Below are 65,825 nucleotides of genomic sequence, written 5' to 3' on the forward strand. Positions count from 1 at the left end.
TGGAGTGGTCTTGGATTCAGATCCCTGTTTTTCATGACCTTGATTACTTCATGCCATTCCCTTCTGGCCTGTAGTGTTTCTGTTGAGAAGTCAGCTGAGAGCCTTATAGGGTTTCCTTTGTAGGTAACCTGATGCTTATTTCTTGATGCCTTTAGGATTCTCTATTTGTCTTCAATTTTTGGCATTTTTATTATTCTGTGTCTTGGTGTGGGCCTGTTTGAGTTCTTTTTACTTGGGACTCTCTGTGCTTCTTGTACTTAATGTCTTTTTCCTTCACCAAGTTAGGGAAGTTTTCTGTCACTGTTTTTTCAAATATGTTCTCTAATCCTTGCTCATTTTCTTCTTCTCCTGGAACTCCTATGATATGGATGCTGTTATGTTTTATATTGTCCCACATTTTTTTTTAGGCTGTCTTCCTGTTTTAATTGATTTTTCTTTTTGGTTCTTTGATTGAGCTATTGTTTTCTACCCTGTCTTCTAATTCACTGATCCAATCCTTGGCCTCCTCTACTCTGCTGGTTATTCCTTCCAATGTGTTCTTTATTTCTGCTATGTCATTCTTCATTTTCAATTGGTTGGTTTTCAATGTTTCTATATCTTTTCTCATGTTGTTGAGCTCTTTACTCATGCTGTTGAGTTTCCTTATTATCATCACTCTGAACTCTACCTCTGATAACTTGCTTAACTGCACTTCTTTGATCTCTTCTTGGTACAGTTCTCTTGTTCTTTAATTTGGGATTTGTCTTTTTGTTTCACCATTTTGGCTGTGTCAGTGGATTTTAAAGCCTGCCAAATTTTCCCTGTGGGTGTTGGTGTTCTGCTGTTTGTGGTTCCCTCTACTAGGTTTGGATGAGTGTGGGAGGACCCACATTAAACACCACTGTCAAGTCTTTCTTTCCTGAGTAGATTTGCATGACCAGGAAAGGTTTAGTTATCCTCTATATTTTTGCCTGGAGGCTATTAGTCTCAGTTACTTGATGAGCTTTGGGTTGTAGCCCTCACCTGAATGAAAAAAATCCCTCAGGTGTTCAGGGTAAGAGTATTTCCAGCCATTGGGGTACATGTTTGCTGGCTGTTAATGAGGCTCAGTTTGCATTTCTCTGGCCTGGCCAGGTGGTTTTAAATTCCTGAGGGAGTTGCTGTTGCTTCTCCCTGAGGCTCTGGGAAGGGGCTCTTTGAGTAAAATGGCTATTGTCTTATGAGGGAGTGATTCAGCACAAAACTCCCAGTGCCCTCCAACTCCTGAGTGTCCATCCACTTCCAGTCTAGTCTGCCCTCCCTCTGCCAGAGCCCAAGGTGAGTGGCTGTAGCTAATTTAGTGCTCTGTCCAGTCCTCTGTGCTATGGAGCTGGCTTGGTACTTTACCCCAACGGAGCTGCTCACAGCCAAAACAGCTGCTGTTGTGGACTCCCAGCCTGCCCTCTCACACCTCAGCAGTTCCTACTGGGCTCAATTCAGTGTCTTTTTTCTGTCCCTGGTTATATGGGTTCTCTCCAGCTGCTTTTCTGTTGATTTTTTCCCAATTATTTGTGTTTATTTTAGTTGTAATTCCAGTTTGGTCCTGTGAGATGGTCTGTGTAGCTTCCATTCACTCTGCTGCCATTTTTCCAGATATCTTCTGTTTGCCCCTGCAGATCCACTCTTCAGCTTTTCCACCCTGCTCTCTGCCCCTAAAGCTCATCTACAGACCACATCAAAAGGCCCCTTGCCTCTGATTTCCACAGAGTTGAGCTAATTGCCTGTCTTAGCAGGAGACTGGAGGGAGGAAAGTGAAGGTAGACCATCTATTTCCCTAGTTCTCTTCTGCAGGATCACTCCAGGTTGGCTAAGTCCTTAACAGAGGTCATTACTCTTCTCTGAAGGTGACTTTGTCCTTAGAAGTCTCCTAGGTTCTCTACTGAATAAATCTTGATGTCAACCAAACACCACATTTTTCAAAAATGCAACTGCAATTCAATTTTTAGTTAAGCAACTACTAGAAAATGTAAAAAATAGAACATATCCTATTACATACAGATATTATCAGACGTTAAGACATTTTCTAGGTTTTGACTTCTTTAATTAAAGAATTAAGGAACTGGTACTAATTCTACCTAAAGTTCCTTAGAGCTACAAAATTAATTCATTCTATCCAAGTGTGGGTGAAAAGGGGCCACATACTAAACCTGACAAGCTCAGGGGAGGCCTACATGGTGTCATTACAAACTCAAAGGCCTAAAATAACCACAAGGGATCACCTGAAATTAAAATTTTTTAACTAAAAGCAGTTTATAGCATGTAGTCATGTCCTAGGCTGGCTTCCCTAACAAAGGTCAACTTTCACCTTAATTGAACCTATTGTCTTTTTGCATCTATGATAATAAAAGAGGTAACTTCCCTTTTTCCAGACCCCTCAGGGCACAACCAATGCACCAAGGCTGAGACCACAAATCCCCTCATTGTTATTATTATCATAGTAATTGTTGACTGTTAACTATCTTAAGCCCACCTATGCAAAAAATGTATATGTTTATCATTTTACTTTTTATCCAATCCCAGAGGCCACCCCTGCTTTCCCCTGCCATCCTAATTTGTCACCAGGGGATTTCATGTAACCCACTCACATCTCCTCCTTTGATTATAATGTATAAAATGAGTTGCAAAACTGCCATTCTTCAGAGCATTGTCTCAATCCATTGAGGGTGTTTTTTTTTACCAGCAATTGTCAACAGTTTTGACTCAAAATAAACTCACAAAAATTCTTCACAGGTTTGAATGTTTCTTACTTTGACATTTACTTGTCATAGTGCAGCAGGATTTTAAAGAAGCTCACCTAGGACCACCCAGCAGACTCCCACCTGGTGCTAGGATCCAGCAAGGGACCCATTGAGCACTGCTTGGTCCCCACCACACCCGGTGAACTGGAATGAGTTGTCTCTTGGATCCAGGACCTTTCCTTGCTTGTGGTAGAGGGTCTGACTTTATTTGAGCTGTATTTTTTTTTCTTTATTGATTTTGGAGAGGGAGAGAGTGATAGAAACATCAATGAGAGAGAACATTGACTGACTACCTTCTGCATGTCCCCACTGGGGATTGGGCCCACAACCTGGGCATGTGCCCTGGCCAGGAATCAAACCAGTGACTTCTTAGTGCCTGGGTCGACGCTCAACCACTGAGCCACATTGGCCAGGCTTGAGCTGTATTTTTACATTTTCAAGGTTAAAGGTTGACAGAACCCAGGCTAAGGTGAGACAGGAGAAAAAATGGGTGACTGGTTTTGGCTTCAGCTTTTCAGCTGGAATTGCTTTATGAGAGTCTGAGCAAAAACACCTTTGCTCTATAAATGAGAGCTAAACTCATTCAACTCCAGAGACAAGGGGCAAGTCCTTTTTCCAGCCCAAATCTCTGGTGTTCTTAGGTAACGAAGAATCTTTGTGGAGGTGTCAGAGGTCCTTCCTTATGACATGCAGGAGTCCCATAGGGAAATTGCAACTCATCCGTAGTTAACTGACTGGCTCATCCATGGGAGCACCCATAGGGTTGGTCAACCCACACCCTGAGCCCTGCTGGTTGTTTTAGACAACCTGGAGAGAAACTGAGACATGTAAGAGGGTCGAGTGTGACTCGAGGGGTAAGAGCCTTGAAGCAGTACACTTCAACCTACAACATAACGCCCCTAGAAAATTTGCTCAGACTCTGCAGATATCCAAAGAAAGACTAAAATTACAATGGAAAATTGCACCTTTAAGGCCGATGAACCCCAAGAATCCCAGCCCCCCATTAATACTCCAACAGGGTACATGTACAATTTATATGGAATCTCAGCTTGCAAGTATCTACAGAAATGGGAAAATTTAACTAAAAATACCAGCTTGGATGGAATCTTGCAAAACAAAATCAGACCCAAGTGGGTCAGAACTCTTTTTCCTAATCCCCGACAGAATGCGTGGAACCTTGAGAAGTAAATCCCTTCCGAGGGATCAAGTGGAGGAAACCTTAAGTGGGAGCGCAGAACGGCGGCTGGAGGGGGGCGGCGGTCTGGGTGAAGGGGGAGAGGGCAGCGGTGGGTGAGGAGGGGCGGCTGCTGCGCCCTCACAGGGCGGATCCCTGCGTTCAACCATGTGTGGGAAGGCTTGGCGGGGAGGAGAACTGAATTCTCTACGTGCACAACAAATACTGGCCCAGCCACGTCCACTGCCTCGACTGGCCGGTTACCTCTACCGCCCGCCCACGTGGCGGCGCCCGCGCCCGGCAGCAGCGGCTCCTCTGTGGCTGCCGCTCCGGCCTCCATTGAGGGCCCAGGTCGAGCTCTTGGCTGCCAGCCCCCCCACCCCCAAGGCTAAGGCTCCCCAGCAGTCACTGCCCTGCCCTGGCCCTGCTGGCTGCCAGCCCCCCACCCCCAAGGCTAAGTCTCCCCAGCAGGCACTGCCCTGCCCTGGCCCTGCTGGCTGCCAGCTCCGCCCGCCCGGCCCTTCACACCTGTGGCTTCTCTCAGTTTCTGCGGGTCAGGGGTGCCCTGCTCATGGTCTCACACAAAGGAAATCCAGCGATGAGCTGGGCTGTGTTCTCATTTGCAGGGCTGACGGGGGCAGAAACCACTTCAAAATTCACTCACCTTGTGCTTACAGGCAGCAAGACAGCAGGGAGCCTCAAAGCCAGGTCAGTAACCTACATGTGGACCTACCTGGGCTCCAACGTGTCTCAAAATAGACAGGTCAGACCTGGGAGTGAGACACCTTTCTGGGCACAGTCAGACCCAGTGCATCGCTTCCCCCGAACCGTATTCCCACCCTGGCCACACACGTCCTCCCCCTAGTAGGACTCACTGAGGGTTATTCAGTCCACGCGGGAGGCTCAAGTGAGGTAGCAAGACTGGGCCCGCACCTAGGAGCTTGGGGCATCTGCCCCGCAAGTCGCACTGAGGGTTTTCCCCTGGAGGGGAATTATCTTCTCTTTATTTACAACTAATACTGGGGAGGCAGAGCACAAGTCAGTCAGGCCCCCTGACTCTTTACAGCTCATTGCTGTAAGACAATGGAAGCTCGTCTTGATTTAAAGGTACTGGAAGAACGAAGTAGCAAGTTCGAAGTCACCGGCTTCTGGTGAGAACCAAGTTAGATACCCAGATACCGCGTTTGAAAGAACAATGAATGCTCTCAAGTGCATCCCTTCCACCCCACAGTGAGACACCCTGAGCCTGGCTCTAGAGGGAACAAACAAGAACAACGAATGTTTATTTATGGAGGAGGAAAGCAAAGAAGGTTAGCAGAAGGAAGCGCTCCCCGGACACAATATTTAGAGGAACACAACTTCCTAGTGTGAAGGAGGAAAGCCCCTCAGTAAGAACTTCTGAACCTCAGTCAAGCCAAAACTTAGCACCTGAACGCCCCTTTAACAGGTAATGATGGATACTGTACATGAAGAAACTGGAGCAGAAGAGGATGATCGTGAAGGACAAGGTGATGAGGGTGTAGATGGACATCCGCTTCTCCATGGTCCCCCTGATGAGACAGAGATGGGATCCGGGGCAGCTATCAGTTCTGCAGTGGATGATGGTTTGGCTCAGCAGTGGCAGGTGTTGGTACATGAGGAAGAACAAGAGCACGCACTGTGTGCCAACCTGCAGGAGGAAGTAAAGGAGGTACAAAAGCAAAAGCACCTTCTCCCGGTGGAAGTTGAGGGTGGACTTCTTCGGAGAGGGGACGTGCTCCTGGATCCCCACCATGGAGCCCTCCTCCACTTCAGCTGCCACTGACTCCACTGACTTGACCTTGATCTGTTTATGCCGAATCTGGGCCATGAAGAATTCCATGAGGAAGAAGAGGGCTAGGAAGATAAAGAAAAAGAAGTACCAAATCCCCACGACAGGACTGCTAAAACTTTTCTCAAAACACTCAATCAAGCAAGGATAGGTGATGTTGCCGTGGCACCAGAAATCTTCCTGGATGGAGGCCCAGGGCATGCGGACCACGTACACCACCACTCCATACACGGCAATGAAGCCAAACCACAGCTGCCGCCCGATGTAGTAGCCAGATTTGTCACCGGCCACGGAGTGGAGCACAGGGATCAGTCCTGCCACCGCGGCTGCAGCCATCTGCTCAGCTCCTCAGAGGACGGCGGAATCGACCAGGAGAGCTCCGAGCAAGCCTCGGGAGGGAAGGAGAGGGGGCATCAGAACGGGAGAGCAGGTACCAAGAATCCCACCCACACCTGAAAAGCCTGCTCAAGTTTTAGCTCCGCCACCAGCACTCAGTTTCCTGTCTCTACACACGAGCAGTGTTCGTGCACCCCTGGGGTGGTTATTCCTTCCTCCACGGTTCAGCCTATGTGCAAGGCTGTCCACCTCGTATCTGGTGTGTATGTCTCGCCCCTCCCCTAGGTAGACGGTAAGCTTCTGGAGGTCAGGAGTCAAACTGGGTTCACATCTACCCACCACAGACCGTTACGTATAATAAGGACCTGACTAGACTTTCCAGGAATAAAAGAAGGAACAAATAAATGAACGTAATAGTTCTGGCTGTGTCTGGCTGCTCGGGAAGCTCTGTGGCAATCTCTACAACTGCGTCTTTGCCAGGAAGTTTCCCAAGACTACGGAGACAACGAGAACATTCCCTGTTCTTTCTTGCACATGACTTCTGTTCTATCCACAACTCTTCAGAGGGTGCCTGTCACCGTACTATACTTATTATGATAATAAGATCATTGATCACAGCCTGCCGGTGTGGCTCAGTGGATTGAGCGTTATCCTGTGGACCAACAGGTCCAGGTTCAATTGCCGGTCAGGGCACATGCCGGGTTGTGGGCCTGATCCCCGGTGTGGGGTGTGCAGGAAGGAGCCGATCGATGTTTCTATCTCTCCCTTCTTTTCTCCAAAAAGTCAATAAAAACCATATTTGGAAAAAAACACAAAATACCGGTCACATATTGACTGCCTATATACAGCAAGCCTGTGCTGGTAGTTTCGATACATAAACTTTATAGAAGGTTGAAACATTTTAAATATTTTCATTAGCTCAATTTGAGTAATTGAGAGTGTCCTCTCTTATACATGATAGTGACCAATCACTTAACCTAAGGTTTAGGGTACTGAATAAATGCTGTGGGTATTTTATGTGGTACATTCAACGTAACACAACATTTACCATTTTGACTGTGTGAGTGTGGCACAAAGACTTCACACTGCTGTGCGGCCGTCACCACCATCATCTCCAGAGCCTTCTTAGCGTCCTGAACTGAACTCTGTACCCATTAAATAATATCTCCCCCCTCGGTCCAGCCCCGGCAGCCACCATTCTCCTTCCCATCTGTATGAATCCGACTACTCGGAGAAGAATCATGCACATTTGTTTTTTTGTGTCTGGCCTACATCACTTAGCATAATGTTTTATCCAACTTGTAGCCCGTGTCAAAATTTTCCTTTTTTATGGCTGAATCATAGTCCATTGTATGGATATACCACCTTTTGGCTATCCGTCCATTCGTTGATGGACATTTGGGTTTTTTTGCCTTTTGGTGATTGTGAATAAAGCTATTGTGAACATGTGTGTACAGAAATGTTTGAGTCCCTGCAAGTATGTTTGAGTTTCTTCTTCGGAGTATGTAACCAGAAGTGGAATTGCTGGGTAATATGGTAAACCTGTGTTTAATTTTCGGAGTAGCCACACAATTTTCCACAGTGACTGCCATTTTACATTTCTATAAGCAGTGCAGGAGGGTTCTCATTTCTCCACACCCTTACCAACACTTGTTATTTTCTAGGTTTTCTTTTAAATGCTTTGGGTTCTCTTTGGGTTTTTATTGCAAAATTATCATAGCTAGTGCTTAAAACTCTTTAAAAGCTACCTGAGACTCAGCGATCTTTCTAATGACCTCGAGTATCAGGTCACATTTGCATAGAGCATCCCAGAGTGAGCTGGCAGGTGCAGGACCGCCCAGCCAGCCTGCCAAGGAGGGCAGGTGATCGAGGACAAGAACCAAAGGAGCAGGTGGAGACGATGGGGAAACAATACATATATCCAGCACTCGGCTATCAGCTAACAGGTTCATTATCTCATTTCTTAGAATAACCTGATGAGATAAATATGGTCCATTTCCAGAGAAGAAAACAGATTTAGAATAATTACCTAACTCCTCCACAGTTATACAGCCAAGTAAATGGAGGCACCAGGCTTAGGCACCAGAATTGTCGGACTAGACAGCCTGAGCTTTGGACCTTGCCTGTTTCTAAGCAAGAAAGGGGGAAAGTCACGGTGGGTCCCCCACTCTTACCTGCCAACTGTCTGGAAAATGAATGGCTGGTGTCTAGGCCCACACTCTGCTTTCCTTCCTCTGAGGACAGCTGTGTGGCCGAGTCCCAGTTAGCTCAAATTAAAGAGCCAGATCTCCAATAAAATGGTTGAACGGTGACTAAAAGCCCAGGTTCTCACTGCAGCAGCTGGGTTTCTGCAGGAATGGATCCCGACTGGACCACCTGTGTCCCTGCTCCTGTAGCCACAGCTCTGAAGCCCACTTCTCCCCTCTCCTACTTCAGGCCTCTGCTCCCCTAGAAACCTGCCTTTTGCACCAACTGCTCCAACTCCTTAGAACCTTCCTGCTAGCTGCCCCATTGGCTATGCTACCTGTCTGTCTTCACGGTCTCTACGAATCATTACTCTTGGAAGCAAGTTTGGGAGAAGCTTCAGATCAGGTCTTTCCTACATTAGGAGAGAGGGTTCTATGGCATCAGGAGCCTGCTTTGAAGACTGTTGATATTCCTGAAAATATCTGTCCTTTTCCTTCTGTCTGTTCCTGGGTTCAGATGCCCCAAGAGTCTGAACTTGGAACAAAGTACCAGTAGATTCAACAAGGAGTATCTGGTACCTTTCCCGTTCTTTGCAAACCTCCAACCCTCTCTCCTACACGCTCATCACATTTAAACTAAAACAAAAAACAGAAAACTTTATTTCCCATGTGAGTCGCAGATCCCATCCCAGGCCTTACCAAGGACCCTGCCCCATTAGGCCGCCCCTCTCTCTGAACCCTCAATTTCTGCCTCTCTACAAAGTTATCCATCTGCATCCTATTGCCCCTACCCAGCTTGTCTACTATTCCACACAGGCGAGCTCCTTGAAAGAGTTCGCTGTCTACATGGCTTCTCCACCTCCTCGCCTCTGCTCCACTTTCAACCCACCCCGGTGGGGGTCAGACTCTCTAGCTCCAGACCCATCAGAAGAATGTGCTTGCTTTAAATCAAGCAACAAGAATACCTAATACGACTTTTTGTTTGTTTGTTTGCCTGACATCTCAGAGCTATATGTTCAATTATAGTAATTCTATTAGACTATGTTTATAGTACATTTCTTTTTCTTTCCTAATGTTTTTAATTGTAATTTAACTTTTATGACTTGATACCACAGGTCATACAGTAAGCTACCATAAATTCTTTGGAGCTAAAATTTATAGATAGACAAGAAAAGAAACACCTGCATCAATTTATGTTCAATTCAAAAAGCAATCTCAAAGGAATAATTATGTAACTATGGTTAAAAATGAAAAAATAGTGTGCAGTCATTTGTCTCTAAATTCTCAATGTTGGGCATAAAATAGATCTCAATAAATATTTGTGTGATGTGTGAATGGAAGATATAAAGCCGGGGGGTGGGGGGAGGTGCAAAATTGTATGTGCTCAGTAAACACACTGCTTTACTCTGTGTTTATTATTGACTACTAGAAAATGTATAGAGAAGTGAAAATAGATGAAGCATTGGAATGGTGGAGTTGTATTGAATCTATATCTTTTTTATTTATTTTATTATTATTACAATGAAAAACTGGAGTGAGGATGTGCCAGATCTCTTGGTAATACAGTCTAGTGTTTAATTTTGTGGAAGATGTAGTTTGCATTATCTATTGCTGTGAAGCAAACCATTGCAAAACTTAGTGACTTAAAACAGCAATGACTTACTTATTTCTTTTAAATTGATTTTAGAGAGAGAAGGAAACATCTATATGAGAGAAACATTGATCAGTTGCCTCCCATATGTGCCCCTACCAGGGATCGAACCCATAACTGGGTACGTACCCTGACCAGAATGGAACCACAACCACTGGGTGAATGGGAGGAAGCTCCAACCAACTGAGCCACACAGGCCAGTGTGACATATTTATTTCCAATGACTTAGTGGGTCAGAAGTCTGGGCAGGGCCTAGTTGATCAGCCTTCTGTTGCTGCTGGGATCAGCTGGGCTGCCTCATGTCATGTCAGCAGGCTGAGCTGGAAGGCTTCACTCAGACGTCATGTGCTCAGCTCCCAGCCCCCCCTCAATGCCTGTGCTGCCTTGTCACCCAGTATTCCACCTCCAGCTTCTTTACTGCGGGCAGCTGGCTCCCAGCAAGCATGGAAGCAGAAACTGCTCCTGCCTCTGAGAACTGGCCTGAGGAACCACACAAGGTCGCTTCGCCATCTCAGACCCAAAGAGAGGGAAATAGAGGGAAGAGGCAAGGTCTCACTGAAAAAATTATGCAAGACTAGAGATACTGTTGTTGTCTGAAAAAGTCCACCACTGGGTGCTTAAACAGTGTTTCATTCCCTAAGTTGCAAAGAAACTGGTGAAGGTACCCCTGCTGAGCAGGCAGCCTGGTGTGAGAGACTCTTAAGAATAGCGGTTCAAACCCTGAGTGTTCTTTTTAATTGTCTCAATTGAAATAAATAAAGAAATGAGCAGCAACAGTCAGTCTTGAGCAGACATGAGGATAACTGGAGGCACAGCCAGAGGCGCTAAGCCTAGCTACGTGAGACCTTTACAAGGGGCTGCTAGCCCCATCGTCCCACGATGGTCCCCTAAATCTTTACCACAGTCCGCAGAAGAGACACATTATAAAGTTTGGGTTTATCTTTAAGATAACAGGGAGTCTAGTTCCAGAGACGTGGAAGTAGGGTACAGACTGACAATCCCCAGAAGAGGGGGTGGGGAGGGAAGAGATAAACCACAGAGTTTAAATGCATGTGTGCATGAACAATGGACATGGACAGCAAAGCTGGGATGATGCAGGGAGGGATGGGGAGGAGGGCGGCAATGGGGGGAAAAGAAGAAACATCTGTAACATAAATAAATAAATAAATAAATAAATAAATAAATAAATAAATAATAGGAAGTCATTGAAACATTTCAAGTAAGGAGGTGACATGATCTAGTTTATATTTTACACAGCCTGTCTGCAGTGCGAGAGTAAATTAGATTGAATGGAGACAAACGACCAGAGAGGAAGCTACTGTTAATACCTATGCCATAAAGGGTGGAGGCCTGACTAACAGGAAGTGGAGAATGTACATAAGGGACATCTGGTGGCTGACTGAATGTCGGAAGTGAGGGCAGGTGGCATTGAGGGAAGAGAACCCTGGGCAGTTATTAAGCAGCTAATTTAAGCATAAAGAGAAATGTGGCAAAATATTGATAATATAGAGTAGGGGCGTAGCATTGAGTCTTAGTTCTTCTTCACCAAGGATCTTGGGGATATCTCTGTCTTGGTCTGTTCAGATCGTTTTTCATCAGTTGGATCCTCTGTATCCTGTTGACCTCCACTGTGGCCCACGTCAAAAGAGCCACGATTTGCAGAGCACAATCTATGTCCTGCAACTCTCAAAACAGTCTGCTGTGGACTGAATAGAGCTGGCCCCCAAGTTTATCTGATGAAGTCTAACCACCAGTGTGACTGTATTTAGAGATGGAGACCATAAGAAGGGCATAAAGGTTCAATGAGGTCATAGGGTGGGTCTCAAGCTGATAGGACGGTGTCCTTACAAGAAGAGGAAGGAACACTGGAGTCCTGCTCTCTGGCACCCACACCCGAGGCCATGGGAGCACACAGTGGAGGCCACCATCTACAAGCCAGGAAGGGCAGCTTCACCAGAAACCAAACCTGCCAACACCTTGATCTTGAACTTCTGGCCTCCAGGACGAATTTCTGTTGTTGAGACCTCCTAGTGGCATTTGTGAAGGCATCTTGGTATTTTGTAACAGCTGACTAACAGTGTTAACCCGTAAGTACTGTCATTCCCCTTTATAGATGAGGATGAGGCTCAGAGTTTGACTTGACTAGGATCCCACCGGCGTAGCAGCCTGCCCTCTGCACTGGACCCTTCCTTATGTGGCAGGCATTAGACAGACACAGCAGCAAGGATGACGGGCCAGGTACAGAAGGTCACCAGGGTGGAAAGCCTCAGGTGTCTAGCAAAGGACTCCAGGGTGACCTTTCCTCTCTTAGCATATTGCCGGTCTGCAGTTTGGACCTCTGACCTTTCCTCCCTAGAGATAACATCTGGGCCTCAGTAGTATTTCAGCTCCAGGCCCAGAGAAGCAGCAAAACCAGACCAGCGACCCAATGACTGACCTTAGGACCAGCTACATTGGATAATGCCCTGGGGGTCGACCTAGACCCTGAAAGGACACACCTACTCAAGGAAAACTACCCAAGTCTTTTTTTTTTTTATCCTCACCTGAGGACATTTTTCTATTTTTTGTTCAGGTAGAGTGGGAGGGGGAAAGAGGAAGAGAGAGAGAAACATCGATGTGAAAGGAACACATCGAGTGGTTGCCACTCGCATGACCCAACCAGGGCCGGGGAGAAACTGCAACCGAGGTACATGCCCTTAGCGGGAACCGAACCCGGGTCTCTCGGGACCACAGGCCGACGCTCTAACCGCTGAGCCAAACCGGCCAGGGCAAAACTACCCAAGTCTTTTAAGATCTTCCCCTGGGACCTCCCCTAAAACCCTTAAACCCTTAGGATGAGGACGCAGGGCTCTCCCTCCCAGGAGCACACCCATGCTTCCCCTCCCCTCCCCCTCCCCTACCCCCAGGCACATGACCATGACCTTCCTCACTCCCAGGCTCCAAGGGCCCTTCCTTTGCCTCTGTAACTTGTTTCCTAAGCCCATTTCTTCTACAAATTGTTTCTTCTACCTCTATGATTTTCTAAATAAATGTTCTCTGTGGTTTGAGTCTTGGCTCTGAATTCTCTCGTAGCCAGAACTCAAGTACCAAGGTTGCTGACCCCAAGTTCTGTCTGACCCCACTGGTCTAACATCTGGTGTTGTTCCCACTGTGGAGAATCGTCTGGGCTTAGCTGGCAAGTACCAAGTCTTTACCAACTCTATTCCTAAGATCCTAGCTGCTAGTCTTTCTTCCAGCCTGCTGTGCAAACCCATAAAATGATGGAGCTTCAATACCTCCTCCAAAGACTACCCAGTCTTCCTGGCTCTGGGGCACATGCTGTCCTCCCACAATAGTGAGGGGGTTGGAAGTCACCTTTAAACTTCTCTGCTGTAAAAGAACTACTACCTGCCTGTATATAATTTCACACGAATTTTAGCACCTCACCACCTTATGGAATTGAAATGTTGCTAGTTTATTTTTTTAAGGTATGTTTCTATTGATTTGAGAGAAAGAGAGGAAGAGAGAGAGAGGAAGAGAAACATCAATCAGCTGCCTCCCACATGCACCCCTTATGGGGATCAAACCTGCAACCTGGGTATGTGCCCTGACTGGGAATTGGACCCACCGTTGTCTGGTGTAGGGATGATGCTCCAACCAACTGAGCCACACTGGCCAGGGCACAATGTTCCTAGTTTTAAAGGGGATCCTTTTCTGATTTAATTATTTCTAGTTAACAATTAGGTAGCTTTGTGTGAGCTACCTAAGCTTCCAATACAATGCCATAAATGCAGTTGGCCCTCATCCCTCCCATTTGGTAACGCGTGCCTCCCTCTGATGGGCCTGGGCCCGGGCCCCTAACTGCTTTCTACCCAGCCAGGCAATGTCCCAGGCCTGCACAGATACAGTGCCTAGGAGATTCACAAAGAAAGAGTGACAAATGCTCAGAGAGGTAGGAGGCTACAGAAACCAGAGGGCAGAGGATTTCCGAGGATCTGACCTGGTAGGTTCCTCCCTCCCTGAGGCCACCATGACGGTGGAATTTCTGGAGTGCCTCCACTAGGGGCAAGGAAGGCCCCCGCAGCCCTCACCTCTGCTACCCTGCCCTCCTCAATGGCCTCTGCACAGCCCGAGTGCTGGGCTGACAATATGATGACGGGAAACAATCATGTCATAATTCTCAACAAAGCCAGCCCAGTCTCTGTGGCTGGCAGGTCCCATTTGGCAGATATTGGCAGGATTTTGTAAGAAAGACGTTGCGGTTCAAGACAGGAACAAGGAAAATTCAAGATGAGCAAAAGCCTGGCACACCTGTCACAGAAGGCCTGACAAGGGCCTCAGCTGGGGCCCAGTGGGAGCGTCCCAACGTCCCAATGTGGGCTGAACTAGAGCCAGAGTTCAGATGAGCTGGTTTGTGTCCGAGAGCCTGGGAACTGGTACCAGGCAAACTGCTCAGCCATCACCTCGCTTACCCAACCTAGACTCCCACCCTGTTTCAGGAACTGTTTGCCCCGAACTCATAGATCAACTCCTGCCCCATTCTCCTGTCCTAGTCCAGGAACTGTTTGCCCCGGGACAATAGACTCACATTCCAGGGGCCCCATGCGTAGCCCCTCAGGACCTAACCTAACAACAAGTTCCCGCTGCCACAGGCGCAGATATAAAAATCACAAACCCCAGCATCGGGCGCGGCTTCTCGGACTCGACCCCCGGAGTCTGTGAAACCGCCCGGAGTGTACCCAATAAAGCCCGATTTCTGCTCATTCGGCTGTTTGGCTCTTCGGTGTCCTCCCACCTCCCGCCGGCGCCTGGCCGCCTTACCGTTTGGAGCAGACTGCTAGGTGAGGGGCCCTCAGCAACAGGGCTCTTTGCCTTTTGGGCGGCGCTTTCTGTGAACTGATCAGCATCCCTGACCTTGGAGAACTAAATGCTAAAAGTACTCTCAGGGCATCAGAACATCCTACAAGCCCCGGGCTGGGAGCTGAATGCAGTTTATAACCTCCTCATTTAAAAGAGGTATTCCGCCCTGGCCGGTTTGGCTCAGCGGTTGGAGCGTGGGCCTGAGAACCAGAGAGTCCGGGGTTCGGTTCCCGCTAGAAGCACATACCAAAAAGAAAAAAGAAAGAAAAGAGGTATCCCCGTCCTGGCTGGTTTGGCTCAGAGGTTAGAGCATTGGCCCTCAGACCGAAGGGTCGCAAGGTCAGTTCCCGGTCAAGGGAGCGTATCTGGATTGCAGTATCCCCAGGGCCTAGAGAAGCTCAGTGAGTAAGTAAATAATGCCACGGCCAGGTAGCTGAGTTGGTTGGAGCATTATCCCTTACATCAAAAGGTTGTGGGTTCGATTCCCAATCAGGGCACATACCTAGTGTGCGGGTTTGATCCCTGGTTGGGGCACATGTGGGAGGCAACCGGTCAATGTTTCTGTTTCTTCTTCTCTCTCTAAAAATATCGGTGAAAACACATCCATAAGGCTGGGGGCCGGGGCCCTGTCTGAGGGAAAGCCCGTAGCACCCCATTACCTCGAAGTTTCCCACCCTCTAGAATGGTTTGGGCAAACCTTGAACTCCAGGCCCACCAGGGAGGGACGGTGGGAGGAGACAGATGCAGACGGTCTCACAGCCACACCTATGGAAACAGAGATTCTGAAACAGCCTGTGGCAGACACTGCTGTCCGACCGGTTTCCACGGGACCGGAGTTATTGGCTGGGCATACTGACGATCTAGAAAAGACCCACTTCCCAGCCTCTCTTACAGCCTGGACCATTCTTGTCGTGGGGATGTGAGAAGTGAGGTGTGCTCCTTCTGGGTCACACCCTCACATGGAAAGGGCTCTCCCTCCCCTCTCCTTTCTCCCCTTTTCGCTGGCTGAAGTGCCATCCCCAGACACAGCCGAGAACATTCCCCCAGGGATGGTGGAATAAAAAGTTAGAAGTCTGACGGGCTGACGGCTTTATAAAACAGGGCCTCCACATCAAGTTGAACTTTTACATGCATAAGAAATACAATGTTTAAGTCAACATTCTTCTGGATGTCTTTTGTCCCCAGACAAACCAATATTCAACTAATATGTGACCCCAAAATGGGCAACTAAACCGAGCCTGGTGATTTCAGAGAAGTGAGAGAACATAGGATAGGTGGCTGAGGAAGATCAAGGATGAGGTGAGTTGCAATCTAAGGTGAAACTGCTGCAAGGAGACTGATCAGCCGCCACCATCAAATATTGCCCCAGAGAACAAAATGCTGGGAGAAGGGAGAGCCACCCTGGTCACCCAGTCCCATGCTGCTCCTGGTGATAATCTTGCTACAACAGTGTCCTGAAATAGGCATCGACCCCCACAGGTAGCAGGGGAGCCATAAGAGTATGACTTGGGGAGCCCCACTCCATGAGGGTTGACTAGGAATGCTCAAAGAACGGCGTGGAAATAAACAAAATCGTGCTAAGGGACACTCCAAGGGAACTATCCGACAAACATAAGGAGGGCAAATAGCCCTCACCTGCTAAACAGAGGCTCTTGAGGGAAATACCTTCACATATGACAAGCTTCTGGGGCACTAAGGTGAACCATGCCAGCCTGGGAAGGGCTTGACCACCACAGCCCTGGCTGACAGACATTCACTCGAGATTTGGACAAAACAGAAGGGTTCTGGGTTTCTGGTATCTGTTAGCCTAAAAACAGTATAAAGAACAGCAGGTCCATGCTTCTGGGTACCCCTGGCCTGGAAGGTTCCTCACTCTCTGTACATAGCTGAGAATAATGGACTTCAGGTACACCTCCATAAGGAACAAGGATGCACTAGGTAGCCAGGGTTAACTACACTGACTATAACCTTAATCTCACCTATGTCCTGCCCACATCTTATTTGCTGATTCCACACTAAAAAAAAAGAAAAAGGAAGGGAGGGAGGGAGGGAGGGAGGGAGGGAGGGAGGGAGGGAGGGAGGAAGGAAGGAAGGAAGGAAGGAAGGAAGGAAGGAAGGAAGGAAGGAAGGAAAAAAGAGAGGAAAAAGGGAGGAAGGAAGGAAGGGGGGGGGATCTCAGCTGGGACCTGGCATTCAGGTGCTGAGACTGTGGTGCTCCAGGCCAGGAAGCACCCTTCACATGGATCCCTGTACTGCTGGCATTTCCTGGCACTGTGCACTGTGTGTGCCCTGACCTCAGGCGATCCAAGTGGTCGGGACCATAGTCCAGAACCCATCGGTAGACATGGCCTGCCTGGGTCAGTGTAGGTGAGGGTCCTTGTGACCAGCCTTGAATTCAGGCTGAATAGAAAAGGAAGAGAGGCCACAAGGGCTGAGACTGGGAGGAAGAAAGAGGGGTTCCAGGGACTGAAGACCCCCTGGGGGGATCTAAGAATAGGGGTTGTGTGGGTGTGGGGAAGCAGGAAAAACTCTGTCATCATCCTCAAAACTGCTATTTAGACTTAATTCTCACGTGCACTAAACCCCTGCTATAGAATGTTAGGGAAATTACTTCATCTCTGCACACTTATTGGCTCTTCTATAAAATATCCACCTTGTCCTGGCCAGTTTGTTCAGTGGTTAGAGCGTGGGCCCGTGGACGGAAGAGGCCTGGGTTCGGTTCCCGCTAAGGGCATGTACCTCGGTTGCAGTTTGTCCCCGGCTCCAGTTGGGGTCGTGTGGGAGGCAATCATTCGATGTATCTCACATCGATGTTTTTCTCTCTCTCTCTTCCTCCCTCTCTCCCTCCCGCTCTATCTGAGGATAAATGCTAAAGAATGTCCTCGGGTGAGGATAAAAAAATAAAATACCCACCCCCAGGTGGTTGTGAGGGTGAAACAAGGTAACCTGAGGGGAGCTCAGCCAGCACCGGTTTCCTCCCATCCCCTCACCCGGCTTCAGATTTTCTGAGCGTGTCTGCAAACTGTTCTGAAGAAACCCAGTGGGAGAGGCTAGAAGCCCGGCGCAGAGGGGCAGAGAGGACACTGGTCTGTGGAAGGGAGAAGAAAGGCATGTTGGTTGCCCTGTGGGGGCGCCACTTCCCCAATGCCCACTTTCTCCCGGGGATCTGACTTCTGTCCCTGCCACCCACTGGGGCTCCACTTCAGTGCTCAGTCCTGTCACCTGAGTCGAGTGCCCCAGGCAGGGACAGGCTCAGTGAGCTTAATAAATCTTTGTGCAATTAAAGTGTCTCTCTTCTCCGGTGGTCACCACTGTAACCAGGTGATCAAACTTAGCACCGATAACATCAGGATAGATTGTGATGGCATAGTTAACCCTCTGACTACTAAGCAACACAGAACTGTATACTTTAAATGGGCAAGTTATAGAGCATGTGAATTATATCAGAATAAAGAAGTGAAAAAATAAATTAAACAATAGTAATGGGAACAACCTGACATTACAGGTCTCCTGATGTGATGTCTTGTGAAAGTAACACCTGGGAGGTATTAATGCCAAAAATGCTTAACCTGACCCAAATCAAACCGCTTGCCCTCACTTCAGTTTATCGGAAGTATGGGGAATAGAAAAGTAATGCTAAGATATTCAGTGGAATATTCAGTGTCATTTTATTTTTAAAATGTTTTTTCTTTATTTATTTTAGAGAGAGAGGAAGGGAGAGAGAGAGAGAGATGGAAACATCCATGAGAGAACATCGACAGGCCGCCTCCTGCATGCCCCCCACTGGGGATCGGGCCCACAACCTGGGCATGTGCCCTGACCAGGAATTGAACCGATGACCTCTTGGTGTGTGGGTCAATGCTCAACCAGTGAGCCATGTCGGCCAGGCTATTCAGTGTCATTTAAAAAAAAAAAGATCTAGAGTCATGGAAGTAGGGAACAAACTGACAAACCTCAGAGGGATGGGGGTGGGAGGGGAGGGAAGAAATAAACCTTTCAGATTTCAACAAATAGATAAGACCTTCCCTCATCCCCCACTCCCCAAACCACTTTGATTGTAAAATGGTATATATTTTTAAGTTTTAGCTGCTAACAACAGAATTCTTTAAAAGGTATTTAGCCAGGCCAGTGTGACTTAGTGGATTGAGTGTCATCAGTTTGATTCCTGGTCAGGACACATAACCGGGTTGTGGGCTCGATACCCAGAAGGGGGCGTGCAGGAGGCGGCTGGTAGAAGTTTCTCTTTCACATCAATGCTTCTATCTCTCTCTCTCCCTAAAAAAATCAATAAAAACATATTTTTAAAAATAAATAAATATAAGGTATTTAACATCAATGTTTTAGAAAAATGTGAATAAGTTTGGTTACTTGGGTTTCCTGGCATTTCAAACTATAGCCATGAAAACAGTGTACTTACTTTCTCAAGCTCATCAAGCTCCTGATAAGACAGACTTCCATTTCTTTCCAACACAATCTTTCTAAGCACTTAAATTTCTTTCCTAGACTTTAAGTCTTAATTTAAAGATTCCATAAATCAAATTACCTTAAAAGTCTAAATACTGATTACAAAAGTAATCAGATTATTTTTTTAAGAACATCACATTAATTTATTTTATATAGTACATTGAATAATGTTATTAAAAATTTATGGGGCACTAACTAGGTGCCAGGCTTACAGCATCAACCTTTGTTCTTAATTATTTGTTATTATTATTGGGCTTTCAGAAGTGTAGGCCCACAAACCCTAATGCCTGTTTCTTCTGGTATTTGGACAGAACAACTAGTGATCAGATTCTTAAACACATTTTCAAATTACCCAAATCTATTATCAGCCAGTTAAATTTGAATTTCAAATAAAGACTGGATACTTTTTAGTATATGTGTGTCCCAACTATTGCATGGGAAATACGTGTGCAATAGTTCCACAAATTGTTGTCTAACAAACAAGTGTTGACAGGGTGTGGAGAAAAGCGAACCCCCATGTACTATTGGTGGGAATGCAAGTTGGCACAATCACTCTGGAAAAAAGCATGGAGGTTTCTCAAAAATTAAAAATGGAACTGCCTTATGACCCAGAGACTCAACTTCTGGGTATACAGTATGTTTGAAGAAACACAGAACACTAATTCAAAAGAATATACCCACCTCCATGTTTGTGCAGCATTTCTAATAGCCAAGACAACTCAAGTCCCTATCAATAGACAACTGAATAAAGAAAATGTGGTACATATATACAATGGAATATTACTTAGCCATAAAAAAGAAATTTTACCATTTGCAACAACATGGATGAAGATAGAGGATATTATACTCAGTGAAACAAGTCAGACAGAGAAAGAAATACCATATGATTTCACTCATATGTAGACTCCAAAGAACAAAAGAAATGAACAAATAAAATAGAAACAACTTGTAGATACAGAGAACAAACTGAGGGTTGCCTGAGGGGAGGGGGTTTTTCAATGAAAAAGTGGAAGGGATTAAAAAGTACAAATTGGTAATAACAAAATAGTCGCGGAGATGTAAAGTACAGATTAGGGAACATAGTCAATAATATTATAATAACTATGTATGGTGCCACGTGGGTACTTGAATTGTAAGGGGATCACTTTGTAAATTACATAATTGTCTAACCACTACACTGTACACATGAAACTAATATAAAACAAAATAATATTGAATGTCAACTGTAATTGAAAAATAACATTTTCTAATTGTTTATCTGAAATACAAATTTAACTGGGAATCCTGTATTTTGTCTGACAACTCTATCAGACTCCCAGTTAGTCCTTCCTAGATCCTTATCCCCTAAGTGCAACCACTGATCTGATTTTTTTTGCCACCACAAATTAGTTTTGCCTGCTTTTTAACTGTCCAAGTTTTTTTTATTTTTAGGCACCGGGGCCGGCGGAGCACGGACAGCGAAGGCCACGGCAGCGACTTCAGGACACCGACTGGGCGCAGGGGGCCGCCGGGGCCCCGGCGGAGCGCAGACGCCAGGCGCAGGGGGTGCGGGCGAGCCGGGCCGTGTCACGCGCCCTCCTTCGGGGGCGCTCACGGCTGCTGCGGGGCAGGGAGAGGTAGCGAGGGAGCAGCCAGCAAGAATGGCGCCAACTGTCCACGTTTATAAATTGGAATCATAAGGTATGTGCTCTTTGTGTAAGACTTCTTTCACCAACACAGCATTTTCTAGATTTATTCATTCTATTGTGTCTAACAATAGTCTGAACCATTTTATAACTATATGCCATTTTTATTCATTCTCCTATTGATGTATACCTGAACTGTTTCTAGTTTGGGGCTATTATAAATAAAGCTTCTATGAACATTTTTACATGTCTTTTTGTGGACTTTTTTTTTATTTCTCTTGAGTAAACATCTAAGATGGAAGAGCTAAATTATAAGGTAGATAGATGTATGTTTTGTTTTCTAAGAAACTGCTAGACCTTTTCCCAAAGTAACCATATAATTTTACATTTCCACCAACAATGTATTAAAGTTCTAGTTGTCCAAATCCTTGCTAACATTTGGTGTAGATATGTAGTGGTTTTTCATTGCAGTTTTAATTTGCATTTCCCTAATGAATAAGGATGTTAAGCAGTTTTTCATGTGCTTATTGCCTATTTACACACATTAATTTGTAAAATGGCTGTTGAAATGTTTTGTCTATTTGTAAAAATTGAGTTGTCTTTTTACTATTGCATTAAGGAGGTCGTTTTATATCCTGAATATCAGTTCTTTGTAAAATAGATGGCTGAGCAACCAGAAGTCAGGACCTTTTTTTGTAACCTAATCTTGTGACATCCTATTCTTTATCTTAATCTATTCATATTCTATTGTTGGAAACAAGTAACTAGGCTCAGACCACACTCAAGGGAAGGGAGACACAAATGGATGTGAATAGCCCTGGCCAGTTTGGCTCAATAATTAGAGCGCCCACCCCTGGACCAAAGAATTTTGGGTTCCATTCTGGTCAAGGGTGCCCCCTGGGGACCCTGGTTGGGGCACTGCCGGAGGCAACCAATCACATCGATGTTTTTCTCTCTCCCTCCCTCCCAGATAAATAGAAAAGTGTCTCGTGTGAGGATTAAATTAATAATAATAATAATAATAATAATAATAATAATAATAAAAGGATGTGAATATCAGGAGATGGGACCATGGAGAGCCATCTTGGAAGCTGCCCACTACAAATGTTGAATTTTAATAACAATTACATTCTCTACATCTGTTCAAACTTAGGATGAAAAATGTTGATGTCATCTTAAAGATGTATGAGTGGATGCAGAGTTTTCCAGAATTCTTTTAGAAATAAAAAAAGAGGTTAGAAGACCATGCAGCTTCAGGCCTAATGCAGCTGGGGCCTCTCGGGAGAGGGCAAGGGGCAAGGGGAGGACCAACAGAGATGGTCACCAGGAGTCTACCAGCAGCAGGAAAGGGCTGTGGGTGCTTTTGACCTTGAGAAAATCCACCGCCCAGATCTGCGTGCTCCAATCCAGGTGAGTGAAAAGTACAGGGAGAAGCTGAGTGCGTCTAGATCCCATGGGCGTCAAAGGCAAGAGAATACAGACGGTGGTTGGTTTAGGATGGAGAAAGGGGATAAAAATACAGTTTTCGAAACGCAAATGTGTCTGGAGCGTGCAGGATGAAAAGAGAGGGCAAGGCTGGAAGCCAGGATCCGACAGGAGGGAGTGGCGGGAACCCAGGACACTGGACCGCGCGCCCAGTGGGGACGGAGAGGTTGCAGTTGGCACACATTCTAGCGGAGACTATAAATGTCAGGGGCCGCAGACGGTCCTTCAGCAGGCGGGGAGTAAGTCTCGGGAAACACGGCAGTCCGGGCGCTGTCGGGGCACAGACAGTACGAGGCCAGGCACCCCGAGTCCCCGAGTTCACGTCACACGCGCGGGAAAGAACTGCTCCCACTTGCTCCCTGGAGCCGGACAGGAACGCGCTGGGCCCCAGCCCCAAGCCGCCGCCGCCTCCTTGGGAAAGGGAAGGAAAGCCAGAGAAGGGGGGGGGGGATAGGAAAGGAGGGGGCGTAAAGAGGGACCCGGACTAAAAGGCAGACTTCTCGAGTCCCGAGTAGGGGCCGGATATCGAAGGACCGAGAAAAAAAAAAACCTGACCAGGGGAAAGAGCAAAGGGATAAAGGATGGAACCCGAACGGTCTGGCGTGACGGCTAGAGCGGCATGCAGTGTGGAGCAGGCCGGGGCTCGAAGGCGAGCGACGGCGCTCCCGCGGGCTGGGGCTGCTGCGGGGCGGCCGGGACGCGGGGAGCGCGCACCTGGGCCGCGCGGGGGCGGGGCGGGGGCGGGGCGGGAGAGGGGAGCGCCAGCCCGAAGCCCTCCCCTCGGCGCGGCCCGCCCCCTCGCTGTGCTGGAAGCCGGAAGCGGGCGAAGGCGGCCGACTGGGGCTGCCGAGCCGAGGGAAGGCCCGGGCGCTCCTTCGCAGCGCCCCCAACTCGGGCCGCGCGCTCCGCTCCAGTGCGGGGGTCATGGGTGCTCCGTGCCGCGGATCTCTAGTCCTGCTGGGGCCCCTGCTGGGGCTGCTGCTACTGCTCCTGAGCGGGCCGGCCCCAGGTCGCGCTTCCCCGTGGCTCTTGGACCACCCGGCACCCGCCTGCTCCCAGCAGGTGAGACCCCGCCGCGCTCCGGACGCGCGGGAACCGCCAGGACGCTGCGGGCGGGGCGGGGGCGCGGGCGCGGGCGCGGAGGGACGGCCAGGCGGCCGGGCTCGGAGCTGGGCTGGCGGGCAGGAAGTCCGTGCTGGGGTCTCGGAGGGTGTCAGCGGCTTGGGCACAGAGAGCAGGCGCACCGGGGAGGACCCTCCGAGCTGCGGGAGTTGCGGTGTGGACCCGGGAGTTTGTTGGGGAAAGAGATCCCGCGGCGCGTGTTGCACAACCTGACCGGCGTCCTGGGCGGGAGGCGGGAGGGCCGCCTCCGCGGGGCCCCAAAGTTTGAGGATGGAGACCGAGGCACCCGGCCGGCCCCAGAGTCAGGGCGGAGCTGGTGAGAAAGCGGGGACGGGACTGGGCCGGTCCCCCGCCGTTGCCCCGCAGACCACCTGTTAGGCCGGGCGGCCGCCGCCAGAGCCCGGGGATGATCTTCACCTCAAGGCTTCTCCAGAGGAGACAGGCAGAGCCCGCATTGGCCGGATCAGAGGTGGAATCCCCCGCGGCAAGTAGCCCGCTTCCCGGGGGGTAAGGGGGACCCTGCGGCCGGAGTACGGTGCGCACAAGCCATGGGGGCCCAGGGACCCAGGGGCCGGAGCCTCCGATGAGACGTGGCCTGCAGAGGGCGACTGCAGCGGGGAGGGGTACGGCAGACTCGGGGCAACTTGGTGGCACCTCCCCAGAAGGGCAAAACCCTTAGAATATGGCAGATGATTAAGACACCGCCCCTCCAGCGCGCCCCCATCACCACTACCATCACTCAGACCTAGCATCTGTCAAGTAGTGATCGCACTGTGCCCACAGGAAGTGACACTCCCATCCTTGGGGTAGTGGCACTGTTGTGGAGGACTAACTTAAGGGGTGGGGTGAGAAACAGCTAAACACAGTGCCCTCCTCCACAGCTTCTTTCCTTTAAGGCTTAGAGGTTCTCAACCTTCCCAATGCCTGACCGTTTAATACAGTTCCTCATGTTGTGGTGAGCCCCAACCATAAAATTATTTTCGTTGCTACTTCATAACTGTCATTTTGCTACTGTTATGTCTTAGGCAACCCCTGTGAAAGGGTCGTTGGACCCCCCAGGTTGAGAACCACTTCGATTGAGCGTTCCCTTCTTTCCTCCACTCTGGTTTCCTCAGCCCCCTCCCCACCCAGTGTCTGAGTCAAAGGATGTGAAACAACTCTAAAGATATTTCTCTTTATCTAATTTTTGTAGAGAATTTGCCAAAAGAGGGTGGACAGTGACTGCTTAGCAGAGAAAAGAAATGTTTTTATGTGAATGAGTTCAGAAATGTCCTTGTGACTCCCATTATTGGGCCAAGCAGGGGACATATGCTCAGCAGATCCTTCCCACAGACTTGGTGTAGAACTTGTGGAAGATTCTGAGTTCAGATTTTGATTGCCGTTTTGTTGTAATGTGTCGGAGGGGATGAGACGCACAGCCTAATTGTAAAGGAGCACTTTTTTCCTCACAGGCGGGCTGGGGGGGGGGGGGGCATAGTCTCCCCTCAGATCAGCAGCTTCTACTCTTCTTGCTAGCCGCTTTTAAAGACAGAAGCCCCGCCCTGCTGGTGTGGCTCACTGGTTGAGCAGAGACCCATGCACCAAGAGTTGCTGGTTCGATTCCCCCTCAGGGCACATGCCCAGGTTGTGGGCCCAGTCCAGCTGGGGGCATGCAGGAGGCAGCCAATCCATGTTAACTCTCATGGATTTTTCTATCTCTCTCTCCCTCTCCCTTCCTCTCTCTCTACAATCAATAAAGAAAAAATAAAAATAAATAAAAAAAGACAAGCCCCATCCCCCTCTTGCCCCCCCCCCAGGGGACTAGTACAATAGTGGGTGTGACAGCAATTACAGAAAATTAGCATTAATCACTGAGCTCATGATTTGCAGTTTCCTGCCAATACCTCCCAAAGCGTGGGACAACTATAACATTAGGCAAAATTTCTTTACTTTTAGGGGTAATTAACCTATTATTGGAAAAATACTGAGGAAGGTCCAACTGATGATAAAAATGGAGTCATTTAGTTGCCTTAGCCAAGGGGCCTGGCTCAATTTGTCAGGTGCCTGCAAAATACAAGGTACTGTTTGTTGCTGGGAACTGAAACTATAAAGAAATCCTAATGTCCGGGGCCTTAAATCATCCAGGAGGGAAAAGACTTGGAGGTGGTATCTGTGATACAAGGTGGCTGGAAATAAGTGCTCTTTGTACCATCAGTGAGTACAGAATTCCAGGGAGAAGAAAAATGATCCCAGCTGGGGTATTCTTTGTGGCAGAGAAGACAGTGGGGTAGCCCTGATGGGGTAGTAGGAGCCTCCTAGACAGTTTTGTTGAGCATTCCATGTGGTGGACAGTGGCTGAACCACAACCCTTGGGTGGGCAGGATAAGGTGTGTGGCTGGAAAAGGAGAGACGCTAAAGAGGGATGTAGGGACTCCTCCTGGCTTGCGTGAGAGCTGGGCTAACCACCTTTGACTTAAATTTTTTTTCCCTTTATTGATTTTAGAGAGAGGAAGGGAGAGGGAGAGAGACAGAAACATCGATGAGAGAAAACACTGATTGGCCGCATCCTGCATGCCCCTCACTGGGAGTTGGTCCCACAACCTGGATATGTGCCCTGACTGGGAATTGAACCAGCGACCTCTTGGTGCATGGGTTGATGCGCAACCACTGAGCCACACAGGCCAGGCCCACCTTTGACTTTCATTGCTCAGTGGGAAGCTACTGAAAGTCTGGAGCAGGTGCACAGCATAATTCCAGAGAGGGCTGGAGAGAAGTGCTTGTCTCCATGCTCTTCTGCCACTTGCCACTGCATACACCTGACTCACATACAGTGCACCTGCCTGAGAAACAGTTCCCTGCATCATTGACTAGGCCCTTTACAAAGGAAGAAACTAGCCCAGGCCAGGTGGCTCAGTTGATTGGAGCATCCTCCAGTACACCAAAAGGTTGCAGGTTCAATTCTGGTCAGAGCACATACCCAAGTTGCCAGTTCAAGCCCTCATTGGGGGCATATGGGAGGCAACTGATCTGTATTTGTCTCTCACATCTGTTTCTCTCTCTCTCTCTCTCTCTCTCTCTCTCCCACCCACCCTCCCTTCCTTTCTTTCTCTCTAAAAATCAATAAAAACATCCTCGGGTGAGGATTAAAAACAGAAGAAGAAAGAAATTCCAGCCCTCAGAGTTCTGTCTCTGCTGGTGTTTTAGTGGGTGCAATACCTGCTATAGTAAGGAGAGTTAAAGCCACAAACTTGAACTCAGGGACCCAGGTTTGCATCCTGACTTCACCACTTACAGTTTCTGCAACCTTGGGCATTTTAGGCTGCCTGCGCTCGGCTGTCCTCATTTCCACAGTGGAAGGCTGGTTAGCGAGCCATCTCAAAGTGGGCCCATACCACTTTACAGAATATAACTCTCCAGAGCCCAGCTTCATTTGGCTCTCAGTGACTCCCTCATAGACAGAGGAGTCTGTTCTGTTCTAGCCCAGCACTGCAACACAGGGTGTGGGAGCTTGATAAGTATCTGGAAAAAAGAACACAGGAGAGAAGGAATGACAAGTGAGTGGTCACTTCTGCTTGAACAGCAACGATAAGCTGAGACCAGGCCGAGTACTCTTCCTGGCTGCCTGGATTGTACCTGAAAACCCGGATGACGTTGAGTTCCCGCAGAAGTCAGTTCTGGAGAAACCATAAGGAATTGCAGTTCCCTGGGTAGGCTTTACCCAAGGTTTCCCTTGGCTATCAGCTCAGAGGAAAGCCCACAAAGACAGGACTTGGAGTTGGTCATTGTGACTGTTAGCACACAATTTTTCAGACAGAATGTATTCTGAATCATTTGATAGCATTCTAAATTATTTTTTGGCCTGAGCACTTGTGGTTTTGACTTGTGGTAGACCAGCTGTGTGGTTTAACCCTTATCTTCTGGTTTCCAGAAACTGCTTTCAGCTGGGCCATTCTTCCCCAGTGGAAGGTTTTTTCTGTGGGTGCTTTTTCACGGTGTAGGCATTTGGTGAGTCAGGGCTGGGGTCACTGCTAGTGGTAGACTCAGCAAAGTTAACAGTTTCCTTGGCCACCATGCTCAACTTCTCACTTCCCCTCTGAAGGCTAGCCTTCCATCTAGAGCAGGGCTCGGGAACGTCCAGCTTGCAGGCCGTATAAGGCCTACAAAATCATTTGGTCTGGCCCTACCAAGGCAACCTCGGTGGGACTCAAGATTCAATAAATCTAGGAGTTTTTTCATAGCAACATACATTTATGTTAAGTGAATCATAATAGCGTACATTTTGAGGGTCAAGCAAGGAACGACCACTACGGGACAGACAGGACACATACCAGTACATGACAGGACAGACACATATGCTTCTCATTGGCTGCCTGCGGCCCGTCTGCCTGTATTACAGTGACTCAGAGGACAGTGCCAGGCAGGCTGGGAGTGTACACGGTGTCAAAGTGTTAACACACTAGAGAAACTATGGCGATCTGGTGATGATGAGATGAGATGTGATGAGATAATTCCTCACGACATTGATGACCTTGCCTCCAATGATTGACGATGATATTGTTGACTTCTTTGTCAACACAGACAATAACTCCAATTCAACCTTTATCCACACGTCCTCGATCAACAATCCTCACAAAACCTGAGGATGAAGATAAGGAAATTACAATACACAGAAAAGACCTCAAGAGTTGATATGAGCGCTGGATATGTTCCAAATCTAAGATGCAGTATTAGAACAGCAATGAAAGCAAAATAATCACATCGCTGGTGACACACACACTGGATAGTTATTCAAACTTAAGTGGTGTGATATCCTACAAATGGTAACTGAAAAGAAAGGAAAAGTTGATCCTCTGCCCATTTTTTAATTGGTTTTTTGTCTTCCTTTTGTTGAGTTGTATGAACACTATATATTTTGGAAATTAACCCCTTATCTGATGCATCATTGCCGATTATGCTCTCCCATATAGTGGGATTCCTTTCCATTTTGATGGTTGTTTCTTTTGCTGTGCATAAACTTTTTAGTTTGATGTAGTCCCATGTGTCACTTTTTCCTTTGTTTCTGTTGCCTTAGGTGATGTATCAGTGAAAATTCTGCTGCATATGATGTCTGAGATTTTGTTTTCTAATTTTTATGGATTCACGAGTTACATTTAAGTCTTTTATTCATTTTGAGTTTATTCTCATGTATGGTGTAAGTTGATGTTCTAGCTTCATTTTTTTGCAGGTAGCTGTCCAATTTTCCCAACATTTATTGACGAGACTGTCTTGACTCCACTGTATGCTCCTGCCACCTTTGTCAAATATTAATTGAGCATATTGTCTTGGGTCCATTTCTGGGTTCTTTGTTCTGTTCCATTGATCTCTCTGCCTGTTCTTGTGCCAGTACCAGGCTGTTTTGACTACAGTGGCTTTGTAGTATAACCTGAAATCTGATCATGTGATCCCTCCTACTTTGTCTTTTTTAATATTGCTGTGGCTATTCGGGGTCTTTTAGGGTTCCATATAAACTTTTGGAGTGTTTGTTCTAGTTCTGTGAAATATGTTGTTGGTATTTGATGGGGATTGCATTGAATCTATAGATTGCTTTGAGTAGTATGGTCATTTTAATGATGTTAATTCTTCCAATCCATGAACAAGGTATACGCTTCCACTTTTTTATATATTCCTCTATTTCTTTTTTCAGTGACCTGTAGTTTTCTGCAAATAGGTCCTTTACTTTTTTGGTTAAGTTTTTTCCTAGGTATCTTAATTTTTTTGCTGCGATGGTAAATGGGATAGTCTTTTTAGTTTCTCTTTCTGTGATTTCATCATTGGTTTATAAGAATGCTGTTGATTTTTTGACGTTAATTTTGTATCCTGCTACTTTGCCAAATTTATTTATTAAGTCTAGTAGATTTTTGATGGAGTCTTTTAGGGTTTTCTATGTACAATATCATGTCATCTGCAAATAATGACAGTTTCACTTCCTCCTTTCCAATTTGGATCCCCTTTATTTTTCCTTCCTGTCTGATTGCTGTGGCTAAGACTTCCAGTACTATGTTAAATAAAAGTGACAAAAAAACCTAATTAAAAAATGGGCAGAGGACCTAAATAGACACCTCTCCAAAAAGGACATACAAATGGCCAAGAGACATATGAAGAAATGCTCAATGTCACTAATCATCAGAGAGATGCAAATTAAAACAGCTATGAGGTATCACCTCACACCTGTCAGAATGGCTGCCATCAACAAATCATCAAACAAGTGTTGGTGAGGGTGTGGAGAAAAGGGGACTCTAGTACACTGCTGGTGGGAATGCAGACTGGTGCAGCCACTGTGGAAAACACTATGGTGTTACCTCAAAAAGTTAAAATTGAACTGCCATTTGACCCAGTGATCCCACTTCTAGGAATATACCCTAAGAAACCTGAAACACCAATCAGAGAGAATATATGTACCCCTATGTTCATAGCAGCACTATTTACATAGCTAAGATCTGGAAACAACCCAAGTGTTCATCAGTAGATGAGTGGATAAAAAAGTTGTGGTATCTATATACAATGGAATACTACATAGTTGTAAGAAAGAAAGATCTCTTATCCTTTGAGATGGCATGGAAAGATCTGGAGAGTATTATGCGAAGTGAAACAAGCCAAGCAGAGAAAGACAAATATCACATGATCTCACTTATTTGTGGGATATAATGAACTAAACAAACTGCTGAACAAAATTAGCCCAGAGACAGAGTTGGGGTGCAGGCTGACAAGCCTCAGAGGAGGGGGAGGGTTGTGGGGGAAGAGATAAACCACAGAACTTACATGAATGTATGCATGACCAGTGAACACAGATAACAAAGCTGTGGATGGGACAGGGGCTAAGGGGAGGAGGGTATTAATGGGGGGAAAATGAGAAACATCTGTAATAAAAACAAATTAATAAATAAAAAATAAAAGGACAAGTTGATGCAGAGTGTTGATCTTTCCAAGAGAAATGGACGAATGATTTTTGGTTGAAGCCAAAGGCAAACCTATGTGCCTAGTTTGTGGTGATGCATTAGCAGTAATGAAAAAAGCCAATCTGGAGTGTCATTACAGCTCAAAACATGCTGATCTCTGAATTGGGAGGCAAATGCATCTGGATAAAATCAATGCTCTTCACCGGAACTTGGAATCACAACAAGCCAATTTCACTGGGCCTCATTGTGACAGAGACAACGTTATTCAGATGAGTTATGTAGTGAGTGAACTAATCACAAAGCTGAGGCTCGTGCAGAGGGAAAGTGTGTGAAAGTGCATGGTGGCTGCTGCGGAGTTCTTAGCACCAGACAGAGTAAAATTGTTCCAGTGTTAGTTTGTCTCGGAGAACGGTCTCAGATCGGATTCCTGACTCAGCACAAGATATTGAAAAAGCACTTAAGGATTCTGCAGGAGATTTCCAAATTTTCTCTGTGGCTTGTGCTGAGATAATGGACATAACAAGTACTGCCCAAGTGGCCATTTTCGTTAGTGGGATAACTGCGGACTTGGACCCGCAAGAGGAACTGCTGTCCCTGGAAGCCACGAGTGGCACTACAAGAGGTAAGGACTTGTTTGAGAGACTTGCTTTATCAATGAAAATACTAGAGCTAACATTTGAAGAGTTAAGTGGCCTTACTACAGATGGAGCTCCAGCTCACAAAAAGGGTTAATTGCATTTGTCAAGAAAGAACTGAATCGTCTCAGTCTTGATCCAAGTGATTTAATTCTATGCCACTGCATCACACACCAAGAAAGTCTGTGCACAGACGTTGGGGCTCAACAATGTGATGTCAACAGTAGTAGCATGTATACATTTTGTTAAAAGCAGAGGGTTTAACAACTGCCCGTTTAAGGAGTTATTGAATGATCTTGACTCTGAGCACAGTGATCTTGCTTATCACTGTGAAGTGTGGTGGCTGAGTCTCAGGAACATGCTCATGAGGTTTTACCAACTGCGGGATGAAGTCAAGCAGTTCATGGAGATGAAGGGAAAACCTGTCAGGGAACTCAATGATAGCAAGTGGCTGCGTGATTTAGCATTCATGGTGGACATTACCAAGTTCCTCTCAGAGCTGAACGTCAAGTTGCAGAGCCCCAACCACCTTCTGAGCGCCCTGCTTTCAAACGTGAAATCATTTGAAGCTAAATTAAGGCTGTGGAAAGTGCAACTCAAAAGGAATAACTTGGTGTATTTCCACTCTGGAAGGACAAAAGCCTACGACACTCAAATATGCTGGTGAATGTATGAAACTAATGAGGCATTTAATGAAAGATTCAAGGACGTGAAAAATAAACAAATGGAAGTGAACATCTTTGCTACACATTCAATGTGGAACCAGCTAATGTGCCTGATAACCTACAACATGAAATCCTTCAGCTGCAAAGTGATGAGCTGAAAACCAGGTACAACCACCTACCACTGCTTGGGTTCTTTTTTTTTTTCCCTTTATTAATTTTAGAGAGAGAAGGGAGAGGAAGAGAGATAGAAACATCGATTGGCCACCTCCTGCGTGCCCCCCACTGGGGATTTGGCCCACAACCTGGCATGTGCCCTGACCAGGAATCGAACCAGCAGCTCTTGGTATATGGGTCAGCACTCAACCACTGAGCCACACTAGCCAGCCAGCTTGAGTTCCATAAATGTTATATAAGCAATGATGAGTTTTCCACTTTGAGGAGACAGGCATTGAAATATGCATCTGTGTTCGGAACAACTTATTGCTGTGAGCGGTTCTTTTCAAAATTTACCATTGCGAAGAGTCCACTGTGCTCCAGACTGACTGACACAAACTGGAAAAGCAGTCGCAGTAGCAACATTATCAACACCAGCCAACATCACAGCCTCACCAAAGAGAAGCAGTTCTAGCCATCATATTAGGGGTGGGTTAATTAAATGTTTAATCAAATATAGCAGGCTAATTTATAAATTGATAATTTTGTATGATGTTATACATGATGTTATAAATATCCAAATAGCCGTGGCAGAGAAAAAGGTTCCCCACCCCTGCTCCAGAGACTCAGGTCAGAGAGCAGCAAGAGGCACTGCCGTGCAGGGGAGAGGACGTGGGCTGAGAGGCAGACCCTGGCTTCCCTCACCCGCTCTGCAGCCCTTGTCTGTCACTCCACTGCTATGAGCAGGTGTCTTCGTCTATAAAAAGAGGTGACCCACACCTAACAGGGTTATGTGGAGACAGAATAACTTGCTAGATATATGAAAGGACCAGACCACATGGGCTATGGTGGGGGGAGGTGCAGGGGTACTGGCATGTCCTGCAGCTTTATTCAGGCACTGTGCAGGGGTTAGCATGTGTGCCTTCATTCGGCGCTCACAGCATCCTGCCAGGCCAACAGTCGCGTGTTGCAGAGGCTGGGTGACCGGCCCAGGATCGCGTCCTTGCTGAGTGCTGAGCTGAGAAGCAAAGCTCTGCCTGGGACTGCAGGCTTCTCTTTGCCATGCCTGGCAGTGGTCACTGACTGCACAGGGCGAAGTCTTATTTCTTCCCTGTGATCTTCACCACTGTGGACAGATGATATTGGCCTGCTGTTTTTTACTCCAAGGGGCAGTATAGCAGTGATTGGGAGCCTGGGTTCTGGAGCAAAGCTGCTTGAGTGTTCGCTCTGTGGGGCCTTGGCCACGGAGCCCACCTGCCTGTGCCTGTTTTCCATCAGTAAAAAGGAGATAATGGTACTTACTTCAGGATTGTTGTGAAGATTAAATGAGATATGTATATAAAGTGACTAGCATGATGCCTGGCACCAAAGGAAAGCTCAGTAAATACTAGCTGCACCGTTGTCATTGTCGTCGTCATCGTGAATATTCTCCCTCTTGGATTTCTGCCATTCTCTAGCACGTAGCTCGTAAATAATACTCTGATCCTACTATTTTTTTTTTAATGGGCATTTGAAGTAAAGAAATTAGGGGTGATTTGTTGGAGGGGAATAAAACAAGATCTGTCTTAGTAGTAGCCAAAGAGCCTGAATGCATTTTTTACATTATTAAAAACATTATGTTAATATAAATTCTATATAGAAATTAAATTATAAGGAAAAAATGTCTGCTGTTTCTTCCCCTAAACAAATTAATGTTTTCATATGTTTATCTTATTTTTCAATCCTTTCATTTGTTTGGAGTAACAGCATAAATAAAATTCTATCTTTTAATTAATTTTTATTGAGGTGACCCTTTAAAAATGGTACTAAGATGTTTAAAACAAAAAAGAGCAGATCCCAGTCCCTTCCTAAATGATCGATCCACTATACTTTTATTCCTTCTGACATTTGTCTCTATCTTTTTTTTTTTTCCTCACCCAAGGACATTTTTCCATTTTTTGTTCAGGTAGAGTGGGAGGGAGAGAGAGGAACAGAGAGAGAGAGAGAAACATCGACGTGAAGGGACACATCGAGTGGCCGCCACCCGCACAACCGACCAGGGCCAGGGATAAACTGCAACCGAGGTACGTGCCCTTAGTGGGAACCGAACCCGGGTCTCTCAGGACCGCAGGCCGACGCTCCAACCGCTGAGCCAAACTGGCCAGGGCTGTCTCTATCTTTCTAAATGTATTTATATTGTTATTCTTAATTTCTCAATTGTTTTAAAATATGTTTTTGTTGATTTTTTTAGATAGGAAGGGGAGAGAGATAGAAACACCGATGAGAGAGAACATCGATTGGCCGCCTCCTGCATGCCCCCCACTGGGGATCGGGCCCACATCCCGGGCATGTGCCCTGACTGGGAATCAAACCGGTGACCTCTGGGTGCATGGGTCAGCACTCAACCCCACACTGGCCAGGCTTATTTGTCAATTTTAGATGTTATCTATTGACGTATAATAGATGAATATCTAAAAGTGTTATATTAATCTCCTTCTGTTGCTTCTCCTCCCAATCTTCCGATTACAATTTTAGTTAAATCAGTAATCAGTATTTATTATGACAAGTAAATAATCTTCCCTGATGAGGCAAGTATGTGTACTTTTGATTATATTTCTTTTTTGGTATAATTTCTTTTCTCCCTGGAAATGATAATTGCTTTAATTCTTCTCTTCCATAATTTTCGATGTAACTATAGTTTTAGTTTTGTCTATCAAATTTATCATGTTTTTTTCCACAAACATCAGATATTCCATCAATTTTATTCCCCTTTCCCCAGAGAACTCCCTTCTGGTGCCCTCTGTCCACAGTTGCAGTCTGGACTGATTACTCTTTAGATCCATAACACAACTGCCACACTAGATATTCTGTTATGTTTATAGCTCCCATGGCCTGGACCCTGTGTCTCCTTCCTCAGAAATTACCCCCTCATTTTGCTGGAGCATGTCCTCCTGCAACTTTCTAGGAAAAGGTATGAGGGTGTGAGGGATGCATATATACAGAGATGGACAAAAGTAGGTTTATAGTTGTGAGTACGTGAAATACAGCTTATTCTTACATTTATTAATTATTGCATTTATTTGTATTATAACTGTAAACCTACTTTTGCCAACCCCTATGTATTATATAATTTTTTTAAGTCTTCACATGTCTGAAAAAAATGTCTTTATTCTACCCTCACACTTTTATTTATTCTCTCTTTCTCTCTCTCTCTCTCTGTCCTCTCTCTCTTTTTTTGTTAATCACCCATTGGATATTTTCCCATTTATTTTTAGATAGAGTGGAAGCAAGGGAGGAGGAGAGAGAGAAAGTGAAACATCAGTGTGAGAGAGAATTGGTTGCCTCCTGCCCAACCCCAACCAGGGCTGCAGCTCGAACCTGCAATCCAGGTACATGTCCTTGACCAGAAATCAAAGCTGAGACCTTTTGGTCCACAGGCCAGTGCTCTAACAGCTGAACCAAACTAGCCAAGTCTACTCTCACACTTTTTGAATAATTTGACTGGGTATAAAAATCTGAGGTTAAAGATAATTTTCTTTCAGAATTTTGGAGACATTGGTATTTTTATAGGAATTGAATCTATAGATTACTTTGGATAATATGGGCATTTTAATGGTGTTAATTATTCCTGTCCATAAGCACAGAATATGCTTCCATTTATTCGTATCTTCAGTGTCTTTCTTCAGTGTCTTACAATTTTCCAAGTACAGTTCCTTTACCTCCTTGGTTAGATTTGTTCCTAAGTATTTTAATTTTTTTTAATGCAATTATAAATGGGATTATTTTCTTAGTTTCTCTTTCTGATTGGTATGCATTATTGGTATAAAAATTCAATTGATTTCTGAATATTCATTTTGTATCCTCTTAACTTTACTGAATGTATCAGTTCTAGTAGTTTTTTGGTAGAATCGTTTTTTGTTTTTTTTTTTAATCTTCACCTGAAGATATTTTTTCCACTTATCTTTAAATATGGCGGGGGGGGGGGAGGGGGTTTGGAGAGAAACATCAATGTGAAAGACACATCAATTGTTTGCCTCCTGCACAGCCAGGGACAAACCGCAACCAAGGTACGTGCCCTTGGCTGGAATCAAACCTGAGACTCTTTGGTCCGCTGGCCAGTGCTCTAACCGCTGAGCAAAACTGTCCAGGGCTTTGGTAGAATCTTTACAGTTCTCTCTATATAGTATCATGCCGTCTGCAAAAACTAGTTTTACCTCCTCTTTTCCAGTTTGGATGCCTCTTATTTCCTCTGCCTGTCTGATCCCTGTGGCTGGACTTGTAGTACTTGTTGAAGAGCGGTGAAAGCCGGCATCCCTGTCTAGTTCCTGATCTTAAGGGAAATACCTTTTGTTTTTCCAAGAACCTTCTTTTTATTCCTGCTGTACCAAAAGTTTCATGATTTGGGGCCTTGGTCTGGGTCTTTTTTAAAATTTGTGTGCAGACCATTGCAGTGGACATTTTAAATTTGAAAATGTGTGTCCCTTAGTTCTAGAATCTTTTATTTTTAATACTTTCCTCCCTCTGTTTTCTCTGTAATCTTCTGGCAATCCAGTTAATCATACCTTGTATCTCCTGAATTGATTCTCTAATATTCACATTTTTTCTCTCCTATTTTTGTTAGTATTTGTTCTATCTTCAGACAAATTTCTTGAATTTTATAGCCCAATGTTTCTGTGGAATATTTTCAAAGTTCATTTTTATTCTCTGCTTGCTCACTTTCCACACTATCCTCATCATATGGCTGCTGTGTCCTCTCCTATCTCTTTGAAACTACTATAATTTTTAAAAATTCTATTCTGTTCCCAACATTGTCTTATTTCTTCCAAGAACATTTTTAAATATTTGTTTTGATCTATTTTTCACACAAGAAACCTTTCTCAAATATCTGGTACTCTTTGGCTATCTGGGGTTATTTTAAGAATAATCTTAAAATAAGAGCTCTAAAAGGCCGATTCAGTGCTCTGTGTAGATAGGGCTTACTGGTCATTGGGTTTCCGTAGGGATCAGGGTCGTGTACTGGCCCATGTACTGGTTGACTCTCAAGTGTCCAAATCTGGAGGTCTTCTCTCTGGGCCTCGCACCAGCATTCTGAGATGAGGGCAGGGGAAGAGAGGGTGAGGCTCCCCAAATCCCATCTGTAGACCTTTACATAACCCCACCCTGCCTGCTTCATACTACCTCCCAAGTACCTGCTACCTGTGAGACCGAATCTTAGAAGGGTTATACTGAGCCCGTGGCCTCTTTCTTGTCTGCAGCTCCCTTCCGCTGCGCTCAGATTGAAATTCCTCCCCTTGGCCTGAGCCAGTTTCCACTTTATCTTTTTAAAATGTGTCCACATTTCTTTGTCCTTGAAGAGTTATAAAAGTTTTCTCTTTCCTGTAACTTTTATGTAGTTTGGGGAGGGGGAGAAGATAATATGTGATTTCTTTTTTTTATTTTTTTTTATTTTTTTCTTTATTGATTTTAGAGAGAAAGGGAGGGAGAGGGAAAGAGACATAGAAACATCGATGAGGGAGAACATCGATTGGCCACCTCTTGCACGCCCCCGCACTGGGGATTGGGCCCACGACCTGGGCATGTGCCCTGACCAGGAATCGAACGAGCGACCTCTTGGTGCATGGGTCAATGCTCAGCCACTGAGCTACACCGGCTAGGCAATAGTCCATGATTTCTAATGGAATTTTTTATTCTATATTTTACTTGTATGTATAGTTTTGCTTGTTTACATCCTTTCCCCCATCATCCCTCTCTCCATCTCTTCCATTCCTTCATCCCCAGTAACCAGTGTGTCTGATATGTATTTGTTCACATGTTTTTCTATGCTCATACAGTCATATTCAAACATACATAAATATACAAGGAGTATTTTTATCACTTATTTCCATAGAAAATGGGATTATAAAATAAAAAGGTTTTGCATCTTATTTTTCTCTTCATTTTAGCCATCACTCCAGGTCAGTAGACATCTATGTAACTAACACTCTAATACTGAGTAATCCGTAGTAGATAGCAGTCTATTCAACCATTTCTGTTTTGATGGACATTGAGATTTAAATTAGCTCTTACTTTCTAAGCCCTACCCTATTGATGGGTATTCAACAGAAAGAGGGGGAAGCTATTTTTTAAAGCTAGCAAAGCTTAATTCTAAAACTTGATAAGTCATATACAAAAAGAGAAAACTAAAGACTAATCTCCCTTAAGAATATAAATGCAAACAATTCTATATAAAATATTAGAAAAATCAATAGTAGAATATGAAAAGAATAGTATACCATAATCAAGTAGGATTTATTCCAGTTCAAAATTGATCCATTATCATCAAATCTATCAACATAATTCATTACATTGACAAAGGACAAAATCTAAGTTATTTTGTTAATAAATGCTGGAGAGGTATTTGGTAAGGTTTAGGAGCTGTTTTATGTAAAAACTATGATGAAAATACTTATATACAACCATGACTGTCAAAAACCAAGATCAAAAACACTGTTAAATACCAAGCTATTGCCCGGCTGGTGTGGCTCAGTGGATTGAGCATCGACCCATGCACTGAGGGGTCACCAGTTCAGTTCTCAGTAAGGGCACATGCCCAGGTTGCGGGCTCGATCCCCAGTGGGGGGCATGCAGGAGGCAGCCAACCAGTGTTTCTCTCTCTCCCCCTCTGCCTTCCTCTTTATCTAAAAAATCAATAAAAATATATTTTAAAAATATATAACAAGCTGTTTAAACCAATCACAGGAATTAGAGGAGATGCACCAGCATCAGTGTTAATTAGCTGACTGAGTTTTCATTTTTTTATTTTATTTTTACCTCTTGGTGCACAGGGTAATGCTCAACCAACTGAACCACCGGCCAGGGTGTGGCTGGGTTTTCAGAGCCTTGCACTCCCTCTTGGTCTACATGAAGACAAGATCCACTCATTAAATGCATCGTCTTGCCGTGGGTGTGAGTAGCTACCAGTGGATAGTAGGAAGTTACTCAAAGTGGGCATCTGTTTGCCTTTTTGAGAAGAGCCCCCCCATCTCAAGGTGAAAGAGCCAGTTTCTTGTCCTCCATACCCCTGCCCTAGGAGTTTCAAGTGGAAGGAGAAATAGAACATTCAGGGAAGTTAATCTCATCACCGTTCAAGAAACTGAGTGACCTCTGTCAGAGCACAGGGTCAGCTCCGTGGGTCTTGTTGAACATGTGAGGAGTGCCTTGCAGGGCTGTGTTGGCCGGGACCAGCAGGTGAGCATTGATCCCGAGCAGCTGGACGGGATGCAGGAAGTCTAGACCCCAAGATGAACTGGTGTCCCAGAAAGGCTGGCTACCGGTGGAATGACACACTTGCAGTCACACTTGGACATTCTATTCTCTCTTCCTTCGTTTTGTGAATGAACCCTCCCTCGTAGCACAGCGTCTCCTCCCATTCCTTAACCCCGCCTCCCTGCTCCCTCTTGAGAGAAAGGCAGGTGCCAACCCAATGCCCTGTTTACACACAGATACCCATTTGCCTGTTGTTCTTAAGATCGTATTTCTGGCCCTATTCAACTCTGGACTTTCTGCCCCGCAGCGGGTGCTTGGTCCATTTCACCAGTTACGGTAACTGAAAATACCTGAGCCTGAGTTCACTTTAGTGCCATGTTTGAATGTGTGGAGGGCACCCATATAATAATAGCTTCCATTTATTGAGCACTTATTATAAGAAGGGGAACCAATAATTAAAGAGCAGCTGTTATGTGCCAGACGCTGGACAGATTTAGTCTCTTTAGCAGTCAGATGGTTCTCTGGGTACTGCAGCCAACAGAGCTGCTCATACTGATTCTCCTGGGGCTTGTCATAAGCTTCCTGTCTAACAGTGTCATTTCTCTTCACTTGTAACTGGTGCGCAGATACATCCCCATCGTTTGAAACCTTTCCTAATACAGACGGAGTAGAGTGAACAGCGCCATACACACACCATGTCACTACCAGCCCACTCCCTGCCCCGAGATCTTGATTTCCATTTGTAGCATTTAATTGTCAACAGTACTATGAAGTTGGTGGTGTGGTTATTCTGATTGTACACTTGAAGAAGTCAAGGCTTGGCAGTGGTAGATTTCTCGAGGGGACTCCGCCCCAGGGGCTTTGCGAGCACTCGTGAGACTGAGGCGTGTGACTCATGCAGAACAGGGTGAGGGAGCTCTTCCCGCAGGCACCTGTAGGGACTCAGAAATTTCTGGAGCAGGGGCTGGAGTTTTTGCTCCTCCCCCTTCCAGCACTGTGTCTGCACCGAAGATGGAAGCCGCGACCCGAGGCCTGTCACCGGGGCCCCCGGGAGAACCCGTCCAGGCTTTTAGAGCGGGAATGTCCCCAGCTCACAACGGTTACTCAGAAAACACCAGTTCCTTTTGCTCTCCACTGTCCCCACTTCTCATCCCGTTTCTCCTCAGTGGGGCAGCATGAGAAAAGTGTGAAGATAATATGGTCCCCTTCCCCAGACTGGCCCCCAGAAGAGAGGACGGGCCGTGTGGATTTCACTCTTGAGAATGAGCCGGAGAAAAGTGCCTGAGCCCAGCTTGCGAATCAGAGTTCTTCCTCAGCTGTAATTATCTCTCTCTTTTTCCCCGCAGGGGCTAAACTGCACAGTCAAGAACAGTAAGTTATCCTTTTTTGTCATTCTTGTTGCTTTGCTAGTAAAGTGCTAACCTCATGCTGCCCTTCCCCTTGTAGTCTGGGATGAGGGCTGAACCTTCCGGCCTTGGATGCACACAGCCGCGCTTCAGAATATTTATTACCCAGGCCCTGACCAGCGTGGCTCAGTGTTGGGCATCGTCCGTGCACCGAAGGGTCGCAGTTCGATTCCCGGTCGGGGCGCATGCCCGGGCTGTGGGCCCGTCCCAGTGCAGGGTGTGCAGGAAGCGGGAGGCAGCTGATGGACGTTCCACTTTCACATCAGTGTTTCTCTCTAAAAATTAATACTAAATCTTTATGAAAAGAATATTATTCAAAGTCAGGAAGTGCGAAGCTGAACTACCCTTTGGATTTTGAGATTGTCCTCGAGATGCTCTCCTGGTGCGTTGTCATCCAACTCGGTTTGCCAGAGCTTGTCACTGGAACGGGAGAGACATCTGTGGTGTTGACTTTGCTCCGTGTTTTCATTCAAGGAGGCGGCACGAAGTGTAGTGTCTGTGCTAATTAGGGACCCTGACGTATAAAAGTAAAGCAGCCCTTACCTGCCCCGTCCTTCCTCTCCCCATTTCCAACCACTGCCTCATCTCAAAACCAAGTTGCGTGCTCTGTGCTCTCTCCTGAAATGCCCTTCAGACTTCAAAGTTTGCAGTGACCCCAGACAAGCACAAGAACAGAGGGGGCAGGGTGGGAACGCTGAGAGCCCCGCAGGGGATCACAGGCTGCACCTGGCGTTCAAGGGCCAGGTCTCTGGACGCACTGCTGGGCATCTTGCCTGCATGCTTCCGTCTCGCAGAGCAGCGTCTCAGATCTGTGCTTTTCCTGGCCACCAGGTACCTGCCTGGATGACAGCTGGATCCAGCCTCGAAAATTGACCCCCTCATCCCCAAAAGATCTCCGGGTCCAGGTGCAATTAGCCCAAACCCCGCATGAAGACTTTGTCCCTGTGGTTCACATCGAATGGACACTGCAGACGGACGGTGAGTAGGCATGTCAGCGGGACCTGTGGGCTCTGCCCACCTCCAGGTGAACCCACAAGCTAGACCATCTGGCTCTCCCATTAGACCAGAAGTAGGTTCCCAGTCCTGTGCTCAGACACGAGGGCCCAAAGTAGTGCTGAAAGGAGCCATCGTTCATTCAGTGTTTTAGATACCATCCCACCATCTTTCATGAAAGGCTTCCCTTCAGCCTGAAATCTTTATCACTCCAGGAAAAAAGTCACATGGTTAATTGTAACTGAAGTTACCAAATATTTACTGGAAAAATTGTTAACACATTTGCCAGCCTACTTTTTCCCTTAATTTAGAGGCTGCCATTTCTTAAAATGACAACCCCACCCCCACCCCCAAACCTCTTAGGGATAGAGCTGTATTACAGAATTGAGAAGATTGGGGTTAACAAGAGCCAGCCCTAGATTTGTGAACAAGTCCTGGGAGAGTGGTCTTTGTTGGTCCCCAGCTCCTGCTGCAGTTGCAGCCTCCTCAAGGGCGCTGGGGTGGCCATGTTAGACACCCATGCCCTGTTGCAACACCTTAGCCACAGCTTGCAAAGCCTTTGCTTCTAGCACCTTGCGAAGTGTTGCTTGTTCTTGTCTGGCTACAAAGTAACTATCTGAGGGCAGGCGGCTGCCTAGGCCCAGGAGGGAGCTAGGAGGAGCAGGAAGTGGAGGGTTGGGTTAGGCAGATTTTCTTTTCAGAGAGAGTAAGCCTAACCGTTGCAAAGTGACGCACCCAGTGCCTTGTCGCATTCATTCATCCACATCTGTGCCTCCTCCCCTCCCTTTGGTCTTCAGCCAGCATCCTCTTCCTGGAGGGTGCAGAGTTGTCTGTCCTGCAGCTGAACACCAATGAGCGTTTGTGTGTCAAGTTTGAGTTTCTCTCCAGACTTCAGCATCATCACAAACGGGTAAGAATTGAGCTCCTGGGCAGATTGTGTTCCTCTGATGATCACGCGCAGCAGAACATGTTTTTGAAAACTTGCCAGACATGTCAACCCCTGCTTTTCCTACCTTCCCGAGCTGGCCCTTCTTAAGAAAGTTGAATGCGTGCTGCCATCTTTATTTGTATCTGAGATCAATCTGGGCCCTGCCTTCAGAAAGGAACAACTCTGCCCAGACCAGAGCACCGCAGTGGGTGGGGCCCAAGCAGATGAGTTCTGCACCATTTCCGCTCACTTTGCTGCTCGTGGCCAGGTAGTTAAATGTTGATTCTCATTTAGTTTGTTTAAAGCTGCGGTTTTCACCCTGCTGGAGTGGCTCGGGTTGAACGTTGACTTGTGTGCCACGAGGTCCACGGTTTGATTCTAGTCAGGTCATATGCCCAGGTTGCAGGCTCGATCCCCAGCAGGGAGTGTGCAGGAGGCAGCCGGAGGATGTTTTCCTCATCTTCGATGTTTCTGTCTCACTCTCCTCTTCCTTCCTCTCTCCAAAATCAGTAAAAATATTTTTTAAAAAATAATAAATAAAGCTGTTGTTTTCAAAATGTGGTCCCAGAATAGCATATCAGCATGGCCTGGGAACTTGTTAGAAATGCAGATTCTGGGGCCCCACCCTACACCTGCTGAATCAAAGCTCTGGGGTGGGCCCAGCAGTCTTCCAAGAAGCCCACCAAGTGACTCTGCTGTGAGCTCCAGTTTGAAAACTACTAGTTTAAATCTGCAAAGAGTGGCCGCTTGCAGAGCTCCCACAAACAGGCAGCAAAGACAGATTCCCCTCTCCCGTGTTTAAGTGGGGCCCCCAAACCTGAGTGCTAGGTGCATGGTGAAGGCCAGGTGCCTAAATACTTAGAAGCAAAGGACCCGCCCATCCGCAGGGTACTCAGAGTGGAAGTGGAAGTCGGTATCTGTCATCTGCACCCTCCAGAAAAATCTCTCAACAAAGGTGCCTGCAGGCCCAGGAGGACTAGGGGTCTTTCTAGCCCTCCTTCTACACTTTCATGCTCCCGAACAATCTTGAGAGATCCTTGGCTTTCCCATTTAAGGGGCAAGAGTCATTTAACAAATAGTTTTTAGCTGCCTCTTGTGTGCCAGCCCTCCAGTAGCCCAAGTCCCGGCTCGGCTCCCTGGTACCATTGTTCTGCGCTTTGAGGGGGTTGATGGGGGCGGAGGGCCTTCCCCGAGTGCTCTTGTGTGTGACACGGTATTGATGAGGCCAGATCTAGGTTTTTGGAAATGGGAAAGACCAGAGGGAACAAAGAGCAAAGATACATAACCTCTGATTTCGGATTGTGTTGTGATGGCTATTTCTTCTTATTTTTGGCTGATCTTCTGGGGGCAGGTAGGGTGGGGTTCTTCGGGCTCACCTGTGTGAGAGGTATGGTGTGTGACCTGTCCAATCTCCCCTTCCTCCTTCCTCTTCAGTGGCATTTCACCTTTAGCCACTTTGTGGTAGAACCTGGCCAGGAATATGAGGTGACCGTTCACCACCTGCCCAAGCCCATCCCTGATGGGGACCCAAACCACCAGTCCAAGAACCTCCTTGTGCCAGGTAAGAGTTCCCTACCAAGCCCTTCCCTTCACCATGTGGCTCTGCAGAGGAGACTGGCAAGTGGCCCAGGTACCAGCCTTCCTGCTCAGCGGGACGAGGCTGCCTCTGTCCGCGTGTGGTACCCACAGAACAACAGGTGCTGGGGCTGGGGAGCCCTTTGGTGTGGGCTGCGGCTTCTCCTTCCTAAATGCAGAGCCCGTGCTCTGTTGACACAAACTGGATATTGGCCCACGGCCCCAGGAGCTGTGTGGGCACTGGCATCACTCCCGGTCTGGAGAAGCGCGTTTCCTGCCCAGAAGGGACCAGGAACACAGGCCCCTCTCGCCCTGCCCCCAGCCTTGTCCCAGCCCCCATCGCCTTGCTCTTCACTGGCACCCACATCCTGCCTGCGTGTCTGACACATCCCATGTGTGACACTGTCTGCTGATCCATCCTGTCAGGCTCATCTTCCGAAGGGCATCCAGTTTGCCGCTTCTCTTTCTCTGTCCTCCCTGGAATCTCAGCCACAGCCTTTCGTCCTCCAGAACCAGCTGCGTGTGGAGCGCCAGCCCACGCACGGGGTCTGGGTCCGGGCGGCTGCGCAGTCACGGCTCGTGGGGCAGGAGTGCTCGTCGGGGTGGTGACGGCCCCGCGGAGGCCCGCACACCCTGCTTTACTTTTCTCACCCTGCTCGTCACTCCCTGACGCCTCATTGGATTTCTATGACCTTATATCACGCTGTTTGTTTGGTCTCGTCCACTGGAATGTAGTTCCTGGACACAAGGACTTTGTTTTACTGACCACTGCGTCTCCAGTTCTTAAAGCGGTGCCCTGGCACATACTGGCAGCTCCACGCATATTGTGGAATGCGTGAATACCCCCAGCCCCCTCCCCTGTCCCTCAAGTAGACTGACTCAGTCCCTGTCACTCTGTGGTAATTCATAAACCAAAGTAAAATCCTCACGGTCGAGGCAATTGGGGAAGGAGACCAGGAAGATGTGTATGGAGCAGTGGTTCTTAAGGTGCTCCCCCAGACCGACAGCACCATCGGATTACCTGGGAACTTGTTAGAAATGCAGCTCCTTGGACCCGCCAGACCTCCTGAATCAGAGGCACTGCCCTGGAGGGACAGCCAGCGCCGCCCCGGTGCAGGAGAGGCCGGGGAGCTGCACTCGGGGGCGGCGGGGGAGCAGCCTGGGACCCTGGCATCCAGAGCAAGCTCAGGAGAAGTATACGTGAATCTGGGGGCTTCCCGGAAAGACAAGGGATGGGACCGCCAGGTCAGCCTCAGTGTCTGGGGCCTCTGGCCCTGGCCACGTCCGTCTGGAGCTCGTTGTGAAGGGCCCCCTTGAACAGGCTCCCAGAAGGAAAAGGTTGTTATCTCTGTCAGCAGTCGTGAAGAGCAAACTTTATAAGGCAGAGGTTCATGGTTTTATTTTTTTCTGGGTCTGCAGACTGCAAGGACCCCAGGATGAAGAAGACCAGGCCATGTGTGAGCTCAGGTAACTGGGCTGGCAGCCTTGCGGGGCACGTGCTTGGGCACAGACATGCTCTCTCCTCACTCCCAGCCTGTCTGTGCCCTGGGCAGGCAGTCTGTGGAACCCCAACATCACCGTGGAGACCCTGGACACCTCCCAGCTGCGGGTGAGCTTCAGCCTGTGGGATGGATCCACCCATTACCAGATCCTGCTGAACAGCTTCCCGCGCACGGAGAACGAGAGATGCTACACACACACACAGGATGTCCCTGCGGTAACTGCCACTGTCACCCCTCCCAGGCTAGAGCCGCGCCGGCCGGTGTCCCCTCCCTGGCCAGGAGCCGGTGCTCCCTGCTGCGCTTCAGCCCCGTCCAGGCCAGTTGGCTCTTTACGCCCCTTTCGGTCTGTCGATGATACAGTCGATCCCGTGGTGGAGGGTCCCTTGTTCTGTAGCTGATAGTGCGGGTCTCTGCCCTGCTCCCCACCCCGTCCTCTGTCTTTCCCGGCCACACATTCTGCCCTGTTCTCTTTATGTTCTGCTTTGTTTATTCTACTTATTGCAAAAAGGATTTGAAGATTTTTAAAATGTGAAAATGAAGACAAAGGGGAAATACAGTGAGGCGATAAAATGAAGCCGGGGTGCAGTGATGCGGCGTGTGCCGGGCGGCGGGGGCCCGGGCTGCTCCAGGCCCTCGGCAGCAGGCAGGGGACACCGGCCCCCAGCTGTGTGTATGAGTTAACAGGACCAGTGCACGAGGGAAACGTAGTTTTTCTGGAGCAGAACTGGGCAGGGTTTCTCCTGCGGCCTTCCTGAGGCCAATGGACAGCCATGGGGACATTGGCACCAGTCCCTGCAGCCGGCCCTCATGCACTAGCCTCACATGCCTCTCCTCTCTCTCCAGCCCACGCGAGAGGACTTCCACCAGCGACCCAACGTCACGCTCACCCTACCAAACTTTAATTGGTGCTGCCGCCACCAAGTGCAGGTGGGTGGATGTGGTGTAGCAGGGAGAGCGCAGGTGGGTGGATTTAGTGTAGCAGGGAGAGTGCAGGTGGGTGGATGTAGCAGGGAGAGCGCAGGTGGGTGGATGTAGTAGGGCGAGTGCAGGTGTGTGGATGTGGTGTAGCAGGGAGACGCAGGTGGTTGGTGTAGCAGGGAGAGCGCAGGTGGGTGGATGTGGTGTAGCAGGGAGAGCGCAAGTGGGTGGATGTGGTGTAGCAGGGAGAGCGCAGGTGGGTGGATGTGGTGTAGCAGGGAGAGCGCAGGTGGGTGGATGTAGCAGGGAGAGCGCAGGTGGGTGAGGCAGGGAGAGCGCAGGTGGTGGTAGCAGGGAGAGCGCAGGTGGGTGGATGTAGCAGGGAGAGCGCAGGTGGGTGGATGTAGCAGGGAGAGCGCAGGTGGGTGGATGTAGCAGGGAGAGTGCAGGTGGGTGGATGTGGTGTAGCAGGGAGAGCACAGGTGGGTGGATGTGGTGTAGCAGGGAGAGTGCAGGTGGGTGGATGTGGCAGGGAGAGCGCAGGTGGGTGGATGTGGCAGGGAGAGTGTGCAGGTGGGTGGATGTGGCAGGGAGAGCGCAGGTGGGTGGATGTGGCAGGGAGAGCGCAGGTGGGTGGATGTGGCAGGGAGAGCGCAGGTGGGTGGATGTGGCAGGGAGAGTGTGCAGGTGGGTGGATGTGGCAGGGAGAGCGCAGGTGGGTGGATGTGGCAGGGAGAGCGCAGGTGGGTGGATGTAGCAGGGAGAGCACAGGTGGGTGGAGGTGGCAGGGAGAGCACAGGTGGGTGGAGGTGGCAGGGAGAGCGCAGGTGGGTGGATGTAGCAGGGAGAGCGCAGGTGGGTGGATGTGGCAGGGAGAGCGCAGGTGGGTGGATGTGGCAGGGAGAGCGCAGGTGGGTGGATGTGGCAGGGAGAGCGCAGCTGGGTGGATGTGGTGTAGCAGGGAGAGCGCAGGTGGGTGGATGTGGCAGGGAGAGTGCAGGTGGGTGGATGTGGCAGGGAGAGCGCAGGTGGGTGGATGTGGTGTAGCAGGGAGAGCACAGGTGGGTGGATGTGGTGTAGCAGGGAGAGCACAGGTGGGTGGATATAGCAGGGAGAGCGCAGGTGGGTGGATGTGGTGTAGCAGGGAGAGCACAGGTGGGTGGATGTAGTAGGGAGAGCGCAGGTGGGTGGATGTGGTGTAGCAGGGAGAACACAGGTGGGTGGATATAGCAGGGAGAGTGCAGGTGGGTGGATGTGGTGTAGCAGGGAGAGCGCAGGTGGGTGGATGTAGTAGGGAGAGCGCAGGTGGGTGGATATAGCAGGGAGAGCGCAGGTGGGTGGATGTGGTGTAGCAGGGAGAGCACAGGTGGGTGGATGTAGTAGGGAGAGCGCAGGTGGGTGGATGTGGTGTAGCAGGGAGAACACAGGTGGGTGGATATAGCAGGGAGAGTGCAGGTGGGTGGATGTGGTGTAGCAGGGAGAGCGCAGGTGGGTGGATGTAGTAGGGAGAGCGCAGGTGGGTGGATATAGCAGGGAGAGCGCAGGTGGGTGGATATGGTGTAGCAGGGAGAGCGCAGGTGGGTGGATGTAGTAGGGAGAGCGCAGGTGGGTGGATGTGGTGTAGCAGGGAGAACACAGGTGGGTGGATATAGCAGGGAGAGTGCAGGTGGGTGGATGTGGTGTAGCAGGGAGAGCGCAGGTGGGTGGATGTAGTAGGGAGAGCGCAGGTGGGTGGATATAGCAGGGAGAGCGCAGGTGGGTGGATGTGGTGTAGCAGGGAGAGCGCAGGTGGGTGGATGTAGTAGGGAGAGCGCAGGTGGGTGGATGTGGTGTAGCAGGGAGAGCACAGGTGGGTGGATGTGGTGTAGCAGGGAGAGCACAGGTGGGTGGATGTGGTGTAGCAGGGAGAGTGCAGGTGGGTGGATGTAGTAGGGAGAGCACAGGTGGGTGGATGTAGTGTAGCAGGGAGAGTGCAGGTGGGTGGATGTAGTAGGGAGAGCACAGGTGGGTGGATGTGGTGTAGCAGGGAGAGTGCAGGTGGGTGGATGTAGTAGGGAGAGCGCAGGTGGGTGGATGTGGTGTAGCAGGGAGAGCGCAGGTGGGTGGATGTGGTGTAGCAGGGAGAGCGCAGGTGGGTGGATGTGGTGTAGCAGGGAGAGCGCAGGTGGGTGGATGTAGCAGGGAGAGCCCGTGCAGGTGGGTGGATGTGGTGTAGCAGGGAGAGCGCAGGTGGGTGGATGTGGTGTAGCAGGGAGAGCACAGGTGGGTGGATGTGGTATAGTAGGGAGAGCACAGGTGTGTGGACGTGGTGTAGCAGGGAGAGCGCAGGTGGGTGGATGTAGCAGGGAGAGTGCATGTGGGTGGATGTAGCAGGGAGAGTGCAGGAGGGTGGATGTGGTGTAGCAGGGAGAGTGCAGGTGGGTGGATGTGGTGTAGCAGGGAGAGCGCAGGTGGGTGGATGAGGTGTAGCAGGGAGAGTGCAGGTGGGTGGATGTGGTGTAGCAGGGAGAGTGCAGGTGGGTGGATGAGGTGTAGCAGGGAGAGTGCATGTGGGTGGATGTAGCAGGGAGAGTGCAGGTGGGTGGATGTGGTGTAGCAGGGAGAGCGCAGGTGGGTGGATGTGGTGTAGCAGGGAGAGCGCAGGTAGGTGGATGTGGTGTAGCAGGGAGAGCGCAGGTGGGTGGATGTGGTGTAGCAGGGAGAGCGCAGGTGGGTGGATGTAGCAGGGAGAGCGCAGGTGGGTGGATGTAGCAGGGAGAGCGCAGGTGGAGAGCCCGCGCAGGTGGGCATTTCTTCTAGAGCAGCAGTTCTCAACCTGTGGGCTGCATCCTCTTTGGAAGTTGAACAACCCTTTCACAGGGGTCGCCTAACACATAACAGTAGCAAAAGTACAGTTATGAAGTAGCAATGAAAATAATTTTATGGTTGGGGGTCACCACAATACGAGGAACTATATTAAACAGTCAGGCATTCGGGAGGTTGAGACCACTGTTCTAGAGGGACAAGAGAGGGAAGAATGCAGCTCGTGACTGGTGCCCTCTCTGAGGACCCAAGGCACTGCCACCGGGGACTCCCGGCCTCGCCTGGGCAGGGTTCCTTTGCCCCCCTCGAAATGATGGGTGGTCTGCGTAACAGCTACATTGAGATACTGAAGCAGTCAGCCACGGCCCATGACTCTTGTTAGGGTAGCATCAGGGCAGGGTCCCCCAGCCTCTCCGACTCCCTCTCCTCCCTGCCCTTGTCTGTCACACAGATACAGCCCTTCCTGAACAGCTGTTTGAATGACTGCCCTAGATATTACGCCAATGTGTCCTGCCCAACACTTCCAGGTAGGAAGCAGATGGCTGTCCTGGAATATGTTTGGGGTGAGAATGGATGAAGGGCGACAGCTTGAGCGGAACCCTGACCTGGTCCTCCGGGTGGGGCCTGTGATGCAGGGCTTCAGAGCCGCCCTCCTGGGACAGCTGCGAAGCCTTGGGCAAAGCACCTGATCTGGCCCTCAGCACCTGTGACTGGAAAGTGGGGGTCGACTGTTACAGAGTTACAGTTACATCCATGCACAGAACAAAATCCTTGTACGTTGTGAACCGTAGCACCGAGAAGTGAAGACTCCCTCCCCCAGGTTCATAGGTGAAGAGACGGAGGCACAGAGATGCGTAACTTGTCCGAGGTCACACCCCGGGAAGTGGCAGGGCCTGCTCAGAGCCGTCTGCAGCCCAGCTGTGGCTGCAGCCAAAACGGCACAGGGTGGGCTGGCCCGGAAGCAAGCCGGCCTCCCAAGCGAGGGGTGGGACTCGCGGAGTAGACCAGACTCAGGTGTTTCACGTAGACGGTTTCAAGTTGAACCCATATCTATAGTAGTTCTCACAGGGCCATGGTCATTAGCAGGCCCTCTGTGGACGTCGTCGATGGTTTTGTAATTACAGTTAGTAATTAAAATACTATTTTCTTTTGTTCTCATAACAGACCCGATTGCAGGTAAGGCCAACGCTCCTTCCCGCAGTGTGCTGCAGGGAGCCTGGGGGGACGATCTGCAGGGGCCACACGAGCCGTCCGGGGCTGAGCCTGGTGTGGAGCCGGGCACAAGGCGTCCCGGGATGCACGAGATCACCAGCACGTCATGGGGAGGCCAGAGAGGCCAGCCTGGGGGCTGGGCATTAGGGCGGGAGGCCAGGCTCCCTCCGTATGACTCATGCTGTTCTGCTCCCCACAGAATACACCACAGAGTATGTTCCTCTGTGGGTGTACGGGTTCATCACGGGCATCTCCGTCCTGCTGGTGGGCTGCGTCATCCTGCTGATCCTCTGCATGACCTGGAGGCTATCTGGTAAGGGGCGGACGCCACGGCGTGGGTCCTGGGGTCCCCTCTGCACCTCTCTTTCTTCCCATGCCCCACTTCCCACTCCAGTCCTCTGCGAGGCTGTGTTCAGAAGGCACCCTGCAGTCTCAAATTCAGTACAGTTGTTGCTTCTGTTAGCACGAGCTCCGCACCTGCAGTAGGGCTGACCTGGGCTCAGACCCAGCCCCGTCACGTACCGCCTGGGCAGTGCGCCACACCCGCAGCAGCAAGCAGTCCGACTACAGATGATGCGTGTGTTCTCGGCCTCGAGTCTGGCACACACGTCTTATTACATGTTAGCCACAATTATACTTATCGCTACTTAAATTAATATTGAAATCAACAGGTTGGGGCCCTGGCCAGGTAGCTCAGTTGATTGGAGCGTTGTCCTGATACGCAAGGTTGCAGGTTCCATCCCCAAGACACATACAAGAATCAACCCGTGAAAGCATAAACACGTGGAATAAGAAATCAGTGTCTGTGTCTGTCTGTCTGTCTCTCTCCCTCTCTCTTTCTCTCTTTTCCCTCTCCTTCTTCCTCTCTCTCAAATCAATGGATAAATTAATTTTTTAAATGAGCAGGTGGGAAGGAACTAGAGTGGGGTTTCCGTGCATCAGACACGGTCAGCCAGGCAGGGGGAGCCGCCTACGCAACCCCTCATGCAGCAGCGCAGACGTGCAGCCCCGAGGTCAGGGAGAGCAGCATGATGGGGGACAGCATGAAGTGGCGGGGGGCTCTGGAGACCCGGGCCCAGGCTGTGCGTCCCAGCTCTGCCCCACTGGTTTCAGGCAAAGGCAGGTTGCTCCATAAACCGTAGATTTGGTTCTTTTCTGGAAAGCAGAGCCAGCGCCTCCCTCTCGGGGCTGTGGTGAGATTAAAGGCCGTGGCAGGGAAGGTGCTTGTTGGGGGGTGTCGGTCAGTGTCCGCTCCCCTCCACGCTGCAGCCCTCTCTGGCCGGGCTGTGCGCAGGGGAAAGCCTGGGTCTCCACGTTAAGGGCTCGGCCTCCCCCGCCCCTCCACAACCCTGCCCCTCCCCACTGGTGGGGGAGAAGGTTCCACACCTGCGAGGCTGGTCGGGATTAGGTATTAATCACTGTGTGGTGGGAAGAACACCAGACCAGCACCAGCGGACCTCTGAGGAGTCCCCCAGAGGGTTAGTGGCAGAGGCAAATGAGGTGATGTGTCTGCAGGTGCTCTCGCTAGATGCAGGAGGCTCTGGTTGCATGCCTGCCCTTGCCCTTGACCTCCTGGAGAGCCCACGCGGGCTGAAGGAGGGGCAGGGAAGAACCCGCCCGTTATCTGGCTGTTCTGGGTGTTGAAGTGAGGGCTCTGCGGTCTTCCTTGACCGTCTGGGTTCCCCTGCTCCCCTGTCACCAAGAAGTTGCCTCCTGAGCTGAGATTCCCCCCTGGCATCTCGGAGGGGAGCGTTGTCCAAGTGTGTGGTGTCCCTTCCTCGTCTCGAAAGCACTAGAAGGAAATGTCAGTGCACCTGGTGGAGACTTTCTGGGGATGTAACAAGACTGATGCTTCCGGCAAGGAGACCTCCGGGGAAGGGCTTTTCCTCAGGCTGGCAGTCTCCTTGGGGGTGGCAGCCTGTGGGAGGGGGGCACCCAGGACTGCTGTGGGTGCCTCGGTCGCCATTCCAGGGTTCGGCTGGGTCCGTACCACAGAACACTCGTGACCGTGGCTGACTGGGAACGCATGCCGCCGGGCCCACAACCTCATTCAGTTCCCCCACCACAGACCCATTTTTCAGAGGAAGAAATTGAGTTTCTGAGGCATCAGTAACTTCCCAGATCTCACGCTCGCCGTGGCTGACCACGGTTCCCGTCCGAGCAGCCCGGCCTCCTTGCCAGGCCCAGTGCGCCCAGCGCCCGGCTCCGGCCGCCCTCCCGGCGGGGCAGGCTCCTGGAGGCCCGAGCCGGCCGGTTCTCTCCCTAACAGCCGCTCTGATGGTTTTCCTTCCAGGGTCCCATCAGGAGAAAGGCGGCCGAGGCGGTGGCGACGCAGGTCCGTACTTCCCGGGGTGTGCTGGGTTTGGTGTGTTTCTTTGTGAAGGTGTGGAGGGCCCCTGACATCCTGGGCGGGTCTCCTTCTGCAGTTCAACTCCTGAGTCCCTTCAGGAGACCTCACCTTTAGAGGGTCCGCCTTCCGCACCCCCAAGGAGGGCACCTTAAATGGCAAGCCTGGGGTAATGTTTTTAAGTCACTGGCACAGGGGCAGGAAAGAAGGTGGGTACCACTGTGAGAAAAGGCCACCCCTGTTCCGCAGGCAGGCCTTTGCCCTTCTTCTCTTTAATGACGTACATAGGCTGAAGGCCAGATAGAAATGCGAGAAAGTCTTCTTCCCAGAAGGCACTAGACTGATTTCTTTTCATGCAACCAAAACAGGTTGCCTGGTCTGCGTCCCGTCCTTGTCCTGGGGTGTGTCAGCAGAGACACCGAGCCTGTGGGCCTGCCTTAACTTGTTTCCTCCAGGTGCCCTGCCCGCCTCTGGCCTGACGCCCCCTCCGCTGAAGCCCAGGAAGGTGTGGATTGTCTACTCCGCTGACCACCCCCTCTACGTAGACGTGGTCCTAAAGTTCGCCCAGTTCCTGCTCACCGTCTGCGGCACTGAAGTGGCTCTCGACCTGCTGGAGGAGCAGGTCATCTCGGAGATGGGGGTCATGACCTGGGTGGGCCGCCAGAAGCAGCAGGTGGTCGAGAGCAATTCCAAGGTTGTCATCCTGTGCTCCCGGGGCACCCGGGCCAAGTGGCAGGCCATCCTCGGCTGCGGGGAGCCTGCCGTCCAGCTTCGATGTGACCGCCAGAGGCTTGCGGGGGACCTTTTCACCGCGGCCATGAACATGATCCTCCCAGATTTCAAGAAGCCAGCCAACTTTGGCACCTACATCGTCTGCTACTTCAACGACATCAGCAGTGAGAGCGACATCCCTGACCTCTTCAACATCATGTCCAGGTACCCTCTCATGGCCAGGTTTGAGGAGGTGTACTTCCGGATTCAGGACCTGGAGATGTTTGAACCTGGCCGGATGCACCGCATTGGGGAGCTCACAGGGGAAAACTACCTGCAGAGTCCCAGCGGCTGGCAGCTCAAGGAAGCGGTGGAGAGGTTCCGGGCGTGGCAGGCGCAGTGCCCTGATTGGTTTGAGCGGGAGAGCCTCCGCTGGGCAGATGACCAGGACCTCCCGTCCCTGGATGAAGAGGCGTCTGAGGAGCGGCTGCTGCCACCCGGAAGAGGGATTATGAAGCAGAAGCCCCTGGTGCAGGAGCCTGCTGCTGAGGGCTGCCTGGTGGTGGAGCCGCTCATCGCTGACGAAGGCAGAGAAGTGGCCAGGCTGCAACCTCAGCTGCAGCCCCAGGGGCAGCTGGCGACCCAAACCCTTCGAACCACGGTGCTCCCCCCGGAGGTGGTCCCTCGGGCTCAGGCCGTCGAGCCTGCCCCTCCTGCTGGTAGGAGCAGCGAAGCTAGTCAGCTGGCCCCTGTGGGCGGGGACGAGGCCTGCCCACTGCTGGGGGGCTCTGACCCCCACCCTGTGGACGCAGAGGACCCACCTCTCTGGAGCACCCCGATGGCATCGCCAGACCCCCTCCCAGAGGACGTGAGGGAAGAGCTCAGGGGCTTGATGCTGTCCTTCTTCCAGCAGAGTCTGAGCTCCCAGGCCCCAGAGGGGTGGGTGAGGCCGGCGGTGGCCCTCAAAGACCCACACACACTCCATGGGGAGGGGCAGCGGGAGTCGGTGCAGTCCGACCAGGGCTACATCTCCAGGAGCTCCCCACAACCCCCTGAGGGACTGGTGGACATGGAAGAAGAGGGGGCCAAGCAGGACCTGGGAAACTCAGCCCAGCAGCTCTCCCCCGAGGCCCTGGAGAGCCTGCGGAGCCTCCAGCGACAGCTGCTCTTCCAGGAGCTTCAGAAGAACTGCGGCTGGGACAGTGTGGAGCCGGAGCGGCCAGTCCCATAGTGCTCCCCGAGCCCGCGGGGAGGGTGACACGTGTGTCTGTGCATGTGTGCCTGTTCACGTACGAAACGATCCTTTCAGATGTAGGTATCTTGATTTTGATGCCTAGACGTCCCCCTTCATTTTTCCTTCTGGGACCATCTGGTCATCTCCATCCCTACAGAAATCTGCAGCCCATTCCCAGGAGCTAGTGGCAGTATCCTCGAGTCTATTATTCATCCATTTATTCAACATTTATTTTGTACCTACTATGTGCCAGGCATCTGAAATACAAAGATGAATTGCACCTGTCATTGACCCTGGTCACTAAGGAGATTAACATCTAGTGAGAGGCACAGATTAGCAAATAGAGGACACTCTTGCAAGATAGAAAAGCTGAACAGAGGCTTGCTAGGGCTACGAAACAGAAGGGGCACCCGGCCCAGGGAGAAATCCTGGAGTGGGTGTTGTGTGAGCTGAAGGAGAAGCTAGGTTCCTGGCCAGAGATTGTAGTCGGAGGAGGCACCTGTCCTGGGGAAGGTAAGGGTTGGGAGGTGGGTGGGAGCCGGGCCCATCAGCAAACCAAGTTGAGCCTGGAGAGGAAGGAGGGGCACGGGAGATGCGGTGGAGAGCTAGCCAGAGCCCAGGCTGGGTGCTGGGGCATCAGCCTGAGGGCCCGCGACTCCTGTTGCTCTGCAGAGGAGGAGACTGAGGGCCAAACACACCTGGAAGCCACCTCATCATTTTTGGGAAGAGACAGGATAGACAAATGTGACGTGCAACCGAACAGCATTCATCGGGAAGTAGTCAGAAGCCCTAAGCTCCCAGCCAGCCGGTGGAGAGCCACAGCAGAGGGTGCTTCCGAGGCTGGGAGCCCTCCGCTCCACACGGGTCCGACAGCAGTGGGCTGAGATCTGGAGAGTCCATGCCGGATTGGGGGAGGGCAGGCCCGCTGGGGAGAAGAGTGTATGCCACCCTGTTCTTAAAGGTCTGAGGTTCAAAGACAGTATTTGTGGAGAGATGCGAAGGCCCAGAATTTGACATTTCCCCAGAGTAGCACACCGGGATGCATGCAGTCTGCCCTGTCAGCAGCCTGAGCAGACTAAGGGAGAAAAGGCACTGAGCTCTCCCGGCCTCGGGCTCCATCTGTGCAGCAGTCCCGGAGGTGGGCAGCACTGTGTCCAGATGCCTCCCGAGCGCTCTGTGAATGAGCACTTACTGAATGTCCGGAGTGTGGCATCCCATCATGGACTCTTCCTGGCGGGAACCAGGGATCCCCTGGCAGCAGGATGGCCCGGCCAGCGCAGTCCTGGTGCCCGGAAGCACACTTCCATTTGGATGGTGTTACCCACAAACCTTGAATTCTAGCTTTGCTGGCCGTCAAGTCCAGGTGTCTTTAATTGGCATGGTCCACTCTGTCCCCTTTATGTCCAAGGCTGCTGTTGTTTAACCCAGCAGCTAATCACTGAGCTCTATAATTCACAGCATGCACTTCCCAACTGAACCTGTGGAGTCCAACAGCCTTTAAGAGTTCCAAGTTCGCCCTGGCCGATTTGGCTCAGCGGTTAGACCGTCCGCCTGCGGTCCGGAGAGACCCAGGTTCGGTTCCCGCTAAGGGCATGTACCTTGGTTGCAGTTTGTCCCCGGCCCTGGTTGGTCGTGCGGGTGGCAGCCACTCGATGTGTCCCTTTCACGTCGATGTTTCCCTCTCTCTCTCTTCCTCTCTCTCCCTCTCCCTCCCACTCTGTCTGTACAAAAAATGGAAAAATGTCCTCGGGTGAGGATAACAAAAAAAAGAGTTCCAAGTTCAGCAATCATCCACATTATCAATTTTAGAACATTTTCTTACCCCAAAAGAAACACGACACCCCTTAACCATCACCCCAAGCCCTCTGAGCACCTTGTTCCTGGGCAAACACTCCTTTGCATCTGTGGATTTGCCCGTTGTGGGCCTGTTGAGTGCTGCAGCCTCTCTTCAAGGCTGTTCCTTTCTTTGTTGCCTCCCCTTTCCCAAGAGCCCCCAAATCACACTGCTCACCATCGTGCTGGGAATTCTGTCCATCTGAGTGTGGTGTCTGCTGTCAGCCAAATACCAAGAGCTTCAAGACTTGGTATACAGCAAGCCAGACCTTTCTTTTCATATTATTCTGAACCATGGCTCATAAACTCCTGCTTTTCCCAGAAACCCCTCCAAGAACAGGCGTCTGACTCCCACCTCCTAAACAGACTGCAGCGGAGGTGGCTCAAGGTGGGCAGAAGGACCCAAAGCAGGCAGGGGAGCCGCTGCCCGTGACAGTCTCCAGCGCGAGCCTCCGGCTCCGGCTCCAGCTCCGGGTCTGCTCACGCTTTTCCTGCCTGCTGGCGGGGGAAGGCACGAGTAGGTGGCAGGCAGTCTGGACACTGCTCGACAACGTGCCACTTGCACTGTGATTTTAAACCAGTGTCTTCCTGCCTAGGAAGGTCCTCAGTAGTGTTTCGGTTTTGAGGGGGTTTGTTCAATCACTTAAACACTCCTTTAGTCATTTGAGCTGAGATCTGTGAATGCCAGGTATGATGGATTTCACTTACCCCCTGCTGATCTCTGAGAGTTAAATAAGGTGTAAGGGAGAAGAAGCTGTTCTACGGGCGATTTTCCTTCTGTGTCCTTCAGGCTCTGCACTGGGCTCTGCTCGCTCCAGCCCCTCTTGAGAAGACCCGCCCATGAAGCAGCACAAGGCAGGCTGCCCAGGCTCGTGGGACGCTGGGGCCCGCGCATGAGTAGGATGCAGGGCAGGTGCCAGCCCTGCCCTGGACCCCAAGTCACGCGTGTTGGAGAGTTCCCTTAAAAGAGGGCTGACGGTGCTTGACGCAGAGCCGGCCCCTGGCTCTGCTGCTTGCCAGCCAAGTGCCTTGAATCTCTTGCCCTGGCCAGTTTGGCTCCGTGCTTGAGCGACAGCCCTCAGACTGAAGGGTTAGGGCTTGTTTCCGGTCAAGGGCACATATCTGGGTTGCAAGTTTGATCCCCGGCCCTAGTTGGGGTCATGTGGGAGGCAACCATGATGTGTCTCTTTCACATTAATGTCTCTCCCCCCCCCCCCCTTCTTCCCTCCCCTTCCACTCTATCTGAAAATCAATGGAAAAATATCCTCGGGTGAGAATTAATAAAAAAAAAATCAAGATCTCTTCCTTAAGCCTGTCAACCAATGATCATTGGTGCCAATTCAACAACAACAGATCCAAAATTTGGGGTGCAGTGAAGAAGGAAACTTTATTCAGTGCAAAACAGCTTGTGATGCAGCACAGTTATAAGGCAGCCCCAGGTGATTGGGGCTAAGCTCCTCTCTCCTAGACAGCTCTGCTCTGTGCCAGTCTGCTCTGGCCTGCACTGGTCTGCCCTCTGCTCCAGCCAGACATCTGCAGTGTTTCAGTTCAGCCAGGTAGACCAAAGCCTCAGCCTTTCATGAAGGGAAAGTGGGCTTCCAGGCCAGAGGGGAGCTGGCTTATATGGACAAAAGTCCCCACCCCTGGTCCATGATTGGTCTGTCCTCATGCAAATGAGGACTCCAAATCCTCACAGTTTGATTGGTCCAAAAGGCACTGCCCTGATTGGTCAGAATAGAGCCACTCTGTTGGTCAGATCTGTTAGCTCCAATTGGATGGGAGAAGCCGCAGTCTTATAGGCTGAAGCAGTGTTCTAGGAGCTTTAGAGCTGGCTCAGGGGCAGGAGCACAGCACAGGCAGGCGCGCTCCCCAGGGTGCAGTTTGGTGAGAGGCCCTGCGTAGAAATGGCTGCTAAGCTCTGTTTTTGTTCTAATTTTAACCCAGTTAACCACTAGGAGCCCTTCTTAGTAGGTGTCTTCTTTCCCAGCATTCACAGGCCTCCTCTTGCTTCTTTCTGAAATGGGCGCAGCAGGAATTCCTACCTCACAGGTCTCGTGAGGCACATATAAGCGCAGCGCTTAGCTGGTGACACACTGTCCCCATTACTGGGTCCAGCCTGCCCGCCCCCCAAGCTGCTGCTGTGTAAGGAATCCAGAGGCTTCCTGGGGTCTCTTTGCCTCTAAGCGAGGAGAAGCACCCTGGCCTGGTCCTGGGCCGAGCAGTTGATGAATCCGGGATACTGTTTGTGTTTCCTCTTGCTTTCTTCAAGTGTTTGCCTTTTCAGGTGATAAAAGTGACATATGGTCTAATACTTGCCATATATTAAGAGCTCCATAAATGTGTTATCTGAGGGCATATGCTCATCTGGGAGAAATAGAAACAATATAGACAATAGAAACAAAAACAAAACAATATGTTATAGAAGAATATAAAATAAAGCAGCCGCCCCAGCCCGTGGGTACAGACTGCAGTTGCGGTGCCCATGCCTCCCCCTTGGCGCGTCCCACATCACTCCCATGTGGCTCCAGGCCAGCTCCTACAGCCTCTCCCGGCTCTCCATGCCCTCCTGCCTCCACGTCTCGGCACGGGGTCCACCCTCTCGTCCTGTGCCTTTAGGTTGGTTGAGCCAGCTTGCCTGTTAGAGGAACATGGAGTTTCTTCTGTCATGATTTGAAGGATGCCAAGAAGTCTTGTCCAATATGCTTTCTCTCCACCCAGGTACCTAGATTCCTTTCCTAGGAGGAATAGCCCCTTAGGTTATTAACACTTTAGTATAAATTAGTTTATTGGCTCCTTCCTTTCTGAATAGAGAGAAAGAAGACACAGTAGTGCCCTGAGAGGCTAAGGGGGAGTAGAAAGGAGAGAGGCCAGATTGGCTGGCCCCCACTTTTGCCCGCACACTGACATGCTCTCTCTCGCCAGCTGACTTGCTCAGTGAGTCTCCATGGCCCACTCACACAGACCCTGAAGACCGCCCCCGAGGGATCACTCTGGCGCAGCCGAGTGACTCTGCCACAGAACACTGGCCAGACCCCGCAGGTCAGGCCAGAGCCACACTGCCTCCGAGGAGCATGCCGCTGTCTGAAGGAAAGACCCAAGGTACACGCATAATGTTAACACAAATATATAAAATGGTGACAAATGTCACAGTGACATTTAAGAATTTAGAAAGGAAACCAGGACAGGAAGGATCTTAAAACAGACCACACAGGAAGCTTGTCACAAGTCTCAAGTTTTTTATTTTCAGAACAGAAGCTGATTTTATTTTTAAAAAGAGAAGGGGGAGAAAACATGAAAAATTCTAGTGAGGTGCCACTTCCCCTCCGCCAGACACTGACTGCCAGCCAGCGCCTCCGCGGGAGCACAGGGAGTCAGAGCCGGGACACGCGGTCTGAACAGCCTTCAGGGGCCTCGCCCAGGCCCTTCGAGAGCAGGCAGGGAGGCGGCCCCCCAGAGCGCGGACATGCCCACCTGCTCCAATGTTGGAGGCCAACAGCCTGGACTCTGAATCTGGGTTCCTGTCTGTGAACTGTGCTCCTGGCATCCGCCCCAGGAGACAGCACACCCCTGTTTATCTGATCTGTGGGAACACCTCCAATTTGACTCTAGAAGGCAAGAAAAACAAAGGTTGAGGGGTCATTTCTTCTTGTGAATGGGGCAAAGGAAGTAAAAGGACTCAAGGAAAACACAGCAGAAGGAAGGGACTGACCCCCTAAGCACAAGATGCTTGCACCAAAGGTTTGGAAGAGGATGGTTTGGGGTGGGGCAGACAAATCTTCCAGAATCGGCCTTTGCTGTCAGTTTCTCAGTGCACCCAGGGAAGTGGCAGCTCGTGGGAACCGATCCCAGCCTTCCACCAGAAACCCAACAGCAGTCAGAGATTTCACAGCTATTCGCTCGCTCGCTCGTGGGGAGAACACCATCCAAACAGTAAAAAGGGGGTGGGGCAGGGGGCCAGCCAGGACCTGGCACATGGCTCAGATGCAAAGTTCTTTCACAGTCACGGAGATTGGGTAGCAGACAAACCACAACGCTGAAGGGAGGATGTGGAAACAGAGGGAGCAGTATTGGGGCCCACCAGGGTCTGGGCCCCAGAATTCAAAGTGAAGGAAGAGAAGTCAATAGAGAAAGGAGAGAAAGCAGGGGGGAAAAGCAGTTAGCTGCAAAATCCAACCAGTTTGTTTTGGACCTGACTGGATGAGGGGCTGGAAGCATGATAGTGCATTTAGCGTAAATACTTTCCTCCACTGTGAGAGGATCTGAGTAAGCCATCAGCCCCTCTTGTGTGTCTGTCTACCTGGGTGTCTTCTGTCAACAAGTCCCCAAGAATTTGGGAAAGAGGGGCCCCAAGTGAAAAACTAAGGCCCAGAAAGCAAAAGTGAGTGACAGTCAAAACTGTAAATAAAAATTCTTATAATTTCAGCCCTGACCAGTTTGGCTCAGTGGTTGGAGCATCAGCCCATGGACCAAAGGGTCTCGGGGTTTGATTTCCGGTCAAGGGCAGGTACCTGGTTGCAGGTGCAATCCCCAATCCCTGTTGGGATCATGCAGGAGGCAACTAATTGATGTGTCTTCCTCATATCTCTCATATCTGTTTCTTTCTCCCTCTCTCTCCCTCCTTCCCTTCCACTCTATCTAAAAATCAATAAAAAAAAAAAAACCTTGTGTGAGGATTAACAACAACAACAATAATTCTTACAATTCCTGCCCCCAAATCCTATTGTGGGGAGGAGGGTAGAGGAGATTATTTCCTGGCCTTGCTCCCAATTGCACTCTTACCTCCCCTCAAAATACTTATCCCACCTCCAAGACTCCAAAAGCGATGCCCACATAAGACTGTTAGTGGGAAACCCCCGGATGTCCCTCCCACCAGCCTCGACAAGTGGAATGCCGGGGAGGAAGGCTGGGCCGCAGTGCATATGCCCGCCCCGGTCCATGAAGCCTGCCTTTCCTCGGGGATTCTCTTAGCCAGAGCAAAGGACAGAGGTCACCCCCATTTCTGGTCTACACAAATCTTCCTAGAGGGAGGCAGGTGGGCCCATGGGAGACCCAACTTCACATCTATCTAGGAACCCCACCAAAGGTGTTGTTCTGAGCCAAGGTCTAACCCAGCCTGCAACAAACCTTAGGAAGAGAGAGATGGGTGCAAAGGGAGGGAGAGAGAAAGGAAGCCACTAGCTGATACTCCACAGACCCTGTAATAACTTTGACACCAAACCCCACCTGGATCAAGTGACCATGTTGAATGCAACTTCCAAGTATGGTGTCTTTATTTTTTTGCAAGCAGCATCAGTGCATGATGCAATAAAAGTCAAAAGCATGGAGGTAGAAATGCTCATTCACCCAAGAAAGGGTGCAGTTTGGTCCTTAGAGTATGAACCCTCTCACCCTCTCCTCCCGGAAGCTGAGAAGAGAGGAGGAGGATTGAGGAGGATCCTGGGTGAACTTCTCTCTTGAAGAAGAGCAACTAGGAAGCTCCCACGAGCCCAGCTCCTTCTGGGAATTCATAGCCACAAATTCAGGTAGGAACAAGGAGGGTGGTGGCATGTATAGTGGGGAGAGCAGGGCCTCCCCAGATCTCCTACTGATTGCAAGGGCCACAGAGTGGGCACAAGAAAACAACACTACACATACATAGAGACATTGACTTTGCATCTACCATCTGGAAGAAATCCAATAGACACATCGGGGACAGTAGATTCTGAGTCCATTTCAAGGCATGGGACAATGGTCATTAGCCACAGCCTAAAAGAAGCTGGCACTCCAAGCAAGACAGAAGGCCCAAGGCCCAGCACCTCATGCCTGGGCACCTCCTTTACTCCCTTCCTCCACACAATGGATAGGAATTCGGGCAGAGGTGGCAGAAGAAGCAGAGGTATCCAGACCCTTGGAGGCTAGAGTTAGGGTCAGGCATGGAGAAAGGAGATAGGGTGAGTGGACCTTCCTCCCTCACCATTAGCGGCTGGTCTTCCTCCAAGCAGTCTTGACCCTCGGAGTGCAAAAGGACACACTGGCCTTTAGCCCTATTAAGAGTTACCCCTTCTAAACAAAGCTTGATATAATCCGGGTGAAAGAAGGTCAGAGGACAAGGGAGCTGGGGTCTCAACCAAAAAGCAAGGCCCCCTCCCTTATTGCCCTCAATTCTGGGAGGCCACAGCTAGGGTGTTGACGTAGCCATGGGCCCCCGCCTCGTTTTCCGAGATACAGTGACTCCGCTGGGAGCCTCCCTGAGGTGGTGGCGGACCTGGCAGGGCAGAGGGCGGGGCGCCGTAGCACCCTGCGGCCCACCCGGGGTAAGCCTGACTCCCAGGGTCCCAACAGCCTTCTAGGGCTTCCAGGCCGCGGCATCCGAGGAAGAAGAGGTTCTTGAGCATGAAAATGGATAGAGGCTGCTGGTAGCTCACCACCAGGAGGCAGCGCAGCGCCAGCAAGGGCACGTCCACCAGGCAGCCGCCCAGCAGGCGCAGAAGGCGGCTGCAGCTGCCCGGCCCCGCAGCCTGGCCCCAGGACAAGGCTGCGGCTGCGGCTGCGGCGTTGAGCTCGTACAGCCAGAGCACCGGCGAGGAGAGGGTGAGGAAGTAGACAGCGATGAGCAGGTAGCGCAGGTGTGCGGGGAGTGGCACACGGCCTTCCAGCATCAGCTCCACCAGGGTGAAGCTGTCGAGCAGGTCCAGACACGTGCCTAGGAAGCAGCCGGCAGCGCGGTGCTGCTGGGGCTGCAGGACCAAGGGGCCCGTGGAGCCGTGGGGAGCGCCCGCCTCGCTGATGGCCCGCACCAAGCTGTAGAGCAGAGGCACCGACAGCGCCATCGTAAGGCGGAAGCCCGTGGTGCCGAAGGGCGCGCGCAGCTCGATGAGGTCCAGGATGGACGTGCCCAGGATGAGCACCACCTTGGGCGTGAAGGCGATGGAGTAGATGAGCCAGGCCAGGTAGGCGAAGGCGAACTCGCCCACCGCCGCGGCCGCGCCTGGGCCGCCGCCTGGACCTCCAGCGCCCCCGCGGCCCGCGCGCACCTTGGCCCCGGCCGCAGCCCCCGCCGAGGAGGCCGGCAAGTGCAGGGAGGGCGCAGCGTGGTGGTGGTGCTGGTGGTGGCTCGCCTCACCGCCCCGACGGCCCCGGCTGTTCTTGGCGAAGAAGATGGCCCAGCCCACCACCACCACCAGGTCAGTGGCGATCCAGGAGCACCAGTACAGGTCAGTGACGGCGATGAGGTACAAGTCCAGCAGCCCTCCCTGTGCCAGCAGCAGCACCACGGACAGCGCCTGGTAGCCCCAACGGCACCCCAGACCCGGGGCGCAGCAGCAGCTGTGGCGCTGACCTCTGCGGTCTGGCGGGACCGCGCGGCTACACCAGCAGCAGCAAGAACAGCAGGAGGGGTTGCTGCGGGGGCCCGTGCCACCCGCAGCCCCAGCCGAGCGGCCCCCAGGGCCCCCGACGCCCCCGGCAGTGCCCCCACTGAAGTCCACCGCGGTCATGCTGCAGGAGGAGGTGGGCGTGGAGGAAGGGGTGGCGGCCGAGGAGGAGGAAGCAGCGCACGCTACGGGGTCAGAGTTTGGGGCGCCTCCCTGAGCCAGGGGCCTCGGGACCCCGGTGGCGGCGGCGGCGGCGGCGGCCGGAACCAGCGGTTTGCTGATACTGACGCTCTCGTCCTCGTCCTCCCGCTCCGCACCGGTGCTGCTGCTGGGGGAGCCACCGCCCCCACCGCGTCTGCCGCTGCTCTCCCCCCGGCTGGTACAGGCGCTGGTGCTGGTGCTGCTGTCGCCCGAGCCTCGCCCGCCACGGGGGGAACCCCCCCGGAGGAAGAGGGGCTGCGCCCGGGCGGCAGCTGGGAGCGGTGGGAAGGAGCCGGATGAGGACGAGACCGAGCGGGGGTGGCCCAGAGCTGGGTGCATTGTCCTCCGGGAGGCTGCCAGCTGTTGTTTGCCCGCCAACCCTGGGCTGGCAAGGCCGGCGAGGGAAGCGGGGCCAGCCACCGCCTCCTCCCCAGCTGCGGGAGTCGTACCCAGGTCGGGCAGCAGCGAGATCTGGACTGGAGCCGCTGGACTGAACGAGCCAAGTCCCGGGTGGCTGGGAGCTTGGGTGGGCGACAAGCTGAACCCGCTGCTGTGACAGCAGGCGCTGTGGGGCGGGGGCGAGCCCAGGCAGAGAGGAAAGGGAGGCTGGCTGCGGGGAAACCAGGACTGGATTCGCGGGGGGGAGTAGGAGGAGAGACCAGAGAAGGAGAAAGCATGACTCGCAGGCTCAGCTGGAAGAAAAAGGGGAGGAGAGGTGTTGGGGTGGGGACCACTGAGGGCTAGGAGGATGAGAGGGGAGAAGGTAGCTGTCTCTGGGAGGAGGGAGTGGGGTGGGGGTATCAGAGGATTCTAGAGAAGTCTTTTTCAGGCACCACCAGCAGAACCCGGAGCATTAGTGGTCAGTGACCACATGGCCTTGGTCTCAGAATAGACCATGCCTCCCAGCACCAGGCTGAGGTGACAGGTTTGGGCCTCTGTTCCCAGTCAGCAGTTTGCTTTGCTGGCACCAGAGAGCTTCGGCCTCTAGGCTGTCTAGTGCTCTTTCCATGAGGCCATCCTGCCTCTTTAAGGCACTTACAAACTAATAGAGGAGTCAGTCCTTTCTGACCACAAGGGCTGGGATCAGCAGCCACAGACTTGTATTTCTACATATGCATGTGCCCTGTACTGGGTTCAGTGAGCCACGCTTGGGGAGGTCCCAATCTCCAGAGGATGGAGTAGTTCTCTGAATATAACTGCTTGTGAAGAGAGGCCAGGTAAAATAATTATTGAATTGGAAACAATAAGAAGATATATCTAGCAGAGGAAAACACAGGGACATTTAGAGGTATGGGCACCTTGATAAAAACAAAGGCCCAGAGTGGGTAGTGGGGAACATCACAACCAGCCCGGTGGACAGAGGCGCAGGAGCCCTGCACCCTCAAGCACAAAGACCACACTGACTCACCCCCGGAGAATCAGTCCACGGGGCCGGACGGCAGCAGGTAGAGTTATGCCTTTAGGGATTTAGGGGAGAAAAATGACTAGAGTAGTTGGGGTTCAAAAAAAGAAAAGATGAGGTTCATGTCTAAACAATGCAAACATCCCAGCCACATCAAGCCTGCCTGCTCCTTCATCCTCCACATACTTCGGACCGCATGTTTCCTGACTTTCTTAACCTTCTGCTGGGCTCGCCCAGCCCGCGGCATCAGTGGAACCGCAGTGGCTGGCTGTCCAGGGCTTGTCACTAAACCTGCCTCTTGAATAAGGGTCAGTTTGAGCCAAAACTTCTCTCTCCAGTCTCTTGGAGGTCAGTCTGTATAACTAATCCA

General features: G+C 50.3%; 3 protein-coding genes across 4 annotated transcripts; 1 reads left to right on the forward strand and 2 right to left on the reverse strand.

The window, feature by feature from the left end:
• Positions 1-5,335: 5,335 nt before the first annotated feature.
• Positions 5,336-6,076, reverse strand: LOC118623408. The gene has a single exon (XM_036250928.1). The coding sequence runs from the start codon at positions 6,074-6,076 to the stop codon at positions 5,336-5,338; it is 741 nt and encodes a 246-aa protein (XP_036106821.1).
• A 17,158-nt stretch (positions 6,077-23,234) lies between these two features.
• On the forward strand, positions 23,235-56,214 carry IL17RA (interleukin 17 receptor A). 2 transcript variants are annotated; one of them, XM_036251888.1, is made up of 13 exons: positions 23,235-23,388; positions 40,386-40,410; positions 41,277-41,423; positions 42,236-42,348; positions 43,801-43,927; positions 45,361-45,408; positions 45,495-45,550; positions 46,287-46,370; positions 49,615-49,690; positions 50,328-50,339; positions 50,575-50,688; positions 52,669-52,710; positions 53,178-56,214. In XM_036251888.1, the coding sequence occupies exons 1-13, from the start codon at positions 23,251-23,253 to the stop codon at positions 54,662-54,664; spliced, it is 2,469 nt and encodes an 822-aa protein (XP_036107781.1). In that variant the 5' UTR covers positions 23,235-23,250; the 3' UTR covers positions 54,665-56,214. The 2 variants fall into 2 exon arrangements, with proteins under 2 accessions (XP_036107781.1, XP_036107779.1); XM_036251886.1 differs by having other exon boundaries at positions 23,236-23,388; positions 45,495-45,658.
• A 6,423-nt stretch (positions 56,215-62,637) lies between these two features.
• On the reverse strand, positions 62,638-64,392 carry TMEM121B (transmembrane protein 121B). The gene has a single exon (XM_036250682.1). The coding sequence runs from the start codon at positions 64,390-64,392 to the stop codon at positions 62,638-62,640; it is 1,755 nt and encodes a 584-aa protein (XP_036106575.1).
• Between the last annotated feature and the right edge of the window lie 1,433 nt (positions 64,393-65,825).

Source organism: Molossus molossus, unplaced genomic scaffold (assembly GCF_014108415.1).
Source record: "Molossus molossus isolate mMolMol1 unplaced genomic scaffold, mMolMol1.p scaffold_m16_p_10, whole genome shotgun sequence".
Lineage (NCBI taxonomy): Eukaryota > Metazoa > Chordata > Mammalia > Chiroptera > Molossidae > Molossus > Molossus molossus.

What these genes read in the sequence shown, in the direction of transcription:
- LOC118623408 (XM_036250928.1), bottom strand. Translation starts at nt 6,076, where the DNA reads ATGGCTGCAGCCGCGGTGGCAGGACTGATCCCTGTGCTCCACTCCGTG.
- IL17RA (XM_036251886.1), top strand. Translation starts at nt 23,251, where the DNA reads ATGGGTGCTCCGTGCCGCGGATCTCTAGTCCTGCTGGGGCCCCTGCTG. An exon ending in ATGGACACTGCAGACGGACG is followed by an intron (nt 41,424 to 42,235) that starts GTGAGTAGGCAT and finishes TTTGGTCTTCAG; the next exon opens with CCAGCATCCTCTTCCTGGAG. An exon ending in ACACACAGGATGTCCCTGCG is followed by an intron (nt 45,659 to 46,286) that starts GTAACTGCCACT and finishes CTCTCTCTCCAG; the next exon opens with CCCACGCGAGAGGACTTCCA.
- TMEM121B (XM_036250682.1), bottom strand. Translation starts at nt 64,392, where the DNA reads ATGCACCCAGCTCTGGGCCACCCCCGCTCGGTCTCGTCCTCATCCGGC.